The sequence below is a fragment of the Dermacentor andersoni genome, chromosome 1 (assembly GCF_023375885.2).
Source record: "Dermacentor andersoni chromosome 1, qqDerAnde1_hic_scaffold, whole genome shotgun sequence".
NCBI lineage: Eukaryota > Metazoa > Arthropoda > Arachnida > Ixodida > Ixodidae > Dermacentor > Dermacentor andersoni.
Window position 1 is genome coordinate 178,913,353 of NC_092814.1, and position 72,089 is coordinate 178,985,441.

The 72,089-nt window shown below is 46.3% G+C and overlaps 1 protein-coding gene across 1 annotated transcript; it reads right to left on the reverse strand.

Annotated features, from left to right (window-relative positions):
• Window positions 1-22,956: 22,956 nt before the first annotated feature.
• On the reverse strand, window positions 22,957-52,237 carry Lim3 (Lim3 homeobox protein). The gene is made up of 4 exons (XM_055062821.2): window positions 51,905-52,237; window positions 33,116-33,290; window positions 27,580-28,055; window positions 22,957-25,281 (listed from the first exon to the last, which is right to left on the reverse strand). Exons 1-4 carry the CDS (start codon window positions 51,984-51,986, stop codon window positions 25,040-25,042), a joined length of 975 nt encoding a protein of 324 aa, XP_054918796.1. The 5' UTR covers window positions 51,987-52,237; the 3' UTR covers window positions 22,957-25,039.
• Between the last annotated feature and the right edge of the window lie 19,852 nt (window positions 52,238-72,089).

A 72,089-nucleotide genomic window follows, 5' to 3' on the forward strand; every position in this document is an offset into this window, starting at 1 on the left:
CTATAAAAAAAAAACAAATAGCCTGGCTGCAAATGGCGCCAGAGAACACATAGGACAAACAGGAAAACCGAGATGATCTAACAACCAAAAGTTTAATGTACACATTGAGTAAATGTTCGCTGACAAGCAATAGACTGAACATACACAAAAAGAAGAAGCAAGAATTCATGTGCGTTTCCTGACAGGAAATGCATCCATTTCTAACGGAGGCCGTGCTCACAAGATTAACCCAGCATTTTTAGATCTACAGCTTCCGTAATTTCTCTAGGCAGCCGATCTGCACAGAATGCTAGCTTCTTCCTCTGCAATGCACGCTCAGATGTGGAGAGTGCATTGTAAAGGAAGAAGCTAGCATTCTGTGGAGATCGGCTGCCCAGAGAAATCATGGAAGCTGTAGATGCAAGTACACTGGGAGAATCTTGTGTCAGCATGGCCGCTGTTACACTTTCAGAGATGGATGCGTTTCCTGTTGGGATCTGTATGGACACGCATCAGATCTTGCTTCTGCTTTTTGTGTAAATTCGATGTATTGCTTGTCAACCAGCATTTACTTGGCATGTTCACTAAACTTTCATTCGTTAATACACCTCATGATTGCCTTGGTCTCTAGCAGAAAGGTGTTCATTCTTTTTACAGCGAAGCTGTATATGCCTAGGCGAAACACTCATGGTCCGCTCCCAAAAACCTTAGTGTAGGGGTATGAGCCATTGTTTAAGGGGGTGTGAGCCATTGCATTCGTCTTGCATGATAGACGGAGACATTTCTTCTTGGGTAGACATAGCAATGCTTATGCATTTCAAACATACATTTATCTGCGTATTATTGCAGGGAAGGGACACAGAGGGGGATGGGGTTAAGACAAGATCATGATGTCATTATTATCTCGCAGCAAAGGTGTGGTGGGCCATTGGCTAGACCGATAGTGACGTCGTTTCTCTCTAGCAGCAGAGCGCGCGTGCAGCAGTCTCTCTCCGACTTCCCAATAGGTTCAAAAATGTGTCCCTGTATTTAATTAAATGAAATGTGCAGCCCCGGTGCGTCACTTGGTAACTACAGTGCATAACTGAGTCATAAACATTATGATTTACGCATTACAAAACACAAGTGCGTAACATAATTCAGAAACACTTTGATGGACCCGCTGGATTAACACAATGAACCACTCATTGCACGTTCCATGATGGTGATCTTGCAAAGTGCGATGTGTGGCATTCCAAATAAACAATGTGATAAACCCAAGCCAAACATGTGCATAACCTCATTAAGAAACATAGACATAACCAATAATATAGAAAGACGTGAATAAACCATTGGAATTAACCCAGTGATAAACACCGGGGCCGCACATTACAGCTTCGCTGGTTTACCATCTGTACAGGGTGCATGGGCAGTAACTTTTTCTGTTATTGTTTGTTAAGTATTGTATAATGTTGTGCCAGTAAAACACGTTGGGCTAGTTGGTGTAATGTATTGGTACTGCTTTTTTTGCTGGTTTCTTTCTTAATGTTGTGCCCTTCTTCCTTTTGTAACAACTTTTTTATTCCCTCTTGCATAATACTCCAACCTTGCAGCCTGCGAGGTACGTAAATAAATAAGTACATAAGCACGTCATTCATTCATCTGCATACACCTCGCACCATTTCTTGCTCAACAAACGTCACTGTGTTGATGTCTCGCAGCGTGCATCTACATTAACTGCCATTTGCGTTTCGGTACGGTTTGTGAACAGTGTAATGCACAGGGATTACATGACATTAAGGTTGTGACCTATGCGGTGCATAAGCAAACCTTGCAAAAGATCACATGTTGGATTGTTGAAAATAAGACAAATTGTATATATTGCAGTTACTTTAACAGATTTAATTGACCACTTGACAAAAGCTTCACTTCGCATAGATTTCAACACGTACACTGAATCTGCAGTTTTTTTTTTTTTGCTTATTAATGTAGTCGTTACTGCATGGCCACATAGTAGATTTGAAAACAAAGTTAAATAAATTTGTTTTTTTGCAATATAACAATGTGTAGATCACTGCGATTGTAACACCAGAACTTGATACAAACATGCACAGTATAGGATGCAGACAAATGCTCAGGACAAACTCCAGAATGTTTGCATCCTGATACTTATGAAAGTGAACGGTTCCATTCCATGGCTGTCAATGAGAGGGAGAGAGAAAACTTAATTGTGTTCGTGGAACAAAAACGCATGGATAAGCTTAGACATATAGTTATTGCTTAACACTTTCGAAATGAATAATTATAGCTTGCTATCGACATTTAAGCAGCCTTTCGACAGCAAGAAAAGGAATCAGTTTTTCCAGCTCTGAACATAGAACTGCAGGAAATGCTAGCAGGCATAAAATTCTGCCAATATAATCTGTTTAGGAATACCAAATTGGAATAAACATTGAGACTTGCATTTGTACTTTCTCTTGCTGAGCAATCTAGTTTGAAATGACTCCCATAAGCATGTCGTAACAATGTTGATATAATACAGGTTAAATGCATGACTAGCTTAAGAAATCTGGATGATTGCTATAAAAACAGTGAAGAAACTATAATATCTAATAACATTAATAATATAATAATAATATTTATTTCCACAAAACAGGCTAACCGTGAGCGGCGTGCGAGGCTGAGCACAAAGCTGAAAAATTCTACGGCAAGTGCGCCTGCCGTGGGCCTACGATCCTGCATTATGAATAGCGCGTATTGATATGGTCTTCTTGTTAGAAGTTCCGAGTATACCACCAGTGCGAGACACGGGACAACAAAGTGGACGAGAAGCGTGTCTTTTAGAATGCTATGTTACAACGTACAGGTTTCTACAAAAGTGACGGTAACTGCTCGAAACATTTGATGCGTCGGCTTTTGCGCCTTTAGAAATATTTAGAGAGGGCTCCCACATATATATTCGCAGCGCAAGCACGGCGATGGACGAACCAGGCTAGCGCTAAGGTTGAATTTCACAACACAATTTTCGTTCCACGTCGTAATCACACAGATCGTTTGAGGCTTCGTTCACGGGCACACGCGGACGTTCGGGTTGGTGCTTCTTGTTGCATTTGGCGTAAGAATACGGCTAGGAGCAGGCACCACATATGCGTAATGACGGGCAATATACACGCATCATTTCTCCAGAAGCTGACGCCGAGCACGGGTAGCGCGAGGATCTTGTTGGGCTGACCCGACAACTTCGTGGCAGCCGAATTTCCAATACTACATATGCGGTGAGGGTAGCTATATGAATTTGTCGATAGGTCATCTTGTAGATTGTTGTAGCGCAGGCAGAACGAAACGGTCATAGAAGGTAGATAAGACAACACACAGCGCTGAACAATGGAATAAAGAATCGCTGAACCACCTGCGAACAGCTGTTTACGTGCGCGATGTCGCACTGAACTACAGAAACCGCCGTCGCGCACTCCACGACAAATCTTAACTAACGTTTTTAAATTAGTAAACGTACATATTATTTGCTTCCAATCAAGATAAGTCAATAATATTATAGTGTAAGCGTTTTATTCACTACAATAAAAGAATTATGCAGCGTGTGCCACGAAACCTGGCAGTAAGCAACCCTGGGCGTCGCAACGGTCGCATTGTTAAAATCGCAATCATGTGAAATGAGCCCTCTAAAAATCGCATTGCGACGCGTGCGACAGCACCGATTTTCGTCGTTGCAGTCGCAGCATGTGAAACAGCCTTAAGGCATCGTGGTTAAACGAAGCAGAGTTGCCAGATGGTCCCAACAAAAAATAGCCAAATGATCTCAAAATATAGCCCAAAAATATCCAGACCCTAATTTTTTGTGAGCGGAAGGTAGCCAATAACATAGCCAAGACCTTTGATGATGTTCCGCAGGTGTGTTATATATGGTGTAGGTGGTGTCCAAGTATTTTCCGGCTCTAAAATTACTTCCGCCGCATGCAACCAGCACAACACTGGCCTCAGGATCTGCGTAAAAAATTTTAGTGAGAGCTGCCACTCAGACGTGGATTTAGACACCACTTATTGTTACAATGAACCAAAGAATTTCTTTTCCGGTTTACTCATGACGTTATTGGTATTTACTGTGCCGCATTCTGAGCTAACTTTACTTCACACCTCGTTTTACCCGAGGCGTTTTTCTATGAGTCGGACAAAATATTGCCAGCTCCAACCTGGAGGATCACATTCGGCTGGTCACAATCGAGTCCCCAAGAGGAACCCGAACTCGAGGCATTAAAATAAGGATGCCTTTCCTATACGCTTGATTTGTAAAATAAACATGTTATTTCTCTCCCGCTCTATGTCTTTCTCTCTCAATTTACTCGACAGCAGCTCGACGCTGAGTTAGCAGCGGCTGCTGCTTAGAGGCACACTGGCACTTCAAGAAAACTTGAAACTTTCTCGCATTTTCATTGTGCGAAGAAGCAGCAGTTCGGACTGCAATTCGCTTTTGAGTGGGAACAAACAGAACGACCTGCTGACCTATAACAGAAGAGATGAATTAAAGTTTAAAGCTTTAATCGCCACCTGGATTATGGCGCTGGCAATAATCCAGGTGGTATTTGTATCGAAAAGAGTTGAACTGCGCAATATTTAAACAGGAATTCGCTGGCTAGATTCGTGCAACATGAAAACGTGTACGTAAGTTTCTGTTAATGCAGGCACGAATGCCTGTGCTGCCAAATTTTCTAGGGGGGTTGTGTACCTTACTTTGAGTGCGATATTAAAAAATAAAGAAATGTAATTCCACTAGGGAACACACAAAATATATTTCATGGGTCGCGCACGGCTCTATTGAAGTTAAGTACAGCGTAAACCCATTTGTCTAACAAATTCGAGCACTAAAGATCACAATAGGAATTCAGTGACTGACGACGAGGAAGCGGCACGGCGTTCTTTATCTCATCGGCAGCGCTCGGCCAGCAGCATGCATTTTCGCCGTCATCCGACGGAAACCGGCCTTGTTCACCGAACGCACGCTTGAGAGCAGCACGATACCACTGCGCAAGCGCTCCGTCACGTAGCCTTTCTTTTTTTCATATTTCGCGGGCTTTCTTTGCAACCCGGAAAAAAGGACTACGTGTGACGTATCGCAAAGGAAACAATTCGATCGGTGGTTTCTGAAGGTGCTCTACAAATCTGCGTACCATACTTGGGGTCCTCAGCCAATAATTAAAAAGTTGGGTAATTAAATTTTATTATTGAGTTATGGGGAAAAAAATGTCTGAGTTACTATAGGCTATTGTGAATAGTATGCGTTCGGTTCAATTCACTTCTGACCCACCTTTCACTTTTAAATTCTTGGCTCAAGAAATGGAGGAAGACGCAGTGCTTCTCTTGTGGACGACGAAGAAGGGCGCTTGCTCCCGTACGTGCCGAAGAATCCAGAAGACAGCACGTGCTGGTGTCCGGTGTGCCCACCGTTCGACAGGACACGCAAGTGGAATAGTGGAATAGTGGTTCGTTCGGTCGAAGCCGTCACGTTCGGACACTGGTTCTGGTCAAGTAGCTGGCGGTTTCTTTTAATCTGTGTGTTTTACGTAATTGGTGTTGAGCTTTTGTTTAATATCTGATAAGCTTCCAGAGTAATTTCCTATTTCTTGGCAATGTCACTCTCATCGCCAGGCCAGGAGGTTTCCTCCTGGTCGGCTTCTGTTCCTAACTCTGATTTGCCGGTGGAGCTTTTCTTACGCAGTGGGACGAGCAGCGTACCTGTGGCTTTGGTTCCGAGTGATGGCGGGGTGATTCGCATGAAGAATCCCAAAGCAATTCAAACCGAACTCCGGATGGCCTCGGCCAATGTTCAACAAATCACCGAGGTTCGACAGTTTGGCCGAGGGGGCATTCTTTGCTGCTCGTCAGACCAGGCTTGTGTTCAAGATTTGCTGAAGTGCGATGTTTTTGCGACACATCCGGTGAGCAGTTTCATTCCTCATCACCTTGCATGTACCAAAGGCCTAGTCCGCGGTGTCGACATAAGTCTATGTCCGGCAGAAATCTTGGAAATGTTTTCAGCGGCAGGCGTGATTTCTGTGTATCGTTGCAGCCGTGTCGTTGACAATAAGCGCATGCCCACTGAAACAGTCATAGCTACTTTCGCTGGAATGAACCGCCCATCGGAAATCAAGGCATGGCCACTTATATACCGAGTTGAGCCTCTATCACCTCGCGTCCTTCAGTGCCTAAAGTGCTGGCGGTTTGGGCACTCGATAAAAGCCTGCAGGTCAAACACACGATGCCGAATTTGTGGAGAAGGCCATCATTCAAATGACTGTTCTTCCCGAAATGAGTCCTGCTGCCTTTGCAGTGGTCCCCACCCTGCAAATGAACCTAATTGCCCTGCAAGGGCAAAAGAAATGCAAATCCTCGAAATAATTGACAGACGTCGATGCTCTCATCGTGAGGCCATTGGAGAAATTCAGAGCAGATCTCAACGGTATGCTGGTATAACGGCCCGTCAAACATTGTCTATGGAGAAATCAATCTCTGAGGCTGTGGCAGCTTCCATAGAAAAGGCACTGGAGAGAGCAATGGAGCGCATCATGGCAAATCTCACCGACTCCCTCGTTCAGGTGCTGTCTTCACAACTGACTCCGTGGCTTCAACTAACTAATAAACGCAATATTGTGGATACGGTGTCGGGTCTACCGCGGAGTCCACCTATTGAAATATCGACCGCGCACCATTCACAAATAGCGATTCACCAAAGCCATCAACTCCTGAGAAAGTCGACCAAATCTGTCTCTCCGACACAGATGGGGTGGAAAATCAAGATGTAGATATGGACCCCCGATCTCTTAAACGAACAAGGTCACCGACAGAGAAAAAATCTAGCTCTCCCATCAACTCCAAAGCAAAAAAGTACGTTAGAGAGACTCCGACTAAGAAGGACTTCTTAAAAGAGAACGTTTTAGACCAAGCAGTCTCTGCTGCTCGGACTTATTCACCATAGGAACTTTAACAGTAATTCAGTGGAACTGTCGTTCCATACTTTCGGCCGCAACAGATTTATTATATCTCATTTCTACATACTCTCCAGATATTATTATTTTACAGGAAACTTGGCTTGCTGCTGGTCAATCTTTTCATCTAAAAAATTTCCGATGTTTTCGATTGGATCGCCCATCCCGAGGCGGTGGTTTAGTGTTGTTTGTGTCATCAAAAATCTGCCATAGAGCTACTATAGCATACCAGATAATGTCCCCAGACTGTGAAATCCTAGCACTGGATATAATACTACCTGGTTGCACACCTTTTTCTATAATTAACACGTACTTCCCCGTTGGAGTACAAGATACCCGTTATCTAGATACCTCTATTGCGCGCAGTCAGAAGAACATCATACTAGTGGGAGATTTTAATTCTCATCATGTACCGTGGGGTTTCCGAACGGACACTTGTGGCAAACGCCTGTGGGATTGGGTTTTAATGACTCATTTCTCCTGCTTAAATTCGAGAGCACATACTTTCGTGCGTGGTCAGTCGCGATCTGCCCTAGATCTTACGTTTGCTACCCCGAGCATGACAGTCACCTCCTGGAAGACTGTAGATTCCGGAACTAACAGTGATCACCTTCCGATAATTTTTGAACTGCTTATTCCGTTAACTAGTTTAAATAATAATATGCGTACTTTTGTTAACTACGAAAAATTAAAAAATGCTTTAAAATCAGCTTTACAAGCCCAGGAGGGCATGGAGATGGATATAAAAGCAATGAGCCTATGTTCAATACTAAAACAGTCATCAAAAAAAGCTAAATTTGCTGTGAAATCTTATAAGGATGGATCATATTGTCCCTGGTGGAATTCTGAGTGCGAACGAGATTTTAGACGTAGAAAAGCTGCATGGAAAAAGCTTGTATACAACCAGTGTCCTGTTAATTGGGCTGATTATATATATATATATATATATATATATATATATATATATATATATAGCTACCACATTTAAACGAACAGTCTCAAAAGCTAAGGAGGATTACGATTCCAGGCACTACACATACCTTTCGAAGTCTAGCAATAAAAATCTCTGTTTAAATTTCTTCGATCTCGCAAAGCTATACCGGCCCCCGTGAACGTCGAATCTGTTGTTCTATCAACAAAAGAATTGTCAGAATCACTTGAGAAAATTGCTCAAGGACTTGCGCGACGTTTCACACATCAATTGCCGATAGGACTAAAGAAACCTCCCTTGGTAGACGACTTTGTAGCAGTAACAGCGACAGAGCTTGAAGGCATTATTAATTCTTTGCCGGCGTCAGCCCCCGGTCCAGATGAAATTACAACAGGAATGCTAAACGTTTTATTTGATTATGCCCCTCAAGACCTACTAAACATAATAAATTTCTCTCTCAAGAATTCATGGGTCTCAAGAGAGTGGAGAGTAGCTAAAATTATCCCACTATTGAAGAAAAAATCATCCGGACTTGACTAGGAAAACATAAGACCAATTTCTCTTACCTCAAATGTGGTCAAATTAATAGAAAGGGTTCGTCACGGCCGTATAACAAATTTTATGCAGGATGATAACCTTCTCAGTCCTTGTCAGGTTGGATTTCGTCCGGGCCACTCCATATGGTGCGCCCATGTAGATTTAGAGAGCCGTATTAAACTTGCTCGCCGCAAACTAGAGTACGCAGCTTTGGTGACGCTAGATTTAGCAAAAGGATACGACTCTGTAGAACTTTGCATTCTATTCGATAAGCTTCACTCTACGAATTTCCCAAAATATATAACCGCTTGGATCTGCGAATTTATAAGGGATAGAGAATTTTATTGTTACCAACACGGTATTTCGACGTCTAAACACAAGCAGACAAGAGGTGTACCACCGGGTTCCGTTCTTTCCCCTGTATTATTTAACATTTTCCTAAGCACCATTCCTTTGTCTCCGGAAGTACATGTTTATGTTTATGCGGACGATATCGCATTTTTTTCCTCCGCAAGCAATATACATTCTCTACAACAGTCGTTGCAAAATTACTTAGGAATGCTGGAGACATGGCTAGAGAGATTAAGTATGTCATTAAATATTAGCAAAAGTGCGGTCTTAGTCTTCCCATTAACTGCCCAAGTGCATATATCTTTGCAATACCGACAGGAAATCATTCCTCAAGTTGACGAAGTCAGGTACCTTGGTGTTATTTACGAAGGCAAACTCACCTGGCGCAGTCACATTGAGCATATTAAAACAAAGGCAGAACGAGCCGTAGCTATGCTTCGCCGGCTCAGCCACCGCCGCTCAGGACTACGCAGGGATACGTTACTGATTATTTATAAAATGTATGTTCGGCCCATATTAGAATTTGGCTGCGTAATATTTTCCGGTGGCCCCACCTACAAAATTAAACCTCTCATACTTTTAGAAAGAGAAGCTCTACGGTCATGCCTCGCGCTTCCTAGATTTGTTGCCAACGCTGTTTTATATCAGGAAGCCCATATACCCACCCTAGATTGCAGATTCCGCATGCTTACGGTTCAGACATATTTAAAAATTTATGAGTTTTCAAAAAGGCGTACGCAATATGCTTTTATCACTGAACCATCTGAGTTCTTTCAGGTATCGTGGTCAAGATTCCATAGCCCTCAGATATTGTTTGTGCAAGCACAGTTACAACAATTGGACGTGTCCATACGCCAAGTTTGTCATTCAAATAATGACTTAACAGACCTCAAAATTGAGTTCGAGGACATATTTCCGAATCATGCTAAACTGTTACCAATGCGATATTTAATTAACATCTTACACGACCAGCTATACCAACTAACCACTGAAAATGTAATAGCCACTGACGCTTCTGTGTGCAATGAGAAGGCGGGAGTGGGGATCTTCTCTGAATCTCTACAATGGTCTTACTCGCTTCGCCTTCCCGATTTCACACCTATATTTCATGCAGAATTATTAGCGATTATATTAGCGTTACGAAAACTTCCCCAAAACGACCCATTAGCTGTTATTGTGACCGACTCGCTATCTGTATGTGCAGCACTGACTGCATCTTTATATACAAGAATTCAAAGAACCTTTCGTTCGATGGTACCTCCGTACTTACGGAAAGTATGTTTGCTTTGGGTACCGGGACATCATGGGTTACACTTGAATGAAATGGCCGATTCACTCGCACGAGCATCCCTCAGCGGCCCTATCATATCTGTTCTGCCGACATCAGCTTATGTCACCGCGGCTAGGTGCAGAAATTTCGCTATATCCCAAAACTCTGCAACATCCATACTAACACCGTCTTCTGATTTCCACCATCTTGGCTTCCCATGGAATAATAATTGGTGTCCTTCAAGACAATTGGAAGTTTCTTTTACAAAATTGAGATGCCGTATACCTCCTCTAAATTTTTACCTACACAGGTCTGGTCTCGCTATGTCCCCTCCATGTTCTTTTTGCAGTGCACCTGAAACGATCGAACATTATTTTCTCTCCTGCCGCCGCTTTATAAGACAAGGAAAATTATTAGTACACTCATTCACCAAACTTAGGCTATCGCTAACCTCACCAACCATTCTCTCTTTTGGTGCGACCTCACTGGGATCAAGCCACAGGGATGCTTTTCTTGCAATTTACAATTTTATTAGAGATACAAGAAGAGTACCTTGCTGACTTTCTAAAATTATCAATATTTTCTATTATTTCATTTATTTACGTTAACTTATTTTATCAAAATTCTTCACAATATTTTCATCATACGTCTAAATTACAGTTCTAGTCTCACGCTCCACAATTTAAATCTAGTTTGGCTTTACTACTAAGCATACGAAAAACCGCCTGCTTCTTGGCCAATCCTCCATAGTGGGTATGCGCCACTGTCTGGGACACAAGACAAGACAAGACAAGGTATTTATTCTTTTTCGACCCACTGCCGCCCGATTCATGGCCAACCCCCCGTAGTGGGTTGTGCTATAACTACAGGCACCAAACCAAACCAAACCAAACCAAACATCTCGCCCGTCTCTGTGCTTTTCTGGACTTCTCACTGCACTTGTGGGATCTACCGCCCCCTACGTCGCGGTGATGGATATACAGCATGCCGAGGACCCTCACGGTGCCCGTTCACCCGCGCACATCGGTTCGAGGAAGCGAAGAAATACATCGAGTGATAGCGAGGACGCAAAGCTGTACTCCGCATCAGGTGACGAGTCCTCGAAAGACAGCTTTCGACTTGTCCAGTACCGCAAGACCAAACGGAGAATTCTCAACGGATCTTCGGCATCCAGCTCGAACCCCGGGAAAGCTGCACCTCAACGATAGCCTCACTACATCCTCTTTGTGCCACAGAACGCCACTCACAACCTACGCGTCCTCAACAGGCAAGCACTCTCCGTATATCTAGAGAACACCGTGCCGAACGAGATCAAGGATGTCAGGATAAACGCTAGGCGAAACATCCTGGCAATCTATGTGATGAACCCGAGTGCGCTGAACATACTACAACATGTAACGCAGGTGAGTAACATCAAGGTCCGCTCCATCGTGCCAGCAAATCGTGCCACAATAACAGGAGTCATCTATGACATTGACAATGACATCAAGGTCCGCTCCATCGTGCCTGCAAATCGTGCCACAATAACAGGAGTCATCTATGACATTGACAATGACATCAAGGTCCGCTCCATCGTGCCAGCAAATCGTGCCACAATAACAGGAGTCATCTATGACATTGACAATGAAATACCTAACGCAGACCTCCCAGTTCTCATAAAACCAGCAAGTGAACTCAACGTCATTGTGCATGTTGGTCGCCTCGGCAACACACGTTGTGTGAGGATAACGTTCAAAGGTGACTGCCTTCCATCCTACGTGAAGGTTGGCCACTTTCGCCACCAGGTTCGACCATTTATTCAAAGACCAATGCAATGCTTCACTTGTCAGAAGACTGGCCATGTGAAGGGTGTTTGCAGAAATTCCGCCGTGTGCCCTCGATGCGCCGAACCCAACTCGGAAGACAACTGCAGCTCATCCACGTTGAAGTGTCCTAACTGTCAGGGTGATCACTGCGCCTTTTCCAAAGACTGTCCCCAGATCAAGAACGAGATCGCCATTCTTAAACAAATGGTGAGAGACAACTCTACCCACAAAGAGGCCGCGGTGAAAGTGCGGCGAAGACGACGTCACCGTCGAAGGACTTCACGACGGAGAATATCAACTTTTCCAGAAAAATCAACTCGCCAAGCAGCACCATCAGCGGAAGTTTGCAGCACCCCAAACACCGATGTTGGAAGTGAGAAAACTGCCAGATCTCTCTCTACAAAGGAATGGCCGCCACTTCCGCGTTCACGACTGGCAGAAGAGCCGCAGAAGAAGCTGCCCCCAGTACAGCAAGGTGCTGTATCCGAGGAGTCGTGGAAAACAGATGAGCAAGTGATAGCACTTATTAGGCCTTTAATGAATGCCATTCGCGTGTTGCTAAGCAAAATGCACACACCGTCTGCCAGAAGTGCGCTTCAAGTACTGGACGCTCTGAGTCCGGTGCTGGCGACCCTTGAGTAGATCATGGCTTCCCAGCCACTGTCTTTCAGGGGTGAGTTCCGACAAGCAGCTATTTTTCAGTGGAATGGCCACGGACTCAGAGCGCGCATTTCGGATTTCCGTCGATTCGTATATGCCAATATGTTTCCCACTATCGTCATTTGAGAGCCGAACTTATCCAACCCGATCAGGCTTTCTGGATATGAATCGTTTATTTCGTCAACTGTTGGTGAAAACAATAAGGTTTTGGTGTTTATTCGCCGTGACCTCACTTACATTCATCAGCCTGTGCCACCTAATGCCGACAATCAATACATATGCCTAACAGTAAGGAAAAAGAATTTTACGTTTACTTTTGTGGGCGCCTACCTATCTCCGTCAAGTCCATTTGGTTACAAAAGACTACAAGACATCCTTTCCTCAACTTCCAATCCCGCGGTCATCATTGGAGATTTCAACGCCCATCATACACTCTGGGGAAGTCCGATGATCAACGCAAGAGGCAGAGCTCTGGTATCTTTCGCCTCCAGTAATGAACTTTGGCTGCTGAATGATGAAAGTCCTACTTTCTTACGTGGCTCCACATACAGCAGCTGTCTTGACTTGGCTTTCATCTCACGAAGCCTTGTCAGACGTGCAGGGTGGTTTGCGGACATAGAGACGCACGGGAGCGACCACATCCCCACGTACGTCAAGATCAGAGGATTGTCCCCTTCCAAAATACTAGATACGATCGAAAGAGTGGGTTGGTCTAAATTTCAGTCTGTGATGGAAGAACACTGCGGCGCCAATCCATCTTTCGACTTGGAAGAGGCAATCAAGAGCACGGAACAAGACACTATGCGCACTCTCATGCTCTTCGAAACTCACGGAATTTGATGTGGAAGTAGAACGACTTCGAGCAATCCGACGACGTGCTGAACGAAGACAATGGACGATCTACGGACTGCCAGACGCACGCAAAAGAAGATCCAGCGCCGCTTAGACAAGCTCGATTGGCAACGTTGGACTGCCTTCTGTGAGTCACTAGATCCACGCAAGCCTTTATCCCAACTATGGAGAACGGTGCGCGGCCTTCGGACACTCCCCGTACAGCGGTTCCCATTCAAGGGTCTTGCCCTCTCTCAAAAGAGACCGGAGATTGACGTGGCAGAGAATTTCTGCGCCAGATTATCCGGCCAACTCACACCTCCCAACATTCCAACGCCTTCGAGTCCGCCACCAGGTGATCACCGCATGGATCTACCCTCCTCAATTCATGAACTCAAGGCAGCATTAGCTTTGTGTGGCCGTGCATCAGCGCCATGACCTGATGGAATTTCCTACCGAGCTCTTTGTCATCTGGGCGAGCGAGCGAGAGGTGCTCTCCTTGAGCTGTAAAATGAATCTTGGAGAGATGGTGCGCTACCAACAAGCTGGAAGACAAATCGCCTTGTTCCACTGCTGAAGTCTGGCAAGTCGCCGTTGGAACTCTCGTCATATCGCCCGATCGCTTTGGCAAGCTGTGTGGGCAAAGTAATGGAGAGGATGGTCCTAGGACGCCTGGAGTGGTACTTGGAGTACCACAACAGCTACCCGGATGCCATGGCGGGCTTTCGACGTGGTCGATCATCGATCGATAACGTCGTCGACCTGGTCACCTACATTCAGCATGAGAAATGCCGTAAGCGTCTCTGCGCTTCTTTGTTCATCGACGTCAAAGGGGCATATGACAACGTTACGCATGAAGCCATCCTCTCTGCTCTCACAGACGTAGGAATGGGTGGTCGGATGTTTCAAGGGATATGGAGCTATCTCTCCATGCGATCCTTTTTTGTAAGCACCGAGGAAGGCCATACTTCTCTACATTATAGCTGCCGCGGCGTCCCCCAAGGCGGTGTACTTAGCCCTGTGTTATTTAATATAACTCTAATTTCTCGCCTTGAGCACGTGCCAAGTACAGTCAGGTTATCAATGTACGCGGATGAAATCTGCATATGGACGTCTGCAGTAACACGTCTACAGTTGCGAGCGAGAATTCACAGAGCCGCCACCCAAACTGCTATCTATCTACCTCCGTAATCGAGGCCTGGAAATTTCCTCCGAGAAATGCGCACTAGTGCCATTTACGCGCAAACTCATGACAAACTACGGCGTAATGATAAATGGCCAAATAATACCACATGCCCGATCGCACAAGTTTCTAGGCGTCATAATCGACAGGGACTTATCATGGAGCCCTCACGCATCATACGTGAAAAAACGGTTGACAGGCATCTGCCACCTGTTCAAGTCTTTCACTGGCAAGACTTGGGGAATGTCGACAAGTGCCATGTTGCAACTGTACAGGGTGCTTTTTCTAGGCTTTCTGTGATACAGCTTCCCAGCAATAACCAACACAGGTAAAACGAATCTACGTACAATACAAAGTGTTCAAGCTCAGGCGCTCCGGATCTGTCTAGGCCTGCCTCAGAGTGCATCAACAACGGCTACGATAGCAATGGCTAGAGACCACTTTGTGAAGACCCACATTGAAATTGAAGTGCTCAGGACCCATATAAGGCATCTAACCAGGACTCCTCGTCATCACTTAGCTTCTCTACTAGCGGACAGACCTCGCACATCTTTCAGCGAAACAATTACCGCACATGATGAATCATTGCCGACTTGTTTCACTCCGGCTGCGAGACCTTCGGTTCCTCCATGGTGCCTCGCTCAGCCAAAAATCAATCTCACAATACCTGGCATCACGAAAAAAGCTGATCTATCATCATCAGCCCTTAAACAGCTCACGCTACTATTTCTGTACGAGAACTACCGTGATTCTACACATATCTACACTGATGGATCTGTCTTGCCAAACAGCTCCGCGGCGGCAATCGTGATACCAGCGACAGTCACAACAATCAAATTTAAGACGACTCACGCGACAACGTCGACGGCAGCAGAGCTCGCAGCGATCATTAGTGCCCTTCACTATATTGGTAATGAACAGACACAGAAGTGGACGATATTCTGTGATTCTAAGGCGGCACTGCAGTCTCTACTGTCACCTTTACGACGCGGACCGCACGAACAGCTATTTGACATTACAGAGACGTTACACCATATAAGTGATGCACGCCATAAAATAACTTTTCAATGGCTTCCAAGTCACTGCGGAATTATCGGCAATGAACGGGCCGATAAAGCTGCCCGTTCAGCCCATACTGAGGAGCACCACGTACCAATTCCACTTTCCAGAACTGACGCAGCACGGAAGCTCCGCCTGCTTGCTCGGCAGTACGCCATGTCACAATGGAATGACCCCCTTTTAAGAAATACGCGACTGTACTCACTTCATCCAACATTAAGTCTTCGAGCGCCATCACAGCTTCGCCGTGGAGACGCCACGCTTTTGCATCGATTGTGGTTGGGCTTTGCCTTTACCAAAGCATATGCGGTCCGCATAGGGCTGACCGACACCCCAACCTGTGACTACTGCGGCCATGAAGAACCAATTGACCATATTTTGTGCGCCTGCCCGCAGTGTGGTCCACCGAGGGAATGCCTTCGCCACGAACTTGACCAACTGGGCGACCAACCGCTATCCGAAAAAAAAAAAATTCTACAACATCGAAGGGAGCTAACGTCACAGACGACGGCCGTGCAAGCGCTGTTGCGCTTTTTGCGATCTACCGGCCTTTGCGAACGCCTTTAACTGGAACGCCTTTTGTGTGTCTCTGTCTCCATGTGTGCGTGTTTCTTTTTTTTCTTTTTTTTAGCGTTTTCCTCTCTGTCATATTTCTAACCCCTATCCCCCATCCCCAGTGTAGGGTAGCAAACCGGATACTCATATCTGGTTAACCTCTCTGCCTTTCCTCTTCATTCTCTTTCATCTCTTTGGCTCAAGTTAAGTGGGACACCCTATATATATATATATATATATATACTCTTTGCCTAACCACCACTGTGATGTGGGCAAGAATAATAAAATATGGACGTCATTAACAGTACCATAAACACCTATTATGTATATCGAACGCAGTTTCTTTTTCCTCGCAGCTCGAAAATACGCGTGAGCAAAGTGCACTGTAATGAATAGTGAGACGAACAAAGAGGAATTGCAATAGTCCATCATGTACGTGTATATAAAAAGTGACCCATAATCGCAATTACTCGTAGGCACATAGTTTAAAGGAAAAAAAATTGTCGCAGGAGTACGGTATGAAACTCGACAAGTTGCCAACCTGACGTTAAAAAGGCAATCACTCACCGGCCTTTTGTGAGCAATTGCCTTGCCATCTTCACCGTGAACGAACTTTCTTTTCATATATTTACATAGCGTATCATTGTAATAATATGCAAGGTTCAAAAAGTACCATGAAACAATCGCAACTTTCACATAATACAAAGCTGCTCGACTAAAACAAAGGACGAGAAAAAGGAAGAATGCGTAGAGTCCCAGTTGATACTTCTCACACTGGAGATTTACGCAAATGGATTAAATTTACAATCTAGCCTCATATGAGTTACCTCTCACTGCTAGTTCGACCATATAGAACTGCAGAGTCGAAACGCAACAGAAACTGTTCATCTGGCTGGAAACCTTTGCAGCAGTCCCCACTCTCTGCCAGACCAAACTTAACGCAGTGTCTCACTCGACATGTGGGTTCTCTGATGATTCTTTGTCAGTGAAACCTAGCTGAACAACACCCTTTGGACAGCTGCGTTCGAAAGAGGCAGCGCAAATAGGGAAAAACCAAGCTCAGACAGAAGGGGGAACATTGGATTTCCGGCACTATTTTTTGCATTCTTGATGCTCGGCCCCAACTTGGTGATGATTGGTGATACTAGAGCAGAATAGTTCGTTTTGATCGACAGTCGAGACTACTGCGCTTCGCCGAGCACGTACAGTGCGCGTCACTCTTGTGTAGAGCGCGCGAACGGCGGCCGCCGGGGCGCTCCACAGCAAGCCAGCGGCGCCTAATCGTAGTGGTTGGGCCCGAGATTAGATGCTACGACCGCTGCGTGCCCAGGCACGTCTTATTTCGAACCCAGTAGCTACCGTTAGACGTCGCTGACTGCCTCCAGGGCCTCCCGGTGGCCGCCGATCCCGCGCTCTGCGCAAGGGTGACGCGCACTGTATAAATAAAGACTCGAACCGTCGCCTTTCTCTTTTAAAGCGACTTGGGGATTTTTTTCGTAAAGTTACTGTATAAATAAATAACGCCGTGATTTGCGGGAAAACCCAGAAATAGGCTTCGAAGGACCCTTGATAAACATTAAAGGACCACGGGTGAAAATGACGAGCCACGACATGCGTACGTATATTTGAGCTGTTCTGTAAGACCACATAATAGTTTGCTGTGTAGCAGCCGGCACGGAACACGTGCTCGGCAGCTGTCAGCACCACTGTCTTTCTTACGGAATCGCGCGTGAATCGGCAGCAGATGGCGCCGAACCCAAGACAAAAAGAAGAGAGCTTAGCGCTGGAATGACGTACAAACATGGCAGCCATGACTTAACGCCATCCTCCCAGCGCCGACGTTGCCTAAATACACAGCCTTCGAGATCGCCTACATATCTTTGCAGCAGCAATGAGCTTTGGGTTTTCACAAACCGGTGTTCCCGAATTTTGTCAGTGTTGACGTGGTCCTCGGGACTCGAAAGTCCTTAAGACAAAAATAGCCCAAAGAAAGCCATGTAGCTAACTCTGAATTGGCGACGCCAACCCGCATAAAAAGTAGCCCAATTTGGCTATTAATAGCCCATTCCAGCAACCGTGAAATGAAGCGTCACAAGAAATAGTGTGAAGACATCTCACGACGCATAGTTTAACCAGAGAACACCCAAAGATAATAGTGCAGTGACCAGCCATATTCTACTTAAGTGCTGGTGTAAAGCGGTGGCAGCGAAGTAATCGTTAACGTGCAGTTCGTTTATGGCCTTCCCTGGACGAAAACACTTGCGCACCATAAAACATTTTCACACGCATTGTAGTTGGACAAAACGTCACAAGATATCGACATAAGCTTTCGAATATATCGCCCACGGCTTACAGATTACGAGCAAGCTAAACCTCTCTATCACAGGCGACCACTTCGTCTACGCTGTCGTGTCCTTTGAGCGTCCGGTCGGGGATGTTCTTCGACGCTTCGCAGCTGCATTTTGGGCGTTGCATGCCATGTGCCTCTTCTCCGTTGCCCGGGCATGCTTGGCTTTTGTTCCACTTCCAGGCAGGGCTTGGGACTTGATGGTGTGAGTGGCCCGATATTGAAAGCAGTGAACGATTGCTGCCCCACCTGTCGCCGTTAAAAAGTATTAATTCAAAGAAAAGACAAGAGTCGCTTTTTTTTCTTGGGAATATATTAATATATATTCACGAATATGTACACACAGACTACAATCGGTGTCGTTGTGCCCGAAAAAAAAAAGAAAATGAATCTCGGGCCCAGCAAAAAGTCACGTCGTTGGCGTCGAAAGATACGCCGTAGGTACACACACACACACACACACGTACAGTCACTGTGACGCACACCACGCATTGTCCCACGTGCTCGCGATCGCAGACTGGTTGACAAGTGATGGTGGTGCAAAACTACCAACATCGCGCGCTATCGGCGCTGCCAAGGTCGTGTCGTGAGGGAACCAAACAGTTCGCCTGTAACAAATCACTGTCATTACGCCGACTTCTTAAGCATTCGGAACAAGTACCGCTATCTTCATAAGCTGCATTGGCGGAGAATAAAGGAAGCAGAAATCCTCCAAGCATTTTCTGCTGCCTTCATTATTATACGACATTGCGTCTACAGAAAAAAAAAACTTCCTTCCATTCGAAACGCAGCTTACTTTAGCTAAAACATAATTACAAACGGATGAACACAAGGAAATGCAGTTAAACGCCATTGCTTTGTTTTATTTAGTGTAACCCCGTCACGAACATCGAATACGCCGACAGACAACGAGCATCAAGGATAGCCAAATTTGGCACAACCGAGCGGTCTGCGAAAATTGCCCTCTTAATCAGTGCACTGCGTGGAAAACTGCAGATAGGGCCTCGTGCCCTGTGTTTCTATTGTTTCGAACCGGACATGTGGCGCCACCTACGGGGAGTGGCAGGGAAAAGTGTATTTTCCTGACGCGCAGCCAAGCAAGGGTTAGCTTGGCAGCTGTTAACGAAAGGCGGAGGGCTCTGCAATGATAAGTCACTCTTGCGTGCTGTGATGACTACGGATGTCAAAACTAACACACCAACAGCGCCGTAAAAATGCTAAAAGGGAAAGTTCTATTATCGTGGGCCCAGCAGAAAAAAATCTAGATTAGGCACGGCAGGCGCAACTTTTTCAATGACAGTTGTGTGTTATTCTGTGCACAGAAATAATAATAATAATAAAACACATAAAGCGCATGAAGTGAACCTGCCTATAACTTCTTGCCCCTGTTTACCCCAGCACCATCGTTTAGTCACTTGGAGCTCTCTTGAGGATTTTCAAACTTCGGGGTTTTTCTTTTCTTTCTTTGCCAGTCAGCATGGCATGGAAAGCTGTTACACGTCCTGTAATTTATAAATGACGCTCGTCATGTCTGACTTGTCACATTGAACCCTCATCGTTACGTTGAGCTTTTGTCTATTTCCAGTTATTGTCATAAAATTTGGCGTTTTGGTTACTCCAGCAAAGAGTATAGAAACCATCGGGCGACTCAGTTCGATGGTTGGCCATGGAGCATCCAATGCTGCATAATTGGTTCGGAGAACTTGATTTCAATGAATGTTTACAACATATTCATATACCCTAATGACGCAATAAACTTTACGAGTTATAACGCTGGCGGCTTCTCACTAAAGGATTTATTCTGGGGTTTGTTTCGCGTTTAACATCAACCGATGTCTGCGGTTCCGTTATGGTCAAGCAACGTAATGACTATTTACTCGCCAAGCACCAGTGGTTCATCGTGTTGTGGCGCTTCAATCAAAGAACGCGCGGCGCGCTGAACATACGGAATGTTCGCAACCTCCGTGGCAGGTGGCGCTCGTTGGCAAGAAGTAGTAGCACCCCGCACCAACGAACGAGGCTTTTCGCCTTAAGTGAGCAATTTGCTACTTGGTATTCTCGGCTCCACCGCAAGGCCATATGCAGAGCAGCGTATAGCTTACGCCCATCACGCGTGAGCTCCAGATATTTGAGTCCGAATTCAGCACAGCTAAATCCATCACAGACATAAAAATTGGTGATCGATTATCTCTGTTTCTTCTTGGCAAGAGCTATTTGCCACGGAACGTTACTTTGGTTATTACATCGCAGGTCATTGTGATCGATGGACGCATTCATTCTTGCGACCCTGTTTTTGTGTAGTATTGTGAACCTGAAGGCTCGTCAATATGGTGTTTGCTCAAGAATGAAAATACCTATGGTGCTCGCCAAGGGACGAATAGTAGCACTTCGAAATGCTCCGAAAATGCTCTCGCAGAGGTTCACGCAGTCCTCGGTTGCCCTGCTCAGAATGACGCGACCTCTCGTGTGAACACATTTGGTGCAGTTCCAAGCGCTCGTGTTTACTCAATGAAAAGGGTCACTATGGTTTACGCGCTTGCACCATCGCCGCTCCAATAGCATCTCATGGAGTTCGCGTGTTGTTCGTGTGACTAATACTGCCCGGGTGTATTTCAACGCTGTGAATCGGCAAGAAATCTAGCCCGATGTTTAACTTGAGGCTACGGGGAGGCTACATGTCCATCGTGTTGCTCAGTGTCGAGTCGAGCCCACAAAAATGCACACGTGTCAGCCCTCATGGCGGAGTACCTGACACACTGCTTTATTTACACGTAACGTAGAGGCTTCGCGCGCGCAACCGAAAGATCGATATACGCATCTCGCGCCAGACATCTACTGCGTTTATAAGTGGTTAGGCATGTGTAAAAAGTCACCGCATGTCAACGTAGTGGAAGCCGCCGGCAGTCTCTGTATGCTTCTTGGCGCCGTCCAGCGAGAAATACAAGCACAACAGCAGCCAGGATAGTACAAGGTGAGTCGCAGCCTTAGATAAGCGTTCGTCTTATCCAATTTAACGTCATCCCCTCAGTTGGGTGTTAGTTTGCGATCGCTGATATCACTTGTTCGAAACCTCTCGAGTGCTTTGCGCGGAGCCCGTTGCATTCGTGGAATACGCAGTGGAAGCGTGGTGAGCTCATGCACCATCTGTAGGACGCGCGCCATGCCTCTGTGTTCTGCAAGTGTTCCGAGATCGTCGTTCAGAGTGGTCATCACCTCCGAGATTACGGACGCACTGTCTGGTCTCGGAAGCCCTGATGTGCTTCCAGTATAATGAGCTAGACATTCTAGCTCTGAAAGCTACCATCACGTGCCGCGTGAAGTCTACGCAACTCGACTCAAAGTTAGGTCTTCCGTTACGTCCACCTGCCTCATATATTGAGCGGAAAGGTGGGAACTGGCGCCCATTTATTTACCTATTTGGAAGAAGTAAATTGCAAAAGAGCCGTGGCAGTTCCTATCGCGTAAAACACATGTAGTAGTAAATTTACGTCGTTTTGAAGCGCAGACTATGATATTTTGCCCGCAATATTATGATCTACTGTGCCAGATCGCCGCGATCATTTACTTAACAAAGGGAAGCAATGCGCTTTTTCTTTTCTTTTTTGTCACAAGCTGCATGAACATGTGTGCAACTGTGAATTGGTAGTAGGTGTTCTGAGCCATTGTGCGGTGCAGAGAGGTTCTGGAAGTCGCTGTACGTTTAATCTAAAAGGGTGAAAAGTCACCACGATGGTCCGGAAAGGGTGTTGTACATAAAAGTGTTGGCGCCGTTGAATTACGGCTTGTCATGTGGCTCCATGGGGGCGCCGCAAAATTTTCTTCCCTACTGACATTCGCCTAGCGGCTCCGCGCAGTGAAGGGCTGAGAGAGGGAGCATCTGGGCGCAAGTCAGTCAGGAATCCTGGGCTCATCTCATCTCCAAGAGCTCTCCGCACTGCCTTCACGTAGGTGTGACTGTAAGTCTCTGATGTTACAACGAAATTCTAGCCTCAATTAGTCCTGCGGATAGCAGTATTCACGATGGACATGACGCAAGCGGAGCGCGTCTTGCGCCATTTGAGGCCCTGCTTCCTCGTCGCTAGCTCTAACTTTCGCGTTCTCTCCGATGGCGAACTACAATGGTCAATCAGGAGAATGTCCTCTTTCATTTCTTCTTCTTTCCCTTCGTATTGAAGAAGATGAACTGCTCTTGCCGATCTGGAGTGGGTTCGGAAGAGCTCGCTCCAAGGCGGAGAGATCTCTCTCGCTCTGCCGTGGCGGCAAGGATTCATAGGCCCGTCGCGTCACTTCCGGCCAGCTGAGGGGATGATTCTGCCTGGCTTTACCGGTTTTCGTAAGCAATGGTCCGCAACATTGTACTTTCTTTTGCATGACGCATGCCATGATGGCTTTGTATGACTGCATTTTGTACCCGCGTGAGGCTCGATCAGAATGTCGTGCACTACTGGTGGGTGAACTGAAGTAGGGATACTAAAATTACCCTGGTGTCTTTATTATTGCAAAACTCCACCAAAAAAAAAAGAAAGCGCTTCCGGAGCTGGCAACTTCAGCGATGATTCGACGCGGATCAGTTTGTTCTGCGCTGGAATATCCTGATTTGCGAAATCTGACCGGCTGCTCCAGATTAACTAGTGAATTTAACTATTAGCTAGATGAGAGCCCGCGTAATGTAGGGCAGGCTTATGTGCATGTTAAAGGGACAGATTTGCACTGCCACGTCATTGGTGCCTGGCTAAGTCGTCATAATAGCTCGAGATTTGCTATTTCCGGTCCTGCGGCACGACTTAGTTGTTTTTTTCTTTGTTTGTTATTTTGCGCGTTCATTGCAAAAACGTTTGTTTGTCTGACGTTGACGTACACTGTTGCTTGTAAAAAGACCCGTAATGTAACGACTAGATGACTACGACAAAGAAATGACTAGGAAAAATATTACATGAAAGGAAATCTGATATCACAGCAAGCCCTGGATTTTCCCTTTTTCAAGACACTGAACATGTGTACGTTATGATTTAGAAATGTGCGCTCCGTTTTCTCCCCTACAGTTCGTGTAGGGAGCCGAGGTGTGCTCGAGTAGTTTACCATACCTCTGGGGCCTTTTTATAGTGTTTAGTTACTATTCATATTTACTCGCAAACTTTCTTCTGAGGCGGGCAATCTAAACTGACAAATGACATTTCTTGTCCGCTACACTGGAATAAGCTAATAATTAAAACGTTGACGATAATCTCTGTATTTCCAAACTTCAATAAATAAGCAGGTTGACTCTTGAAAAGCCGCAACACTGGTTTATTGAGTCGAGAGCGCAGGAGATAACAGCATCCCATCGGATCAGTAATTTTGTATAGAACTAAAGTGAATTGAAAACCGCAGAGCTAGCATTTAAAGATTAAGTGCGCTTTTAACTGACCGAACTTACTTAGTCTGGCCATCATTGTATCTCTTGCGTCTGTGACAATTCAAGAGATGCCAACCCGTAAGATTTCTTTTCATCCGCTTCATGCTACCATAATAAAAAAATAAAACAGAAAGTGTCTGTTGTTCTGTAAGTGTCCGGTTTAGTGGACATGTCCATTTCGTCTGCTACCGAATTGGTGATTGACTGGGGGCGCCTGGCTCCTTCTGACGCGAACCCCAGCCCAACCAATCAGAACTTCAACAGCAGACAAAATGGGCATGTCCACTAGGTACATTTACAGAATGACTCCCGCCCCCCCGTGGTGCGGCGCGGAAAACGTTTACCAGTTGGTCAGACACATTCAAGATAAGAATATGCGGATCGACAAGTACGACGCACCTGCTACAGGAACAGCGTACAACAGAATTGAGCGTTGCAGTTGCCCGGTCGTGTATGTCTGTTCGTGCACTCAAGTGGGTTGGCCGGTGCTTACATGCAACATACAACGTGCATTTCATAAAAGCGAGCTAAATTTTACAACAAGTGAGATTCTTTCCTTTTGCCTATTCTCGTAGCTGCGCTAGAGAAGGCAGCGCTCTTTATAGAGAACTGAAAGATGAAAGTGAGCAAAAGAAAACAGTGTCATGAAAGGTAACAAACATTCTATCTTTTCTTCTCCTTATGTGTCTTGTTAACGAAAAAGAATTTCGCTGAACGGGCCCTAGTCAGAGGCGCGTCCATCCTATATACGTGTTCACTTCTCGGTACCTGAGTGTGCCCTTCGCCAGGTATTCATCACGCAAACTGCTTCTGCGACACGCACAAATACTTTACAACGAGGCCGTGCCAGAGTCGCATACAGTGGCCCTGGCTGCGGACAGTTAAGCTCTGATTGAAATTGCTACCTCGAGAGTTTTCAGAGTAAGATTGACCGCACCCTGCCCACGTCGTGAGCATGACACTGGCAGCATCAGCAGCAGGGGACAGTGCTCAGGGCCGCCCGCACGCTCCGTGGTATACTGTCGCCTTGAGCGCAGGACCTCGCGACTGCGCCGACTGCCGCGCGGCCGCCAGCCGCGGAACAACGAAACCGGGGGAGAGCGTGAACCGCGCCGATAGCGCGCGCTTGGGTTAACCCCGCTACACGGTCCTGCGGGGCTCAGAAGTTCGCCGACGAAGGCGTGCTGTCCATGTCCTCAAGCCACGAGGCTGGGCTGGGCGGGAACTCGCCGTAGGTGTCGTCTCCGCGACCCGGGAACTGGTCGCTGGGAAGGCCGAAGTGGGGCCCCAGCTGACCTCCGGGACTGGCCGGGAAGTAGGACGAGGCGCCGCTGTGGCCCGACTGCTGGCCCGGGGAGCCCTCAGGGTCGCTGCCGGTCAGCCCGAACGGCTCAGAGTCCTCTGGTGCGGCAACCAGCATGGTGGAAGGAAACAGAGCGCGAGCGCCAGGGACGCCATGAGCCAAGGAGCCCGGCCCCCGGGCGGTGAACGCTACGCGCGTATGTACAGCTCAGAGTTGGCAATAAAAACACGTGGGCGCGATTTCGATAACAGTTCGCAGTTAGTTACGCTAGAGAACTTTTCACCATCTTTACTGTGTTGGCACTGCTAAGCAGCAAAGCGCTGTTTCAAGGCTAGGCAGCCGCGAAGTTCGGACTTGATTTTGGACTTGATTTCCTCGTCTAATAGTCAACGTTTTCCCACCGGGGAAAATGTTGGCAATGATCATGTTTTAGGAACAAGATTCTGAAAGCACACCGGTATAAGTTGATTCAGTGTGGTCCTTTAGCGTGTCTTTAACGTTCCAGCTCGTAGACTAGGCTCATGAAGGGATACGACACTTTTCTGCAATCTTGAGAACTAATTTATTTTGCATAAGGCTACTTCAAATTTTTTCTTGTTTGAGTTTATTCGAATGAAAGGCGCCCTGTCAGCTGTGCAGGTGGTAGCACCTAACCATTCACCAGCGTCACAGCATTGCCGTGAAGTGCACGTCTCAAACGCCATTTACCGCGATGAACTGCGCGCGAGCTATTTCAATTTGGGGTCATTGCACGGCCAAATCAACCAATGTTTTTTCGACCGTCACAGATATAGACGAAAAAATTTCCATGTGTTTGTTGAAGTTAGAAACTTATTCTCCACGTTTATATATAGTTTCTGCCAAAACATTTCTAGCACTTTTGCCAATATTTATTGTTCTTGCCCAGCTGTTTATTATTATTATGATTAGATATGGAAACATACAAACACACAAAGAAAACAGGGAGGGAGCAAGCGGACAACTACCACCGAGAGGGACACAACGCCTGCCTACTCTTTCGAGAGCTGAGCTGGAAAGCACCAATCAACATTTTTTTTTTTTCAAAGGCATGTTCAAAGACATTCAGATGTTGTGTATGGTAAGACAGTGAAGTGGTGTCACTCCCAAGATAGCTAATTTTTCAAATATTTGAATACTTCGAGTGCTTTCGGCAAAAGCGAATGAAATTGCAATGTTTTAATTTTTTCCTCGGAGCGCAGGAAAATTCAGAAGGCGCACATTACATATAGAATGGTAGCACGTTTTACATAGTATAAGCGAAAGATATTTGAATGTTTGAAGGTTTGGTATATCTCCTGAGAAATAGCTGTAACATCCAGTTTTCTTTTTTTTGCAAAAAGCTTCGTTTTCAAGGTCAAAATGTTGCTTTGGTGGTCGACCGAGAAATATAGGTGATACATCATTAGATAGCTCTACATGTCTGCTATGAATGTGAGAAATGACAAAAATGTATTGTTTCATAAACTCGAAAAATTATTTTTACAATTTTACTTGACAGTTTTTTTAAGGCGATCGGCTAAACCTTCAAAACTTCAAATGTTTTTGGCTATATACTATGTCAACCGAGCTACCATTCTATAATTAATTTTGGCCTTCTGGATTTTCCTGCGTTATGAAAAAAAAAAGAATTCAGGCTCTGAAATATTACTCGCTTTTGCCGGTGCCAAACGCACTTAAAGAATTCAAACATTTGAAAAATTGGCTATTTTGGCAAGCTACACAACTTCATTGTTTTGCCATGCAAAACATTTGAACAAGTCGATCATACAATGTGCCTTTGAAAAAAAAAAAAAAAAGATGATTGAGGCCTTCTAGCTCAGCTGGGCAGGACATATAAATTGTCGCCAAAATGCAAGAAAATTTTCGAAAAAAAAAGAATAATAACCGTGGAGAACGAGTTCCGAATTTAAAAAAAGGTATGTTGAAAATTTCTCACCTGTATTTGTGATGTTGATATAAAAAATACGCTGGTTGATTTGGCGTGGAATGACCTTTTAAAACGCAAGTTGGTACGATATTCTGAAGGCTAAACAGCGCGAGAACATGCAGACGCACACACTACTTACATACAATACACACGCTGGCAGTACTACTAGCAGATACTGCCAGTAGTACTGCCAGCTGTGCTCTCACCACTATTCCTCTCTGTGTCCTAATGAAGTGACCACCATTACGGGCATTCTCGCGCTGCTCAGAATTGAGAATCAATCAATCAATCAATCAATCAATCAATCAATCAATCAATCAATCAATCAATCAATCAATCAATCAATCAATCAATCAATCAATCAATCAATCAATCAATCAATCAATCAATCAATCAATCAATCAATCGGCACTGTGTCAGAAGAGGTATCAGACCAGGCTGTGCATACCTGGGTGGTCTTTGACGTCTCGCTTGATGGTGGCGCCGGACGAGGAGCGGAAGAAGTCTCCCCAGCGGGTCTTGCCGGCGTCCTTCTTGAGGCGCTTCTCCTTTGCGCGCCGGTTCTGGAACCAGACCTGCACGACGCGCATGTCGAGCCCAGTGTCTTGCGACAACTGCTCGCGCACGTGGCGCGCCGGCTTGGGGCTGTTGTTGTAGGCGCTCTTCAGCGTCTCCAGCTGCTTGGCCGTGATGGTGGTGCGCGGCCGCTTGCTGGAGCCCTCGCGCGCCTTGGCCGCTTCGTAGTCGGCCTTGCAGACCAGCTTGTTGTCTTCCATGAGGTAGAACTCGTCGCCCGTGTTCAGCTGCCGCTTGCACAGGATGCAGGCGAAGCAGTGCAAGTGGTACACGTTGTCCTGCGCTCGGCGCACCACTTGCGTCGGCGGAATGCCCAGCTCACAGCCAGCGCACTTGGTGCCGTATCGCCTGCGCGGAGGTGCCCCGTTATCCAGCATCTGGTACCACACGCGGGTTTGCTTTGAACTACAGCGAAGCATTGGCTAGGTGCTATGCGTGTTTGCAATTATGGTGCTTTAGCTACGCCTTCACTTCATCCGTGTCTTGAACCCCGCGACCACATCGGCGTCATTAGTAGAACATATGGACAATAATTCTACACGTGAACGAATGTTTGGCGAAATACCGCAAATACCAGTGCGCAAAATGATGGGTGCTTAGACATACGGGGAAAAAATTCTGGTTTTACGAGCGAGTTGCTGCCTTCCTTACCAGTTCTGTTCGGAGCAGCTTTCATGGCCAAAGCAGCGCTGTGCATAGCCCGCTAATAAAAGGTGAATTTACGTAGGCCTTCTATACTTGCGGCATACTGTTATAACATTCTGAACCGTATTGCACACCTACAATGGATTAATTTGGCACTTTTCTACGGGCATGAAATGGTATAAAAAGGTAATTAACGGGGAACAAATAGAAAATGAGTGACAGGGAAAATTCGGTTTAAATTAAAAATTCTGGGGTTTTACGTGCCAATACCCCGATCCTGACTATGAGGCACACCGTAGTAGGGGACTCCGGAATAATGTGGACCATCTGGAGTTATTTAATGTGCATCTAAGTAGATGAGTGTTTTCGCATTTCGCCCCCATCGAAATGCAGCCGCCGTGGCCGGGATTCAATCCCGCGACCTCGTGCTTAGCTGCCCAACGTTTTAACACCAGAGAACGATAAGTTTGCTCAAACCCTGCCCTCACTTGCTTTGGCCTTCAATTGTCACAGCGGTCGACAAAAACGATAGCAGGTGCAGGTACCCGTTAGGCAGAGAGTTTCTGACAACGAGGGCCCGATAGAAAACTGCGAAGGGCGACACATGATACTTCTACACCTGTTCAAGCGTGTGTGGATGCACGATTTCCCGCGTAGCCACGACAAATGTACCCCGCGTCAAGCGACATGTAACGTGTTGACGCAATTCGGCGTCGGCTCCTCCATTTCACGCCGCGCAATGACAGTGGCGCTGTATTTCTCTAACTGTATCCCACAGCGTATCTGCTTTAGTCGGTACCCACAAGGAGCACATTTCTGTCACCTCTCTATACAGCTCGGAAATAGTGTAGCACGAAAGGGACGTCGGTGCCGGCCAACCAAAAAGAAAAAGAAAAAGTAATTTAAAAAGAAGAAGAAGGCGTCATATTTGGTCGCTGCGTAAACGCAGAGGCGCGCACCTCCTGGTACGAACCGAACGAGTGCCGTCAGGCGCTCGGTTACGCGCGCCTTAATACTCGTGCGGCATCGGGCATGACGCAGGCGAGCGCAGGTTCTCGCCAGATCGAACGGGCACGCGCAGCTGTCGGATGGGCCTTCGGGACGGCCCGCTGGCGCGTGGCGCTGGGACGCGTCAAAGCGGCCCCTGCGCAAGAGCCAGCACGCGCGCGCGCTCACGCAGAGCAGGAAGCCAGACGTGTAAACGCGCCAGCCCCATAAACAGAAAAGGGAGGGTGGCGTCCGCGCGCTGCGCCGCCAAGCGATCGGACGGAGGGAAGCCGGGCGGCGCTCCCGCAGCGTTCGCCGACTCGGTGGCGGCCGCCCCCGCGCCCAAACCGCAGCGTCGCACTGGAGCCAGCGTTTCGACGCGGCAGATGGCGACGCAGGCGCCACGCTCCGTTGGGCGCGTGACCGCCTCGTTCATTGCCTCCCCCTCCGCCCCCACCCTTCGCTCCGTCTTCTCCCACTTTCGTTTCTCTTTTGCTTTTCTGCCTTGTTTCGCGTGAGCCCGTATATGTAGTGTGCGCATCCCAACCCTGGCATGCACGCGACTTTGTTCGGAGGCGGCGCTGTTCGCGCGGTTATTTATAGCGGATGTGCGAGGCATCGCTGATCCGTTCTGCGGATTAGCGCGGCACATCATCGTTCTAATCTCCGCGCAGCCCGGCCTCGACCCACCATCTACGCCGCCTCAACACTACCAGGCAGGAAGTGCGAGTGCCAGAAAGCCACGTGACTATAGGCACGCATTAGCACGATTCCATAGGGCGAGGGCACGATGCTTTGAGCACATCGAAACGCTTTACTTAGCGCTTGCCCAGCAATCTTACCATGCTTCGCGAGGACATCGCATAACTGAAAAGAGCGAAGAAAAGAAAAACAAAGCCTACTGGTTGGCCTCCTTGAAGCCGGTTCCACTACACAAGCAAAAAGAACAAATAAATAATATAGAATAAGAAAGAAAACATTATCAGGGTGTGTTGTGATGTATACGGGCGCTATACATGCCGACAGCAACGTTTACTTTCTTTCGTTAAGTTATATTATTTTCTTCACGTTTCAAAAGCCATAACCTGTGGTTGGTTGCCGAACATTCATATAAGAAAGAGAATTACTACAGTTCACTTTCGCCAACTTTTGTGAACATTTAAGATGTTATCTGACTCTTTCTAATATACATAGCACTGACTAATCATAATGCGCACACCCGTGAGCAAAAGTATACGGACCAGGGATCGCGCGATAAAGCCGACTCTTTTATGTGTCTGTGAATGCAACTTGAAACTGAGGGCTGCAGTCCAAACTTGGCATTGCCAACTTTCCAGCGTATTCGTCAATTTCAGTTTATGCACGTTAATTACGAAGAAATTCAGTTTTTTCGGCGACCCTGTGGTCCGTGTAGATCTCATTACCGCACATGAAAGTTACTGGGCATCTTTCGCATCATGATTTTCATTGCTTCAACAAACAAACAAACAAACAAACAAACAAACAAACAAACAAACAAACAAACAAACAAACAAACAAACAAACAAACAAACAAACAAACAAGATAGAGAGAGAGAGAGGGGGGAAAGAAGAGAAAAGAAAACGAAACATATAAATGAAAGATAATGTTTCGCTTGGCGTATTATTAAGTCTCACAGACTCCACAGGACAGATGCTAACGCGAAAGGCAAACAGGACATAAAGAGAAAAGGACAGGACGGGCTGGTCATTGCCTTTTTGTGGTCTATATTCCTCTCGCGTCACTTTTTACCGTGTATACCTCTACAAGCACCCTAAGCAAGAAGCTTTAATGAATGAGAAGTTCCCTGCGATGCGTCCTTCGTCATGACATCGTCCTACCTTATGACGAGTGAAAAATAAGTTGCTCGAATACATCCGCACACAGCCGCCAGATTCGAGCGAAACTGAATGGAGTGGAAGGAGAAGTATATCGATTTCTTGTGAAATAAAGAAAGGCTAGTCGAAGTTCTACGAAAGATGTTCCCTTTCTTCGCAAATTCCACTGCAGTTGAAAAGAATAATAAATAAAAAAAGAAAACTGGTGAGAAAGCTGTGACGGCTCGAATTCTCCGTCGTACCTAGTGGGTCGTAAACTAACGCTTCTGCAGCGTCTCCGACAAGCAGACGCTCACTTTGGTGCAGAGCTGCGACTCGTAAGACAAAGACGCAGAGCAAGGAAGAACGCTCTGCGAGATGGCCACGTAGGCTTACGTGAAACGGTGAAAAAAAAAGTAAGCGAGAAAGAAAAGAAAACCAAACAACGGCGCCGCCTTTTTGACGGAGCGGAAACGAGCTACAGAATAAAAAGACTCCTGCTGCAGCTCGGTGAGAAGAAAAGAAATAGCCTCTATAAATAATACCCCTCCCCCCTCCCCGCCCCCTTCCTTGCCATTTCAGACTATCTAAGCGTAGATTTCTTATTCTGTTTTTGTTCTAACTTATTTACTTCTTCTAGTTCGTGTGCCTTCGTAAGGCTTGCTTCCGTTGCAGCCCTTCCAGCTGCGAACATGTGACTGCACGGTTGTTTCTCTAACATTTGCAGAGCCTAGACGTGAGACAAAGATAAACAATTGCAAAACACAGACAAAAGGATACCGTTAAAGAAAATAAACGAAGATGAAAGGAATATAGAAATGGCGACACCGAGAAAAAACGGAAGAGTAATCATTTTAATGCATGCTGGATCCTAGGGATTCAGCAGCAGGGGAAGGAGGAGCGCGACTCAGATACCCCACCCCTCCCTTAGAGTATTCGAACTGCACTCGTCCTATTGGGAAAGAAGGAGGAGAAGGAGGCAGAGGGAAAAACAGAAAGAAAAGGCGACAAGCGTTATCACCTTGCGTGCTCCATCGTAGCGTGACACGGAATGGAAAAAGAAACAATAGGTGTGGTCGGGAAGAGCAATGTGAACTAAAACAATGTGTATACAGCGCAGTTGTTCTCGAGTTCTTTCTTTTTTTTTTTTGCGTATGTTCGTCTGTCGCTCTCGCGGCGACAATGGAGGAGTCACTGTTCACATTTTGCCGAGTTAGAGCCTCTTGCGATGGCTTTCAATGTCAAAAAGTGAAAAGCTAACCGTACGGAACACCATGTCCATCACGTGCTTTTATAAATATACATTTATGCAATCTGTAGACTTTGTGCAACATCTTACAGACTGACTTATCGCTGCATATATCTTTTTCTGTTTGATTACACATAACTTACTAAAAGTGTGAGGCCTTCGCTCTCTGAATTCTTTATGTGGCCAACATAGACTTTAGGCCTTGTAAAGATTTACTGTCTATGGAATGTCTGTGAACAGTCCGTGGGTTATACAATCTGTAAATAACACCCGGAGGTGGTACCTCACGTACTGCAGCGCATACGTACATGAAGGCTCTCTACGCTTTTTAGGGCCAGTAGTTATCTAGTACTATCGTTCACCAAAACGAAATCGTAATCGCTCGGTGGCTACGTAAGTATCCATTCAACTGCAAGCTTTCCGTAACCCTCCTCTTGCATCGGCTTTTGAGAGAGAGAGAAAAAAAAAACGGTGCGCAGGGCCGGTTTCGAGCAAGATCAGCGGCAGTGAAGACGCCGTTTCAGTAATCTATCTAAAGAACATGCACTGCCACGCAGAGTACTTTTCTTCCTCTTTCGTTTCATCAAGGAATAAGCTTAACATGGCTACATCGAAGGGGCCTTTCTTTACGCTACACGCTGACAGACAAAACGGCATACTAAACCGACGATAAAAAAGCGGCTAGACGTACTTGAAGAAGTCGTCCTTGCAGTAGACGTGCCCGTTGCGAGCGAAGCACTTGTTGGCCAGCTGCGCCTGGCAGTCGGCGCACTTGAGGCAGCGCGCATGCCACGACCGCTCCAGCACCTTGAGGATGAACCGGTCCAGGATGGGTTTCTCGCAGCCGGCGCACTTAGGGATGCTCGCTGCACACATACACAGAGAACGGAAATGCCGAGTTGACAAAACTGCTGCACTGTGCGGTATAGTCACTGCAAAAGAGTTAAGCTACTCTTCGACGCACCCTATGAGAGGACTCTCACTTACCGGTGTACCGTGCAAGTGCTGTTCCTCACACATCTTGTTTTGACCCCCACAAGATGGCAGACATCGCCCCAAATATGGAAATAGAGTAGGAGGGCATACGTTGGTGCCACTATCCTGGCCAATCAGCTCTTCCTTGCTACATCCACGCTGTTTGCAAATCTAACCTCGGCTCAACGGTGTACCGAGCGGCAAGTCGGCGACCCTGTGTAGGGCGACCTAATCGTGAGGAAAGGGCTACTTTCAGTATTTTGCATATCCCCTAGTATACAAGCGGCGCAGAAGACAGGGCAGGTTCTGCCTTGCTTTATCCTGTCTTTCGCGTGGCATGTAGGATGTAAAACGGAAACCTAGTATTGACGAACTTGGGACAATTGTCGTGGATTTTCGCAGAGTTGTCGCGAAAGTCAGTAAACGTAAAAGTGCGGATGTGCCATTAATGTACTTGTGTCTTTTGCTATCTATGAGATGAAAACGAAGCAAATAGATGCACGGATATACGTCTGCGTGTTAAATTTGTACTTAAACGCCAGATACAGTACAGCTTCCGCGAATACGGAATCCGCAGTGACGGCTTCTCAGTGCCGTGTGCGCTATGGCAATTGTTCTACATTCCCATTAAAGAAATATAATTAGATGGGCACCCTATGGTAGAGAGCTTCCCTAGCTCGAATGCTAGGAGCAGTATGAAGTCTTGTGCGTGAAGCAAAGGATAGCCACATGTGTATTCTCAAATCAACAGCTACATCTTACGTCGTGTGAATAAGGACGCTTCGCGCATAGTTCAACTACCAGCATTGTCGATAGCCCAAAGACCTCTGAAAAAACTAGAGACCAAACAAAGCTATATTATTTTAGATAGTGTAAGTTTGCTTGCTGTAATTAGCGTTATTGGTTTGAGGAGGGAGTTGAATACTGATTTAAACAGTTCTACGACATATAAGTACACATGAAACTCCAGGGACAACTTTGGTGGCTACAGTTTTATCCAACGATACCAAAGGCTCGCCAGCCGCAGTTATGGACGAAACAAACAAAATGGTTGATTAGGGATTTCAGCGCACTTCATCCAATACAAAACATTCGAGTTTAACGTAGAGCTTTCCCGCAGAACAACAGTGCTAGCGGCAAAGTGCTATTACCGCGAGTGTGTGGCAATGTGGTCCGGCACTGTGAGGCTGGTGCGCCGCATACAGTGACAGTTGGTGACTATTTTCCAGTACGACTGTTTATATATGCTTCTTCATTCCGTGCGATGAGCGTCTGCCTGGTAATTGGTAATCACACATGCCAGTAGGGAATGAGGCTGTGGTTCATTAGCAAAACAAATCGCACCACCCAACCGCAATCAAGCCTGTCAGAAAAAAAAATTGAAAAAATACGTGCGTTTAGGTATACGTGCTTCGGACGGGCATGCCAACTCGCCACGCTCGACAAACCAGGCGAGAAACGGTTTCATCTTGCGTAAGCGTCTATTTAACGCTGTACCGGGAGCAGCTCGTTAGGGAAGGCGGGTTGGGGTAACTAGTCACCGACGTGCTGAGCAGAACGAAAAGCATTTGCAAGACACAGCGATGAAGAATCGTAACATATGCTGCACTTGACAAACAGGGGGCAATAACTGACCAGGGCACTGAGATGCACCAGGCGCGTTCCCCGCGAATACGTTACCTGCTCTGCCGTTTTCGTTCACTCTTTTCGAGACGCACCTGTTGGTCTGTTGGCATAAGGAATCTTCGAAGTGGCATCTACACAGCCAAATAGCGTTCTCTGGCGATTCTCAGAAAGCAAGCTACAATATTTTAAAACGGAGACCGTACCTAAGCACGCTACACAGCTTAGCTTCTATCTATGATCTATGCTTGAATGAAGTTGCACAAACCGTATTTGCTAAACTAAATTCGCAAACTTCAAGCCACGTGAAATGTCTCAGAAAGTTTGCAATAACACGTTAAAAACTGCGGCACATTCACTGCTGTTAAGCGCATCTTAACAATTGCAAGCTCGCTCGTTAAGTCGGAAAAGCTGCGTACGCCACGAGCAATTCTCTTCTCTCCCGTGATGTTCATCACACACTCACATAAACATACACAAGAAAGGAGACACCTAGGAATTAGGAAGTACTAGCGATCGGTACGCACGCTGAGTGAAACGCTACGGATAACAGAGACGACTGTACAATAACAGGGACTGCCTGGCTTGGCGCGATTTGGAAACAGTAACGAGAGCAAACAGCAGGGTGGAATGTCACTTTGTCGCGAGTGCACTCCCCGCAGAGAGCGAGAGACGGGCGGCAAACCGAGGAAGGCGGGTGCCAGCCAGGGCGTAACGAGACGAGTTGTCACTGCGAGACGGGTCTCGACCCCTTGACGGGATCCGCAAGGGGGCACACCCGCGACGACGGCCCATCTCGGCTAGACGACGAGACCGCAAGCGTAATCGGCGGGGCCTGATCCGGTTAGCGCGCGCGGCACCCGACGTCGTCGTCGCGGCATCAACGACTCGGCACTGGACGACAGCAACATAATCTTCTCTCCGCGGTTCGTTCCGCCGCGCGCGCCGCGGGGACGAAGCCCCAGTGACGTGCCGAGTTGCCGGCCACCTTGTTAGCCCCGGGCCCAACGACGAGAGGGCACCGCTCCGGGCAGCTTCTCTCCCCGCCGCTCCTTAATTAGATCAAGTCTGCCGCTCTGTGAGCATTGCCCAAAGGCCAAACACGGCGCTCAGCGTAGCCAGCGCTGCCGGCGCACAAAGAGTTATTCAACGCTCAGTCCGAAAAGAACAACGAGGGGAGTTTGTCTAGCGGTAGCTCTTCCTTCCAAAGGAGAATGTTGTCCGTCCTTGTATTCAACGGTGATGGAAATACTGACCCCGGCTCCCCCCCTTCTTCATTTCGCTCTTATTTTTGTGCGTCAAAGAAAGCAAGGTCAACATCGGCGTTTACCGAACACATAAGCGTCGTTTTTTTTTCTTTCTCCTCTCTCTATTTTTCTCGCGTTTCCCCCGTCGTCTCGGTTCGGCGGAGAAATAGAATTCGCGGCCCTTCGGGCTCCACCGCCTGTCAACGAGCGGTGTCTTCTTGTTCGGGCGTCAGACTAACTGCAAATGTCAATATGCTCAACACTCGAGTCCTGACGGCGATGATCGAGAGACCACGTCATTGCAATTCTCTCTCTATCTATCTTATCATTATTACTATTATTATTATAGTTTTTTGCTTCTTGTCTCAAAGCGAGAGGGCGCAACTGGTAACGGTGAATTTGACGATCGAAGTGTTTAAGCCGGCAAAAAAAAAAAAAAATGACAATGTAAAGTATAGAGAAAGAAAGGAGAGTGGATGGAAGACTGGAATGCCGGGGGGGGGAGGGGGGCGAGGAGGGGCGATGTATGAAAGAGAGCGCGAGTGCTGGTGGCTATGCATTAGGAGAGGGCCGTGAATGATCGTTCCGATTGAGGGGACACTTTTCGATGGTAAAGCGGGTGGAGATAAAACCCGGGAGGACCACCAGCAAAGGGCAACCCGCGCTTAGAAGGCGGTAATCACAAATTACGGGGAGAAAAGGGGGGGATGTGGCGAAGAGGAAGGGGGCGAAGGCAGTTAGCGTAATTGAATAAGCAAACAAGCCTAAACTGAATTACGTCCCTCGGTGCAGGCCGCTCATTTGCAGGCATCCGCGCCGGTTTTTACATCACTGTGGGACCGAACACCCTCCGGTGTAACGCGGACGGCTGGCCGTGTGGCTCGGCGGCTGAAAGAGAACATGCATGGGGCGGGAATAAAGGGAGGCAAAAAAGAAAGGAAGCGGGGAGGCATCGGGGAGCAAGTGCGCGCAAAGTGCACGAGTGGATCGTAGATGCGTGACGCTTCGCCTCGAAAGTCCGCTGCTCCGTACATTTTCCGCGGAGCACGAAGAGAAAGAAAGAAGGGGGAAAAAAAAAAAAAGAAGGATGACGTTGACGATACAAGTATTAAACCGGGCAAGTCGACAGTTATAGCGGGTCTTCGAAGTCTACAACCAATGCAGTAAAGTATGCCCTTAAAACGTTAATTTCTTTTTTTTTCTCTCGATTATTTCAATTTTATTTTATTTTTTTAGTCCTTGTGGTCTACACCGATGGCGTGCATGCCCAGTATTAACATTTGGCATTGCTTCCGTTCATATGCTTATTGTTATTATTTGTTGTTTATTAACTTCCGAGAGAGAGAGAGATAAAAACTTTATTGTGTCCTTGATGGGGTTAAGGGGTGGCGGGGGTCGGGAGACTAACCCCCATTCCCCCCCTTCCTCAGACGGCGGCCAGTCCTTGCTTTCTGGCGGCGTCTTCGGCCATCCGGACGGCCCAGAGCTGCTCCTCTGGGTCCAAGCTGAGCAGCAATGTCTTCCACTGCTCGGCCGTACTAATGATGCGTGTGTTAGTGCGGGAGGTGTTGGTGGGTGAGGCTTTGGGGCATTGCCAGATAATATGATTGAGGTGGTGAGTATGCATCGGGGTACATGCGGTTGTAAAGCACGGGGTTCGGAAAAGTTCGTGTCTGAAGGAGTCGCCAAGTGGTGGATTGAGACTTATTCAGTGTTTTGTGTGCTGGGGGGTAGCGTAACCGCTCTCTGCGGTAGTGCAGGAGAATTTCTCTCAGCGTGACCATTAACTTCCGAGAAACGGTAAGGTAGGGCTACATCAGAGCCGGCTATTCTAAAATTCTTATCGTTATCTTATTGATGATTGCACTTTATCACATAACACTTCCATCGCCATCAGTTTAAATGCTCGTTCTAGTCATTATCCCATTATTATTATTCTTACTTTCCCATTATTTTTAGTCGAAATTCTTACATCGGCTTGCAGAGATTCTTACATCGTCCTCTCCTTTCACATACGTTCATAGTTGTCTTAGCAGCCATCAAAAATACGTAATCGGTGAAAATGCCCAATTTTAGACACAAGCTCGCTGTGGTGCTCTCCCTCCAGAGGCAAATCCAGGATAGCCTCAGGAAAATGGGGGGGGGGGGGGGGGGGGGGGGCACACTAAAAATTTAAACAACCAGCAAGGAGGAGGGGTCGGTGGCAAGCTAAATACTATCGACGGTGAGTGCCGGCATATCACGTCCCAGAGGAGGGGGGGAGGGGGGCGGAAGAGTTTGTTGGGGGTTGCCCGAACCGCCGACGAGGGTACCCCAGCGCCACATTTGTTCGTTGCTTTAACCAAGAAGCGTGTTATTTCAACACCCTGCTGACAAAATTCTGCAGTCGCTCTCGACTGGTATTTTTCCTGGACCATGGGTTCGAATGGCTGCCCCCGCACCGCGTGCTCGCAGCTGATGGTTTACACCCGAACTTCGAAGGCGTCTCGCCCATGGCCTGTCACATTCGGCACCTCTGTTACAAGCCGTCAAGTGCTACGTACCATTCTTGGTTAGACAGTGCACCCAGCAATCCGCCTCAGCACTGCACTAAGGCACCGAGCGTTGAAGGCCCATCTTCTGACCCGGTGCTGTTGATAGGACAGACAACGTATGGTAGTCCCTCTCAAAAGGAACCATCACCCCACAATCGAAAGACACAGGTTCATCGTAAGAAGGCTGCTTCAAAGAATCGCCCAAAAAACACCGCAGCGATAGCTCCGTCAGCTGAACAGTCGCCTTCAGCACAGGATGCTACAGGTTCCTCCCCGAAAGGTCCCCGTTACGAGTTTCACAAAGCCCACACGAAAACCGTGGATGATGCACCGGCGAATTGACTAAATGCTGTGCCTCCGGGTAACAATATTTCTTACTTCTGTTCAAATGAATTTCTAAGGCTAAGGAAGGTTACAGAAAAAAGAATTCGCAATGCTCTACATGTAGATACGCTAAATACCTACCTAGCTGCGGCTGTTGCACCAAAGGGTCTCCGTATTGTTGTAAAACCAGCTCTGTCGGACATGTATGGGCGCAATATAGCTAGATGGGATAACATACTAAGAAATGCTTCACTACAACTCACCCGTGTCGTGTTGGATCACTATCGTTCTTCCAGTAAGAATTTCATGAACCAAGAAAGTCAAATTGCTGCGAGCTTAAACTTGTCATCTAGCCAATCCGCCGCAATAGAAGCATTCGCAACCAAAAAATGGAATGAAATCTACGCATTGAAAGCCAAGAAACTGTCCCGTGACGGTGTTGTGTGCCCTTCTGGAAGCCAGGACAAGGTATTTAACTCTGCCACTTTTCAAACCAAACCTCTAGAAGTACACTCCGGCACTTCTTCGTCATCCTCTGTTAGTAGGTTTGCCCATCAGGAGCAGAATAATATTGTTAATATTTCGGACATTCTGCTAACAGCTGATGAGTGCAGTGTTCTACGTCGTGGTCTTAATTTTTGTCCAGCAACAGATGGACATAGCGAATTTCAACTACTGAAAGATTTGGATAGTTTCACCCGTAACTCACGCTTGCGCGAATAATTCTATGACCGCTCCAATTCAAGCGATTCGAAACACGCGTTACCCTCTGGCAAGCACTGGGTCCCTCCTACACAGCGCGATAGATTTTTGGACATGTATATCAAAGCAGTGCAACGAGACGTTCTGCAATTGTATTAAAACCAAGCACCCTTTCGCCGTAACTTGTCCACCAATGAAATGAAAGCACTAAATACTCTGTCATCTCGCAATGACATCGTCATTAAGCCTGCTGACAAAGGTGGTGCCGTTGTCATATGAACAAGTCCGATTACGCCACAGAGGCCCACAGACAGCTAGCAAACGCGACGTTTTATAAACGACTTGATCAGGACCCCACTGAGCGATATAAATCTCTGATCAAAAGCACAGTGCTAGATCTCGTCAAGAAGAAAAAGGTGCCTGACAATGCGGTTCATTCTCTAATTCCACTAAGTCCTGTTGCTGGTCGTTTTTACCTTTTACCTAAAATACATTAGATAAACAACCCAGGTCGTCCCATCATTTCTGGTATAGGTACAGTCACAGAAAATTTGTCCAGCTACGTAGATTCCCTGATTAGTAATATCCCAGCTACGTTTGCCTCTTACGTAATAGACACTACCCACTTCCTGTCAGATATAATCGATCTCATTATTCCTCAAGGTTCTCTTTTGGTCACACTTGATGTAGCATCTTTGTATACTAACATTCCACATTCTGATGGCATCATGGCAGTCGTCAATTGCTACGAATGTGTATCACCCGAGAAACTCATCGATAGCGACACATTGGCAACTTTGCTAGCCCTTATTTTAGAACTAAATAACTTCGAATTTGAAGGACAGCACTATGTGCAAGTTAGTGGGACGTCTATGGGTACGCGAATTGGCCCCAACTACGCCAATATATTTATGAGTCAGTTAGAAGATAAATTTTCGCTAACCAGGACGTTAAAACCTTTTTAATACAAACGTTACATTGACGATGTTTTTCTGATTTGGCCTCATGGGGAACAGGAACTGCTTTCCTTCACATCTGACTTTAACAATGCCCATCCATCCATATCATTTTCTCACACGTATTCTGCATCTACTATTAACTTCCTTGACGTATCGTTTCAGTGCTAAATGATAAACTATCTACTGCCCTACACAAAAAGCCGACAGATAGATGTCAATATTTGCACTTCGATAGCAGTCACGTTAAACATTGCAAGACTAGCATTCCTTATAGCCAAGCCTTACGTTTTAAAAGAATTTGTTCTGAGCAATCAGAGTTTCAAAAAATTGCGGTACCCTAAAAAACGCTTTAGCCAAACAAAATTACTCACCACAATTAATTGACGATGCAACAAAACGCGCAGACGTGCATGACCGAAGGACGCTTCTTTGCATTTCGAACAAACCGACTCCCTCACCCCAGACAAATCTTGTCCGAACCCACACTGCGTCAGTCTCAAGTGTTTCGCATGTATTAAAGAAACATCACAATATTCTAATGCAAAGTGAACGCCTCAAAAACATATTCGCTGATTCGCCTAAAGCAGTATACCGTAAAGCTATAAATATTGGAGGTATACTGGCATCATCATCTAAGGCTGACTGCCCTGATGCCATCGGATGCCATCCTTGTCGAAAACCGCGATGTAAAGTATGCCCCTACATGGTCACATCGCAACAGGTCACTAGTACGTCTTCAAACTTTTGTTTAAAAATCAAAGGCGATTTCGACTGCGACACAAGAAACGTAATATATATGCTTGAATGTACGCTGTGAAAAAAACGAGAAGGGCCTTTCTGATTCCGCTTTAACAATCATAAATCCCACGCTAACACGTTGCCCAACCTGCCCACCTCAAGACACGTGCATCTTCCTGACCACTCATTTGATAAACTGAAAGTCACGTTGCTTGAATCTGGATTTCGTTCAAATTATGGTAGAGAAGCCTGCGAATCCTTCCTTATCTATAAGTTTGATACCGTCGCGTGTGGTTTGAATGAATGTGTAGGAAAATTGAGTTGCCTGTCTTTGTAGCCCATCACTTGTTCCTTCTTCTACTAGTACTTGACTATTCCCCTTTTTCTGTGTCTGTGTTTGCTTGGTAACATAGCACATATTGGGTGACGTTTTGTTGCCACGTGGCGATTGGTTTTTGCAATTCATTTCGGTGCGTTTTTATGCTTTGTATTTTAGATGATATGTTTGCAATCGCCATCGGTTTATAAACGTATCAGCTGTCCTTTGAACGATTCAGATGCATTTTGTTCGCCCATTTTATTCGTTTTTCATGTAAACATATCTTCATTTGGTTGATATGCACATATATTAGCTGTACTGACACCATGCAATGTATTCTGATGAAGGCCGGACCCCGGCCGAAACGTCAATAAACCGCTTCATACGCGCGTCTACTTCACTGTGAATATTTACCCGGACCCGGAATTGCTTTTTTCTTTTATATATATATATATATATATATATATATATATATATATATATATATATATATATATATATATATATATATATATAACACACAATTAAGCTATGTCAACAACGGTGAGCATGGTAGGCGGTAGTCCGGTTGAATGACGCGGCCTAAAGCAGGGACCTGCAGTAGACTTACAGTAGAGACTCATAGTAGGGACTCAGGGCTCTTTAGCCGAAGCGCACATGTGAGGGCCTCTAATCGATAAAGCGCCGAGTTTGACTGCCGCATTTGAAGTAATAGCCACAAAATCCAATTTAATATGTTTGGCTTTAGTATTTGCTGGGGAAAAACGCGCTACTATTCGCGTCTATCTTTAGCGAAAATAAAAAGATGTCGGATTACAGCGCGCAGTCATAAAAAAAACAGGCTCATGTAGTACGGCGGTAGCCACCCGCTCCGCCACCCTGAAATAGCGATCGCTTTCGGGCTGTCGATTGTGTTTACATGAAATTAATGGCTGCACGACTCTTCGCTCTCTTTCGTCTAGTCTCGGTCACATTAAATGATTGATAAAACCATTTATTTTCCCCGAAAGAATCTCGTTGTGATTTGCAGCATACTGTAAGGGAGTCATCAACATAGAAATGTGACGTCCAAAGAAAAAAAAAAGGCACATTGAAATGTTAACTCATATTGTCACCGAACAAGCCATATTAAAAGAATGTTCTTTAACATATGGTGTCCTGTTATTCCTGATTTTATTTTTTTGCTAGAATGCGAAACCATTATAGCTATTACCAAAGCTTTCCAGGCGTCCTATATAAACAGGGAGCTGACCCAATGTGGCAAGCCTCGTTCGTCATTTGGCCTTGTCTGGCGCATGAGACTTCGGTTAAATGTCGCCAATACAAAATACTTCATATTTTAAGCAGGTCGCCGCTGCTTCCAGCAGTGCGACGTACGGGAATACGTATATATAGACCATTCAAACTGCTCTTAGAGTCTATGCACATTATATATATATATATATATATATATTAGTGGCCCTTGGACTAGCGCTGCGCGTCACGAGTATAATGAAGGCATTTTTAACCTTCCGTAGAAGCACTTCTCTCAGTGAGACAGATACCCTAATTAATTCAGTTCATGTTGCGTATTGTGTATGTTTCGTGTCTGTGACGTGCATCGGGTGGATCCTTTCATTTCTCATTATGCCTATCTGGATTAGCATTCTAGGCGCGTCGCCAGGGAAAAACTCTCCTCTCTCTATCCCTCTGTATCTGAAACCGAAGGGGACATCTAGCACATCCTGACTATACTTGTCGCTATAACAAAGCTGCAGAAGATCTCCCCCCCCCCCCCCCCCCCCCCTATAGTTTTGCCTGCGCAGCCGCCCGAAATTCTCCGCGAGTACAGGTATAGGTCAAGCGGGGTGGTTGCGACAATTTGAAGATGCACTCCGTGGATTTTATTTTTTTATTTGATCTTTTATCAAGAAGGACCCGCCGTGATATAGAAGCTGGAATACTCGCCACGCAATAAAGATCTCATACCATAAGTAAAAGCGCGACGACGTAGATGACATGCAAATGCAAACAAATAGAAGAAAAAGAGCACGAGCGAAGAACACACGGAAATACTTGCAGCATAGTCTCAGTAGAAATAAGCTAGGTGCGTGTGATCATCTGCGCACGCTATTATGTTATAAAGCTTTGCTGATTGTAGCGATTTGTTGTTAGAAACTGGAGCTCGCCCACGCTCGACCGTTCTTACAAACAGTAGCGAACTATATGTACTATCAAGGAAAAAAAAAACCCAGCGAACGGGGCAAATGAATAATGAACACTAAAAAAGCAATGGTTTCATTGGTTGCAGTTTATACGTATGCGTGTCGGATTTTTCTCTTGAGGAAGAATGGTGTATCGCACTATCGCACTTTGCAATTCTGATCAAGCACACTAATATGCACTGCTACCAACAAAAGTTATATATATATATATATATATATATAACCGCGACCGCGAGTCAGGCATTTCAGAAATAGCTGAAGCCCCGCTAAATCGAAGCTACCATAGAACTCATATTCAGTATGTAAAAGTTATTTGGTCCTCCCGGACTGCCATTGTAAAATAGTGCAGTCGAAAAAAAATTGCTTCTTTTTTGTACAGAAAACAGCACGAGATATATGAATTATAAATTCGATAGCTGTCGGTCTAGTAATTACGGCATGCCAATTTAATTCCTTTGACAGCAGCAACTAATTGGCAATTACGTCACCGTTTAATGGCCCCAGTTCAATATCTGAGCCAAGTGTAGCGTGACTTCGGATGCGACGAAATAGGCTAGCTCACGGAGGTCTGGAGTATGCGCGCGCACTTCAGACCGGCCGTGGCTAGATGCGCCACGGAAACTGGAGGTGGAAGTCATGTGGTCACCACTGACATACGCACCGACACTATGACAGTGCAGCCAAAATTTGAGTATACCGAACATTCGACGAGTTAACAGGAGAGGAAACGTGAGTGAGACCAACTGCCGATTTCGGAGAAACAATTGTAGATGACCAGACCGTGTTCTGCCCGTGGCGTACGCCACGCCATCAACAGGATAGTAATTTTCAAGTTTTATGGGATGATTAAGAACAGCCTGTTGCATATAACGTAATTTAGTCCTTGAGCGGGATTATTCTGAGAGGCGGACCTGACCTAGACGAGAAATCGAAACACATATTTAACTAATTGATGAAAATGCACCAATTATCTTTTGAATTAATTACTTTACGGCATATATTGCAATTTACGAATGGTAGCCGGTAGGTTTGCAAGGCGTGTCCACTTGCAATGAATCCAGAAGGACACCAGTGTGGAGATATGCGCCAGCCGGGTGCGCTTGTTATCGCGCTTTGCTGGACCAAATAAAAGTTTATTCACTCACTCACTTGCCTTGAAAATGTACTGCTGTTCCTCTTACTTTTAAGGCGAAAGCCTTTCTAGGCTCATGGTGAAGTTTGTGTCAGCAGACCTGACCGCCGGAGTGTCCGCCGAAGTGTCCTCACGGCATACGAGACAGATTAAAGAATGAAAAATGATTAATAGTGACATTTAGCGAATGATAACGTTATAATAGAGATTGGTAGAGGTTAATAATGACTGGTAATGACTATTAATGACTACTAATTACTTCTAATGACTACTAATGACTCCGAAATGACCAATATGTCTAATGACGGCTTTTAGTGACCACATTTGATTAGAAATGACGAGAAATTTCTAGTAATGAGTAGTAATGACTAAAATGACTACTAATGACTACGAAATGACCAACATACCTAACGACGGCTTGTAATGACTACAATTCATTAGAAATGACTAAAATGCTTAGTAATGACCAGTAATTACTAATAATGAGTGAAATGACTTGTAATGACTGCTACTGACTATGATATGATCAACGTATCTAACGACGGCTTGTAATGACCACAATTGATTACAAATGACTAAAAATGCTTAGTAGTGAGCAGTAAAGACTAAAAGAAAGAAGAAAAAGAGAAGAGGCAAGGAGAAAGAGACGATGACAAGAGGAGGAAGAGTAGGTTTTCGCCGTTCACCTCTTAAGAGAGATCTTAAGAGACCCAGTAATGTTTTTTAACAACACGCTCTTTTATGCAATGAACCGCAAAAGTAATTCGAACGGCCATGTATTTCGTTCCACCCACTTTGGGAAATAATATCTCAAAACTGGTGTCATCCTGGAAATTAAATTCAAGTGGACACGTCTTGCCCCGCAACGTTCATCCCGTTCACAACGCAGGTCGTCGCAAGGCAAGAGCACTTAATATACTAAAGCAAATAAACAAAGACAAAATCGCAGCAAGCTTCGTGGACGCAGCTGCATACCGAGACGGCAAGGCTTTTGCGGTTTCCGTCATTGACACGCTGGGCAAAGTCATCAACTGTGCTTCCGTCCGGACGACGAACCCAGAGGTGGCCGAGCAAGTGGCCATTGCACTCGCCATGCAAGACGGTCGGAGAGACAGGGTGTATAGCGATTCGAAAGCCGCCATCAGGGCATTCCAGAAAGGCCGGGTAGTCCGGCAGGTAGTTCACATTCTGAAAGGCGCCAAACAGGGCAACACCTCCATGCACTCGATCCTTTGGTTCCCTGCACATGTCGGGGCGATTGAGGGGGTTCCTCTGAACCTCAACGAGTCTGCCCACGAGGCTGCGCGTGGCTTTACCGACCGCGCTGCCCTCGGATCGGGCGACTCTCTCCCCGGACACAGAGACGCTCCTCTCACACACAACGAAATCACGAAATTCTTTTACTTAGAGAGAAGGGTTTTCCCCCCGCCTCACTCCAAGCTAAGCAGGCCGCAGGCGGTCACACTAAGACTTCTACAAACGAACTCGTACCCAAATCCGGCGTCCCTTAATAGCATATATCCAGAGATTTATCCAAATTGTTCTTGCGTGGCCTGTGGTGAGGTAGCTACGTTGCCTCATATGCTCTGGGAGTGCGAGTCGCTGGGCCCGACGTTCCCCAAGGAAGAGTGGGACGCGCTCCTGCGAAGTCCTGTCTTTGAGGATCAAATCCTGGCCGTCCAGCGCGCCCGCGATCGGGCCGGCAGACTAGATCTGTCAGTCCCGTCGTGGGATTAGCCGGCTGCGCGTTTTATCGCGCTTTGCTGGACCAAATAAAAGTTTATTCACTCACTCACTCACGTCTTGCAAGCTCACTGGCTACAATTTGTATATTGCAATATGGGCCGTAACGTAGTTAATTGAAAATTTAATTATTAAAGTTTTTTAATTGTTTGAATATTTGTTTCACTTACTCCTGCTAGCAATGTCTGCTTCTTCTAATAATCAAGCTCAAGGACAAGAATTACGCCATCTAGCACAGGCGATTTTTAAAAAAATTCGTAAGACATAAAAATTATCACCCTGTATAACTGACCGCTATAAAGAGCACAAACAATATATGTAATAAAAAAATATGATGTAATCGAATATTTTTGTGCAGTCGCATAACTAAGGTTTCACATTTCCTAAATATACTATCATAACTAAGGTTTTACACTATCACACTATAATTACGAAGTTGACAGCTACCTAAAAAGCATAAAAAAGAAAAGAAAAAAAAAGAAAGAAAAGTCAGATTCAATGTACTTTGTGTCAATATTCCTTTAACAAGCGTTCGTTTTCTAATGCCATTAATTTCGGATCACAAAAAAAAAGAAAAAAGAAAAAAGAAAGAAAGGAAAGATATATTTTGCTTTGGAAGAAAAACTCAGCTTGTCTAGAGTTATTGAGAAATTTCAGCGCCCAGTCTCGAAACACGTTATGCTGTAGTTATTGTTGGGTTGCTTTTGTACATAATGAACAAGAACCCATTACACAAAACAAAATTCATTTAAAGCGTCTCCGCCAACATAGCGACGAGCGAAACTGCTACTCATTCTAAACTTTCTAAACTTCCGAAACAAAGAAATGTGAAGTAGGATATCGTGTGATGATAGAGAGGATTTTTTCTGCTTTCATCTTTCAAGATGGCGCAGGTAACTAGCGTGTTTGTTAGGTTTGAATACCAAAAAGAATTACGAATCACTTTAACGCAAGAAAACATGACCTAATATTACAAAAAAGTATAGAAAAGAGAAGCTGTCAGCCGCAAAATAGCAATTGCTCCTGCTAAACATGGCGCAATATTATTATATTCAAGGTAAAACAGAAAAACGCAAAGTGTGCATATAGTCCGTCTGCAAGCCCAAGAACAGCACTGCGATTTTTCTGGCTTGATGTCAGTTTTTCTGTTCGGGTCTCGACAATCTTTCGTCACAGGCTCGCACTGAAATTTACCAGTATGCCTACAACAACAGTCGATGCCATTAAAATGCTTGACAAAGATTTTCCTAAGCCAATTATTACCGACCCAGTCTTTGCTCTGATTAAAAAATTTATGTGGCAAATAATTCAATATTTAGTGAGTTATCTGCCTCATAATTTTGTTTATCAGAGTACCCGCGATACTCATTCAAATATGCGTTTTAACGAATATTTGAGTGAGTATCACAGGTACTCGGTGCGGATTTCTGGACAAAAGAAATAAATAAAAAGACTTGTTAGTGAATATAATTGACCAATAGAAGTCCTCTATGGGTCATATGGGTGAAAGGTTGGTGAGGGGAGCGCCTGTTGTAGGGCGAAGGGGAGCACGATCCACTCGAAAATGTATACTCGTATGGACAGATAAAAGAATTCAGGAAGGGTAGGCCCATCTATACTTAGAATCACCGCGAAATAATAATTTGGAATAACAAAAAGGTATTTCATCCGTGACGTCCCACTGACACACCGGCGTTGAGGTTCCGGTGTGAAATGCAAGGAAGGCAGGGCCGTTTGCCCTTCGTTTCCTACACTATTAATCAACTGTTTTCTGCAAAGTGATTGAAGAAGAAGTTCTGAAAGAATACTTCACGACTGCCGACTGGTTTAGTGTTGCCCCCTCCCCCTCAAATATGTGTCCTTTTAATCATGTAACACCCAAACACAGTTCCACATCACGAAAAATTAGAACAATGTCGTTACCTTCATTTGTAGCCATGGGGAGTACGTCTGTACAAAACAAAACCATGACGTTTTATTTGACTTATAGCTTAATTATTGCAGTAATTAATTATTTAGAAATTGCTGCGCTAAACCCCTCACAACTGACAACTGTAGCCAGCATGCCTCCCGCCCCCCGCCCCCTCAAAAAAAAAAAAAAATAAATAAAACGCCATTACAGGCTACGAGTTAAGGTATACGCACTTAAAGCAGAATTCATGAATCAAAACTGGCGAAGCATACATTATATACATTAGACATTGCAAGGTTAGACATAGGAGGCCCCATAAGCTTGCAAGGCGAGTTTTTAATGATCAAAAAAAAAAAAAAAAACAGGGGGGGGGGGGGGCAAGTGCGGGAGAGGAGCCCGGCCACTCCGTGTGCCTGATCAAGCTCTTTAAGGAACCCTCTGCACTTGTACATATCACAACTCTGTCTCTTTCCCGTTGCTTCTATCATTATAATAATCCAATAATCGTTATAACAGTCATCCTATTATATAAAGATATCATTACCAATTACACACCCATCATAAGAAATATTGCGAACCGTATTAACGTCGCTTATTATCTCCAAAGAATGGATGCGCCGCCAATTATTTTCTTTTCTTTCTTTTTTTGTTTTAGGGTAGGGTATTGCGATCGCTCTTTGCGTCTGTCAGTTGCAGAATCACTGCGGCTAAAAACCAAACCTGGGACAAAATGTTACGATGGAATAATATATTAACAACTGTGCTTGTACGGGGGGGGGAGTTGTTAGTAGTGGTTGGGAACATTTATATAAACAAATTACAATATGAGTAGGTTCTCAATGTTTGCCTTCGTATTCCTTTCCGTCCGCTCGACAGGTAACAGCGTAACCTTCCCGTACTAGTGCCAGCGAGTTCTCGGAATGAACAACCGGTCTCCAACAAAACGGGCATTATTCTTCAATATTCGCGATTGACGCTGGGTGGGAGGGAGCGATGACGTGCATCACCATTCGTTGCTCACACGAACGCTATGCCATTTTCCCCAGCAGTCTGGTTCGATGGGTGCCTTCATTTTTGTCGACGCAAAGCTTTTTCTGGACGTAAAACACCGAACGCCGTTTGCGACTCGCGCGTGCACCTCGTCGACAGCAGTACACTTCTTTGGCATCCCGATTATAAAACTCGCTAATCGGTAGTTTTAGTGCTGCCACGTTTCCGTGCAATTCCGCATCATATAGAGGTAATCATGCGCCCGCCACCTGGTCCGTTGGGCCGGACAGAGCGATTTACCGTATGGCCAAAGCCAGATCTCCTTTCCCCTGTATACTATACGATCACATGGCTAGTGCTCTGTGAATTTTCTCCCGGAAAGTAAATCAGAAACTTCCTGGGCCGCCGCAGTTCCAAAAGTATTTTTCACCCATTCACCATGCAACCTGATCTATGGACCACTTATCCTTATCAGGCTTACGTAGTTTTGCTTTCTTGACGATCACCGTTTTTCACCTGGATATCACTGCTCTTTATTTGTCGCTCGCGACGCAAAACGCACCCGCTGTACCCGAAAGTTTTGCACGCAACCACGTGCGGTGGTCTTTAGCAACGACTCTGGGCAGCGAAACGGAACCTGCCACTGTCCAGCGTCGCGGCGCACGTCGAGATTCCTACGAAATGCTATTTTATTAGAAGAGAAGCAGCCCCCAACCGCCCCCCTAGAATTCACTGAAAAAATGCACAATGCATTATCGTGGGCATTTTTCTAAAGGTTGCCTGGAACCAAAATATGCAGCGGGAAAAGTAGCGTGAAGTGTACAGGCAATCAAGGTGCCGGCAGGGCAGGGGTGCATATGCGCTCTGAACGGTGTGAGATCAATCGAGCCAGATTACATTTGCCTCTTGCATTTAATGTAGTGTTTGAAGCATACGTAGAAGCGAAGAATCCCTGAACGAAACACCTGGTCAGTAACGAGGTTCAGAGCAGCCAACTTCACGGAATATCGCAGCTTTACGAACCAGTTTAACCGGCGAGAGCTGTTAAGGATGGGAAGAAACGTCAGCATAGTAACACGAATCGGTGTGTCGGTGCTACCAGCGAAATAACGAGAGCAATCATCACTACTACAGAAAGATGGATCAAGTGTCGGAATGTAAAACTTCTCTGCTTCTACATTTTGAGAGGCATGAATGCGTTGAGCTAAAGAGAGAAAATGCTATGTAAATTTTGTCTCTACAGCTCCAACGCTCACATTTGTATTTAATATAGTGTAAAACTGGGCGAGTTGATTCATCTTCATGGTAAAAGCAGCGCAAAAATAACGGCAACATAAAACTGAGAAATACACAGGACAGGCGCTGAACTAACAACTGACTGGTGTATAACACACAGGAAGGAATAAATACAAGCAGTCCGTCTGCGCGCGCATCCACACGCTACTGGTATTTGCCACATCTTTCGAGGAGGCCGATTTCACAATAGTGCAGGTTCATAGGTGGGACGGAAATGCAATGTTCATGGTTTTTCTTTATGTGGAGAGCTTCTCGTCTTTAAAAACATATAAACAAACCAGCTTTGCGTCCTCACATGATACAAGAACCTCCCGAAGTGTCCATCCACAGCTGTTACATATGATGTCAGCGCGGCAGAATCAAATGATAAGAAAGATGGCCACAGGTGTTGCATATGAAGTATACACAGAATGATTCGTTGAGCATTACACCAGATGCTCATATGCTTTTCACTGACTTCTATTTAGTAATACCGACATCAACAAGGAAGAGATAGTGTAATTAGTAGCTGCTGTCTGCATAATCACAACAACTAGTGATCGTAAACGGTAGCGTCCGTTCGTACTTTTGGCAAGCAACGAAAAGACGAGTTTCCCAACTTTCGAAATTATTTCGTCACTAGACTGCGGTGTCCTACTGTAATCGAACAGCGCCAATCCGCTGTAATGCCATAATTTGTCTATTAGCCAAAAATTTACAAGTCGCATTGGTTCGATGAAATCGTACCAAAACGGTTTAATGTGTCTTACGAACTGGGAAACGGGAAGACACGGGCAACTTACATGCTATGACGGGATGGCAGAATGCGTTGAACATCGTCGACAGCGATATGGATAAAGTCATCTTCCGGCCCGGCACACCCATGAGCACCCTTTCCTCCGAGGCATGGAAACCTCCGTGCACAGTCCCGAACTCCCTCTTTGCGTACCGTGCTTTTCGCGAAGCGAGCGTCAAGCTTCACGCCGTCAGCCGAGAGCTCTCATCACCGCGGGATGCCGAGAGAACGACGACGGGGACGAAAGGCCCAGCGATACCGGGCTCGGGATAATGGGGACAAACTCTGTACCAGCGAGCGCACGGCGCCGAACAGGCCTCCGTACCTGCCTTCCGGAGCGAGTGGATGACGGGCGCGTTTTGGAAACAAACCTTTCCCTCAACGCGACGCCGACCACGTGCAGGGTTTGCTGAGAGAGAGACAGGGAGGAAGGGGGGGGGGAATGCACCGAGCGTCTGTAATGCTTCGTTCGGGAGGGCAGAAACGTAGAGGAGCAGAAATGGGGAGAGGCAACGGCTGAGGCCGGCAGCGGGGTGGCGCGGGCAGCGCCGCAGCGCGGTGTCGGAGCTGGGATGAGGGCAGCCAGAGAGAGAGCGAGAGAGCGGCGCCAGCGAGAGGATCAAAAGAAACGGGATGTGCCCTTTCGATCTCATCCCTCTCGGAGCCAGCCAATCGCGACACGCGAGAGAATTTTATGGGGTGAGGAGGTTGTATGAAAGGCGAAGGGGGAACGTGGGGGAGAGGTCGACGTCGCCTTTTTAGCCTCTAGACGGTTTTTGCGAGTATGTGAGCCCACATGCGGCTCAAGCGCGCGGTGTTCGTTTTGTTATTTCCAGAATGCGCAGCATAAAAGGTGAAATCTGGGGCGGTATTCGCGGACGACGGATTTCGGGGATACTTTCACTTTGGCGAGATATTGCGTGACCAGCGCCAGACGCAGCGGCATCCACGAGCGACAGCGTTCTTGGCACAGTGACAAGCAGGCTGTCTTAGCAGAGTGCCAGGAACGCTGTCGTCCGTAGACGCCGAGGCATACGGCGCCAGTCGAGAGAAATCGAACGAAAGGCAAAATATTCCCAAAAGTGATCGTCCCAGAATAGCGTCCAATACTGGGTCGAACTCGAACAGTTAATGACTCAATTTGAGAGAACTAATTTGGCTCACGGCCACCGCACGAATCTCCTTTCATTTTACGCCTATCCCATCCCCAGAATAGATCCCGCAATGGAGACTGACTTGCTTGTTTTTCTTGCGACAGGGAAATAGGGCGCGTGCAGGAGGGGAATGGAGTGGCCTGGTGCTAATTTCCTGATAAAGATAGGCGTGCGTGGTTTCGATGCTTTGGAAGACGACTTGACCTGCGCCGATGTTTTCGTGATGAGCAGGTTTCTCGATCGCGGTGACAAAGCCTTCCAGCCTACGTATAACAGGCTGCTCGTTCGACACCTAGGTCGACTCGCTAACTAGTGCGAGTTGCAACATAATTTTCGTTTATATTTATTTCTGCATTAGCACTAGTGTCGCGGTGAAAATAAACGACAGTAGAGGCTTTTCCCTATATAGTCAAATGCGAATAAAGCGCAGAATGAAGGAGGATGGAAAGGCGTCTTCAGCAGTAGGCGCTCACCATTCCGCGACATGGTCTTTGCGTGGCCTGCAACCACTCCACTGGGCCACTGATTGGACGGACTGGCGTAAGAGTCAGTGGGTTGTGATATCACGTGACCACCAAACCCGGTTTCCGCGTTCTAACATGCGTTATGCTTTATTCCCGAAGATTCACCGCACTTGGCACACTTTCTTTTAATACTGACCTTAAAAAAATCGTTTAATGAAAATGTTACACTCGAGGAATTTAGAATTCATATCGTAGTTACAAAGTTGACAGCTACCTAACAAAGAAAAAAAGAAAAAGAAAAAGAAAGCAATAAAACACCGAGACACAAGATTTTTGTGTTAGTGCTTCTCTAACGGCAATTAAGAAATGTGCGTATTACTGACACGTATTTTGGAAGTCGTAGAAGCTCTGTCACACGTTTCTGGAAACTACAGAAATGACTGTCAGCAAGTATGAAGGTTAGAAACAGAATATATCTTCATTTCTTATTAAAGTAGGCTTTCAAATGCCAAACCGGCCACTACCGACATTATCATGAGGTTACGAAAAGAATACTTGCTTTCATCGTGTAGCTTTCAAGCTAGTTATGACAATGTCACGCAAAAGGAAAATATAAATAAGACGGTTACATGCGTTCTTTTGCTCACGCTCAAGTGTGACCGCCGTAGCGATTATCAGGAGGGGAGCGAGCCCATGCTTAGCGATTCTTGCTTTCCAAACGTATCAATATACAGCTGGAACAGCAAATATTAAGACAGATCCAAGGAAGCGTACGACGCTGTCTAGCACATATCTAGCATAGTATACCTCAGGAATAGCGCCGCTGCAAAAGCGCGGTATCGAGGCGCCATATTTGGCACTTGGTTGGAGGCGTCATCGGCTCCCTTTGTTACAAACGTCTGCTGTAGCGTAGTGCTTCATCGCGAACGAGCTCAGAGATCATGCTGACTCGGTCGCGGCCATAGATTTTCCTACAATAATTATTAGAGGAGACTCTGGCACTGCGATCGTTCAACTACCATGGGAATGATGGAAGTATACGTGAACTTGTGTGATCTTCGTGCTTGTGGCTTCAAACGACCTTGCCACTTCGTTTATGACGCTTCACTATTCTAACTTTCAGAGCAATCACTGCTTTTCTAATTGCAGAAGACTCTGCGAATACGCGCAATTGTCACTGATTGCAGCGGATCAGCCGGTCGAGGTGTCCAAATCGAAACGTTCCAAGTGTCTTAGCGCACTGACTTGCACGCCAGAAATGCGTAAGTGCGTTCTATGACTCTTGTCGGTGCAGGTATCCGTGGTGTACATGTTTCAATAGCAGGGTTCTGCGCTAGAGGTCCTCTGTTCGAATCCAGCCGTCGAACGGAGATGCCGCACCGACGGCGCACGTGTCAGTATATACATGTGCCTTAATTCACATTAACATTGTACAAATTTATTTGCGGTAAGCTGCCGACATTCAAACGTACTATACACTGCAGCACTCGTCAATCTGTGCTTCTCGTTTGAGGTATACAGGGCGTAACGCAGACGCTGTGTTTCTGTACGAGGTGCCGGCGCGTCTTCGCTGCAGGCTATAGCCAACTTTGATAAGAAAAAGGAAATGCAGAGTTCAATTTTTGGTAATAGTCATCTTAAATGAACTATCGTTTACTTGGCAGAACCGACACGCGGTAAGTGAGAGACCGATTCGTCACCGCTGCCGAAGCTCAGCAGCTCACCGGCGCTGGTATAGTATGAGATTAAATAGATCAGTGAGACTCGTACGTATTGTTATTTTAATGTTGATTAATTCTTAACAGCATTCTTACCGTCATTCGTCACGCGAACAACCAGTGGTGAGTACCTAAATACGTCATCTATACAATGCGAACAAGTGCCCTGCTCAAGTGTCAGCCATACCACATAGTTAGGAAACAAATGGCCTCACGCATTGCCCAATCAGCTGGCCCTCTTCTTGGCCACTCTCTCCACACGCGTATAGGTGTCCGCAGCTTTCGTCTTCCAATAGACTCCTCCTCCTCCTTTTCCTTTTGTTTCTTTCTTAAATAGGTGTGCAGGAGAGGTCGACATCATGGGCGATGCCCGCTACTTCTTCTATATTATGCAAACAATAATTATAAAGAATTGGCCGGCTAAAACAAACAAAAGAACAAAAAAGACAGAGAGAGTAAATAACAAAGATAGGCCGGCTAAAAGAGACACAAAAAGAGATACAATATGAACTTAGCGCTAACGCAGAGTCCGCATAAAGTGAAAATTGGTGCACAGTAAGTACCCAAACATAATTTACACAGCCAGTAATGCCATTTAAGAAGCAATGTCTTTTAATCATATGTAGATCACTTGTATTTCGAGGAAGCGCAGTCTACTATACAATATATACAAGCTACACCACAGGTTGCCACGAAGTCAAGATAAGGGGCACTTCACAAAAACATTAAACTGCTGCGCATAACAACAGAACATAATTACTACGATCTAGTAATTATCTGCAATTCTTGTCACTTCCAAAAATTCTTTTAAGGTGGTAACTGCGCGTTGTATTTAGGTTGTTGGGTACGGTTCCCATATTTACCCCAAAGAGAGTGGCCGTTTGTCCAGAGCACACAATTTGTCGCGCAGTTTTTTTCCAATGCTGAGCATGAATGTTGCAGTGCAGCAAGAGGTGTTCAATAACTTCTTCCGATTCCTTTTTGACTGTCTGCCTCACTGTTCTCCGCAGAAAAGCACGAAAACCACCAACACGCATGCACACTCCCCCTCTCTTTTCGGTAAAGGTTAAGGGGAGATGAGATGCAAAGCCATTGAAGCACCCTGCCCACATCACCGTTTTTTTTTTGTCGGCATCGGGAAGCGTTGCGTGCGGGAAGCTTGATTCAGCGATCCATTTATCCCGGCCGGCCATTCCTTTACCAGTCGCAACGATTCTCGGGTTGGTGTAAGGGTGGAGAATACATTGCGCCGAGGCTTAGACAAGCCTCGGCGCAATCAGCTACCATCACCATCACCACGACGAGGCGACTGTGGTGAGGACAACTACCTCTGCGCCCGACCGCAGGGTCCCAAGAAAACACGTTGTTCTTCATTGCCAGTTGCCCCTAGCACCTAATAGGTCATGCGAGTTCTCCGTGCTCGGTCCTGCTGGAGCCACTATTTGGTCTCGGCGTCAAATGCAATCCACTCAATGGTGATCGGGTTTTGTCGAGCTGCATTCACATGATTAACTGAATTATGCGGGGGAGCATGACGTACGAGGCTTAGCGGCGCCAAATCATGCCGCACACAAGGACGTCGCACAGGGAGCTGCTATCAGTAAGATTCATTGCAGGTCAGCCACGTCGCGCTGTCTGCGGGCCGAATCGGTGATCTTGTCTGTCGTCGAATCCAATTTCCACAATAAGCTCAAAAAGTGACGGGGATTCCACGAAGTTCACGGAACGGGCAGGTAGGCTGTTTTCTAAGCGAAATATTAGGCTCCCTGCTTAAATGGAGTGATATGAATAGCTGAACATTGTTCTAACGAGTAGGCAGGCTAATTTACTATGTTCAAGGAGGTTACACGGACCGTCGAAATGAGTACTGATAAGAAAGTTTAAACTTGAAATCCCCTTGTTGTTTCATTCGTATGTGTACATGGCATCCATCGCCATGGCCGTGAGTTGTGGCGCTGGCCGAAATTCCCAGAGCTACAGCTAGCACATATATAATATCCGAGAAAGTGGGTGGAACTACAACACCATGGTAGCTCAATTGGTAAGAGCATCACCCGCGTAATGCGAAGACGTGGGTTCGGATCCCACCTGCGACAAGTTTATTTTTTTCGTCCACTTTCATTTCCCGTTACTTTATCATTTCAATTAACAAAAGTAATTTACCCTATTCTTTCCTTGGTTTCATTGTCTGTTGGTTTCATGTAATCGAACTTAAGGAAAGGGTATTGGCTATATATCTATCGAAATAATGAAGTTACATCGCAACGACTTGTACAAAACCGGTTACAATGCAAGCGTATAATTTTTACCGTACTATTAAGTCCGTTACACCTCAATGCTACATTTGTAATTTTTGCAAGGTATTACATAGCAAATACAATAACGGCAGCATAGATGAGTGTGGGAGGCACAATTCCCACGTGTTTAATGTGCGGACTACAGATGCACGCACAATGTAGACTGTTGCATGTTTGTAAACAAACAGGCACGGAAGAGGCAAAAAGGGCAGACCACAACGTGGGCACTTTTCGTTTTCGCTGTTCGCCACTACGAACAACAATCTTCGTAAAGTATATATTAAAAACTTGGTTACGTCTATTCATCTAGACTGCACAGAAAATTCACGCGAGTCGACTTTGTAAAGATTAATTTTGTTGCCCACACGTAATGTAACGGCAGCATCGCCGCATGTTCGTGACATCACGTTTGACATCTTGTCTTTGGAGAGCATGGAGGTCACTTACTCGGCAAAGTGTTCCGTACGCTAAGTACTTAAACTACAGTTGTCGCATCGCGTCTAGAAAATGTAATGGAACCTTGCTCACAGCTCTTCCTCTGGCGGAATGCTTCGAGACGTAATTCGCTACGGCGTTGACCACTAAGAACACACAGTATTGCTCAATGGCCTGTTTTAGTGAGGACCAGAACTCGCAGATACCACTGGAGCCAGCACCGACGTGCACGAAGATATGGTAAATGTAGCCTTGTAGTAAATATTTGCCGTTAGTTCCAGCTCATCACCATATAGAAACAGGAACCAGCGCCTAGTATAGGCGGTGAAATAGGCCAGTGTTGAGTTTCATTCAGCGTACTGTCGGAACTTTTGCTGACGGCGTCACGATTATCTGGGAACGCTGTCGTTCCCGTGGCATCAACGTGAACGGACATCCTTCGAACCTTGCTGCGCTTTCGACCGCATTGCCGACGAAAGGCAGTACACTCTCTCCACGCTACGGCTTGTTCGTTGGTTCTGGACCATGGTGGACATTTAACAGTGTGATTGGACAAAGGACCAGGCGAGAAGGTGACACACACGGGCGCTGACGTCCAACTACTTTCATTTCCGCGAGCGCGCGCAATACACATTTGACACGTAAATGGGACATACGAAAATAAAGAAAAAAGTACAACCATCACGCTCACGCTGTCGCCATTCAATCACGATCGCTTTTTTTTCTTCAATATTATTCTAAGCATAAACGCCAAGAAATAGCTTTTCTGATAGCGTCAGGAAAGCCGTGCTCACACATGCGCCATTCAGTTTTGATATTTCGGGTGTGCCTCGATCGTTGTCATTTTGCCAAAGGAGCGACTTCAAGCGGCTGCATTGTCACAATGTGGTGCGCACCCACAATCTAGGCAATGTACGCCCGAATGGCACACACTCTGCGCGCTGTTTTCTCGTCCTAACTGGTGACACTTCGATGGGAGAAGAGAGATGCGCTGGTCAGATACGAAGGAAGAGGAAACGCGCGCTGGAAACAGCGAAACGGCCGCTCTGCCGGGGCCTCGGCCCGAGCGCGGCTGTTTGATCTGCCCGCCACTCCTAGAGCTACCGAAATGAGCTGGAACGCGCTGCTGCCTAGCCGGGCGAGCAAATGAAGAGACGCGGATTGCGGCTTCCCTCTCGCCCAAATGCTTACCCTTCTCCTCTCTGCCAAGGAGATCGGTTGTGATATGGCAGTCCCTTTCTCTCACAATGTAGTAGAAAAGTGCACTGCCCCAGCGCCAGACATCGCGATGTCTGGCGCTGGGGCAGCGCTGGGGAGTGCGTTTCTTGTAGTTTCGGGAACAAAGGGGCGTACGAGCTGGTAGTACCGAATAAAAGGTTTCCGCAATGCCAGATCTGGAGGAGGTACACGTGAGTCTCTACCGTGCGTCTGCATTTCGTTTTCGTCTGTCTTTCTTTCTCTTTAGTTACGCAATAATAACGGGGAAGTGATACCCTTAAATTGCAGTCTTCATCCGCATAAGCGACCTCGCGCTTTTTTTTCGTGTCATGTTGCAGTGAAGCGTTTTGGTCGTTTTAGTACTCTCACGCATAACGGCTACGGCGAACTATACACGCACGCGCTCGGAAGACACTGTCATACCCATGCATATATACAGATGGGGGAAGGGGGTTGGGAATCCGTAACATGCCGGCACTTTTGCGTTCACATGAATGAGCGTGCAGTATGGCTTTCTTTATGTTTTTTGTTTATTTCTTTTGCCAAGCCAACAAAGGCGCAGCAGCACCGGTAAGTTTGGTTCAAAGCGAGTGACTGCAGGCGCCGCCATGCATGTTGTCAGGCTAGCATGCAAGACTCAGAAAGGTCCCCTCGTTAACATTTTTGGAGCCCGAATACTGTCCACTGCGTTCTACACGTGATCACTTTGAAGAAAGTAAGTCCATATAAAAATTGTTCATCTCTACGAAGTTATAATTTGAAATAGACAGCTAGGGGGGCGGGGGCTGACTTTCGGGCTGCAGAAAAGGCGAAACATTGAAGCAGAAAGTAGGATTAAAAATGAATGAGAGGCGGGGGAGCATTGGTCTGGCAGCAGCGGTAAACATTGGGGGGTCCATGCCTCCCCCCCTGCCGCCTCTCCTCGATACATAGCCATAGTGCAGGTATCACCAGCAAATCGAAACACGTCGTAGCAGAACCTCAAGCGTTCACTGAGAAAACCTTGTGCGCAGACAAAATTGAGCCTGCTGCGAAGCGTACCCTCGAGGTTAGTGAAAGCACGTCTGACCATCAACCGCAGAGTCCCTCTTCACACACTCCCGTTGTTTCGGTTGGGCGATAATAGGGCATTTTAGCATAACGTTACCGTTCTATGTTATCGCAGCAGCTTCCACCCAACTGCACATGTGCGGTAAACGTCGTGCATGCGCAGTCATCGGCAGACGGTAACGGTCGAATGGTACAGCGGTGACGCTATGCTAAAGTGCCCTAACCGTAACATTCTTGATGTACGAATTAAATGCAATTAAAATTGAAGCTAGAAAATATTTTTGAGTTGATTATAAATTACTGTGTCGTGATTTTGAAGAGCACATTGTCAGTGAGCAAACATTCCTGTTCTTTCTCCTTTTTTTTTTATTTCTTACTAAGGAATATCGGCGCAGCACACAACACGGCGTTTCCTTGGTATCTGTGCTCTCGCGTCGGCGGCAAGGTGGGCGTTTGTCGAGCGTCACAGCGCTTTCACTCGCGAAAAACGCGTTATGCGGGCATTTGTTATATACGAGACGAGCTGCACTGTGCAACAGCTCGATCTCGTAGCGCTCAGAAATATTTACATACATCATTTTATGCTCCACTAAGGACGGGGTCATACGTTTAGTTATCAGATACTGGCATGCGCTGATAAATGGCGACTGATGCTAAAGTGTGCCTTAGGTTCGCGCAGAGAAAATGGCAAACGGTCTGCACCTTTCAGCCAGAAACAAAACTGTGTTGTTTTTTTAAGAACACAACAATCATTTTGCACCACCGCTGCATGCATGCTGGCTGATCTCTCGCAAGGAGGTTTGGAATTGCCGCCAAACGGCGGCACTTTGCAGTCAATCGGTGGCGGTGAATTCTCCCAAACCCCTGGCTACCTGTTTCTGCTGCCAAGGGGATCTCGTTAGTTATTTTCTTTCTCGTGTTTCACGTGAGTTAAACTGAGGCACGCATCTGTATGCAATGATTACGAATAATTTGAAAAACAAACTGGTGCTCTGCAATAATGTTTATCGGCGGGCAAGTTGTCGCTGTATTCTTCGTAACAGTGTTAGAACACATACCAAGGGTAAATAATAAAAAAGAAAAACAGGGGAAAAAAAGCGACCAGACAGGGAACTGTCCAAAGCACTCTGCCGGGTCCCTTTTCCTTCTTTCTTTTCTCCTACGCTTTGTATGGGCTGTAACACTGCTACGAAGAATGGCATGGTGCGACTTCCTTTATTTTGGCCGCCCTTTTAGTGGTATATAGTTTTTAACACTCGCCGTTCAACAACATCAATCCAGCGGTAACATCAATCGTAGAAAAAGATAGCGGAGGAACGTCTCACTCTCCTGACGCTGCCGTTCGGTTGCGCTTGTGCGCCCAAGGGCGATACGTATGCGACGACCGCGGTTCCCGGCGACGACCGCGGTTCGCAACTCCATCACGACGCGCGCGAGGGGCGTGCGCGTGCGGGCGCATCTTTTTGTTTGGCTTCGGGCAGCGGGTCAGGCGCGCCGAAGCGTACCGCGACGTGCATCAGCAGCAGCGGCGGCGGCAGCGAGGGCATGCTGCCGCTAGAGCGCGTCACAGCCCGATGACCTCACGCACGACCGCCCGCCGTGGCGCGAGCGGGTCGCCGAAAAGACAAAAGCGAACGGGCCGTTATTGTTACCATCATCGCGGCCGGCTCGCCTCTCGCTGGCGGGCGGCTGGGATAGCTGGGCACGCCCGGTGGGTAAAAAGAAGCGCGCGCGCTGCGGTCGAGGGCCAGGTGTGCAGCAGCGCGGCGGCCGTGTGTCGCACATCGCCATCTGCATTCGGGAAAGGGCGCAGTACGACATGCACTATAGCCTCGCAGAAGGCGGGATGCGGTAACGCCGTGCGTTTATAGGGATAGCTGGCGCTGAGCTTCCGGACGACCAGACTCGGCCGACTGGAGCCATCACCTAAAGAAGGTTCAGGCAGAAACTCCTCTGGGAGTTGCCTAAGTATGCGCAAGCATTGTGCCACTTGCTCATCTCCACGCAGCCCGCTGTCATTATCAATGTTATGAAACTTGATCCGACCAGTACAAACAACTGCGCGGCGGCGACGGGAACTGCTGCGGACGGCGGCGCAAGGTGAATTGATGACGCAAGCAAACTACTGCAGGTGGCGGCTCCAGGTGCGCTGACGACGTCCCGATCATTATAGGCCGTTATCGTTCTTTAGCGCCCGGTCTATCCGCGTCAAACCATTATCAACCGTGATCAGCCGTACTCCGGCGGTGGTTGCGTATGGTGTGGCCGCGCGGACCTTATCTTGAAACGATCTGCGATGGGGACAGAGTGCACGGAGTGCTGAACGCTTCGTGTGCGCTGTATTCTCGCCGCTTAGTTCGCGTTGAAGCGAGAGGCAGCACGAATTCGTTTGTCGAAAAATGATATGATTGATCACCAACAGATCAACATCGTTTCCTCGAATTTCGCGCCAGAAGCTCAACGCCGGCTTGTCCGTGCGACGTCGCAAAATTCGAAGTATTTTCTCGTATTTCACTCATCATAGCGCCAGGAAAGCTATCAAACCTTGCTGGATTGAGCCTTTGACTTCTTTAGAATGCATTGTTGACGTTCTTTACCGAAAAAAAATTTAACTGAACCCGAACAGGCGCTGTCTGAATTCACGACGTCCCGGCGAGTCAAGGTGCGGGAGCTTCAGGGAGGCTTCCCACCTGTCTTTCGTTGTATGTGTCTTTTCTCTCTTTTTGAACCAAGCTTCCTCGCACAGTAAGGGTGACCGCCTAGAGGCGCTATTTGATAGTACAGCTTTTCTCAGTAATTGATATAAGGAAGACGTAGACTCCAGGGGATGCGCATGGTGATGTCCGCGTCTTCTCTGTGTGTTCATGTCTGCTGGCGCTCAAAAAGTGTTATCCAAATGTCGGCGTTTGTATGCGCTACAGACTTTGCTTAAATGCTTGCTGTCCTTGCCCCTCGGGGCCAGTGTACATTCACCACGGTGTGGCCTATGCACGCAGTTGTTCAGCGGGAACGCTGGTGCGCTAGTGCGCGCATAACGCTCGTGTCAGCAGTGGAAGCCAGATCTAGTGCTGCCGTAGCCCTGTCAGAGCCGATAGAGCCGAGCGTGAGGGTGATTCAGGCTTATTTTTATATACACAGGCGCGGAGCAAGATGGAAGAACAGCTAGTCCGGTCTCATACTATTGCGTGAGGCTAACTCGGCGTTACTTGGCTTTGACGATTTTGCAGCTACAGACGCAATTTATGTCTCTGTATGCCCCTACTAACTCACCAGTCGCAACAGGCTGAGTACGTATGCGCTTCGATACCGTTACAGCATGACGTTGGTGGTGTGAAGGCACCTCTAGTGTCCTAGTTGCTATATATATCGCAATTAAAAGACGTTTAATAATGGCTCCTAGATCAAGGAACATTATAAAGTTGGTATGCTCTAATTTGTGCCCGAAAGTAATGAAGGTGGCAGATGCGCTGCCACATCGACCCTGCTTTGTTTACGACTTCTCATGCATAAATTTAGGATCCACGAAGAACATTCCGAATACAGTGAAGGTGGAAGCCGTGTATGTCCAGTGCAGCGACCAGAAAGCAATAATAAAAGTTGTCATCAAAAAGCAGTCATCAAAAGCGGTCAAATGATTACAATTGCAATAAAATAATCGTATCTAGAGATGAAATAGTGCAATCGCAAAAGCGATGACTGTCAGACTGTATCGAGAGCGGCTTTTAGTATGTTTTTTTTTCTTCTGCGAGAATAAAGTTTAATCTTGTAGCAACAAAAACAATTAGAACCCTCTTTTGCAAAAAGAAAAAGAAAAGCAATAGAATTGTTTCTTTTTCTCATTTTGTTTGCTATGGTAAATAGGAGCCGGTCATTCCAACTTGTCATTTTAGCTTCGCAAAGAATGCCTTGGATGAATGCAGAGTGCCTGAATGTGCTCTAAGGCCCGTCATAAGCCGATCCCATTTGAAATCGAAGTGTTCCTTAGCAGCAATATTTCTGAAATGACTTTGACCAGGACAGTTCTGCCACGTATCGCAACTGTATATTGTTGTGATAGCGCCACGTAGCTAAGATAAAAACAAGATAATTATTTGTTCGAGAGAAATTACGAAAGAAAAAATAAATACTTCGTGATCGAATTACACACTTTAGGACAAGCTAATAAACCATATTAATACAGGTTTCTAGCTTTATTATTCTGCGTGCCACAAAAGATAACTGCGATAACCTACACTTAACTGCGACAGTAAATATCGACCGGCCAAACTTGTTTTTACGCTCACAAGTAGGTCGTCTAATGTTATTCATGTCCTAAAGGCACATCTCGATCCATTATTCAGTATAGATCGAGTAACTACAAAATTTACGAGATGCATCGTCGTGTTGATGCCGCAGGTCAAGTAATATTAGAGAGCATCTCGTGTGTTCGAGAATAGTAAAATGCAACCCACCTACCAAGCAGAAAAAGCAAGTAGAGAGATTCTAATCATAAGCATGGAACAAAATTTACCGAAAGTATTTAGACAAGCCCCTTTCTGCGTGCGTTTCAAAAACTATCGTTCTCATTCAGACCCCATACAACATCTCCGTCGGTCATGACCGATCAAATTGCACAATCGCGAGTTTGGCGTACCTGAAGTAACTTCACTGCATACGCGGCTATTCCACAGTACTATATATACAGTAAACAACATCTACGCAAATAGTACTTCACATAAAAATTCAAAGCTCGCCAATCCGAAATTGGCAGAGCGCGAGTGTTCTTTCAAGGATTCAAGTGCCACAGAGTCAATACAGAGCTTTGCTTGCACCTTCGATGGAAATGCCGAGTTAAGCATTCAGCAGTTGCGCTATCAAGTGCTGATAATTGTATTGAGCGGTATCGCGTGGAAACATTCTGATAATAATGATGATGACGACGACGATGATGACAAAAGCTTTTGTCGCCAGGAACGCAACATCCTTATTCCAGGGCGTTTTCCTGGTACAGGTCGAGCGCTCGCTGGCTTCGTTCCTCGAGATACTGCAGGTGCCGCTTGGGCCAGACAGGCAGGGCCCAGCGGGATGCGCAGCTTAGACTGGGGTTGGCGGGACATTCACGAAGGACGTGCGGTCCGTCGGGGTACCCCTCACAGAGGCACCGTTTGAACTAACGACTAGACTGTGGCCGATTATTGTGTATTTTTCTTTGCCACGTGGCAAAATTGCTGGCTCAAATAAGTGGCATACTAATCCCATAAACCTTGCTCGGGAAACGCAACCTAACGAAAATTGGGCCGGAGAAATCCCAACGGATATCCACGGAACCCGAACCGAACTTAAGCCTAAAAACGAAAATAACGGTTACCAGTACGGAACGAATGGGGGTCAAGAATAGGGTTTCAAAATTTCATGCTACCCTTGCGCAAACGCACCCCACTAGCAGCCTTTTCGACTCGCCATGCAGTTTGCAATCGTTAGAGGAGACGCAGAGCGTATGATAAAATCTGCAGATGCATTTAAAGCGCAAACAAGAGACACGACACAAAAGGAAGGTCATACACAGGACAGGTGCTTCTCCTGTGTATGACCTTCCTTTTGTGCCGTGTTTGCGCTTTAAAAACGTTTGTCAAGTATGCACCAACTAGGCCCAAAGAAAGCTCTTCTGAGCCATGAAATCTTGAGCGCCTATATAGGCCGTGACGCTTGCTGCAGTTCAGAACCCAGTCATATCAGCTGCTTGGGTTCATCTTTCGAAGGCCTCCAAGGGATCACGTTTGTGCTTGCAGCGTTGCGATTCAGTCGTGAACGCTGGCAAATAAAGCCACAGCCAAATCAAATGAAATCAAAAGGGAATTTTATTACACAATAATATCAAAAGTGTGTACAAAGAAAAAGAAAAGAAGAAGAAAAAAAAGGAAAGAAAGAAGAAAAACATATGAGCGCGGTATACTAGCAAGGAAGGATGTAGTGGCGCAAGGTTAAAATCAACGAAAGAGTCACAAAGAGCGCCAAACGTGGCGTTGGCGCTCTTTCTGTTTCTTTCTTCTGCCGGTTTTAAACTTACGCCACCACATCCTTCTTAAGCTACGCACCAACTAGCCCAACATAGTACTCTGGTGTTCAAGCAGAAGAAAGACGCGCTGGCGGATGGAACGCAGCGAGTCAACTATATACAGAGAAGGGCTGTGTAACTGGTAACCCTCACACTGTTGGCGCAGGTGAATGTTGCTGTCCCGCGTGCTCGTCATCAGTCGATGCAGTCTATATAGACCAAGTGAGTGCACACATGCAAGCAAGTACTAAGCGGCAGCTATTATACTCTTGTTGACAACGCCTTGCTGCCTCACGCAGCGCCCCTAGAGTCACTCCTCCCCCCCTTCTTGTCACCACTTTAGCGCACCATTCTCGCGGCGCTGCTGCGATGTAAAGAAGTATCCGTGCCACAGCGAGGCCGGCAAGGCAAGACAGAGAGAGAGAGAGGAACTCTTTGATGAATCCTGAAGAGGTTTGCCTGGCCTATAGGATGCTATACTTCAGATGGGAATGATGAAAAACTCAAGAGCACGCACACTGTACGTCACAGACACACGCCGTGCTCAAAGCACACCAAAACAGGCAACATAAGACACAAACTCCTTGATACCAGTGTCTGTAAGGAAGGTTACTTGCCGGCAAGTCGGGTAACCACCGCTCTGTCTAGACTTTCTTCTTGCTATACTACCTTATTCGTGTGCTATCGTTAATCTGAGAGACCGATGTTGTATTATTCGAGGCTCTTTCTCTTTAAGAATTTCAACGGCGTCCTGCTTTGTTTACGCGAGGCAGCATTCGCGTGCATCTCGCATAACGTCAGCAAGGAAGGCGTATTGGGCTGAGCGCATAAATCATGCGACGATGTCGTTTGTCAGCTGTTTGTGGAGACGCACCTTAACTAGAACTTTTCAGTTCTACTTATAGCCATTCCACCACAAGTATTTATTTTCATTGATTTCCGAACGTTGTGATGCGTATAGGAAACGACGTGTCCCTGCTTGTTCAAAAACGTCGTGCCCTATATCTTTCTAAAAAAATTGATTGTCCTCTCTGCTCATGTACTATAGCAGATACTAGTTTCCTGCTTAATTTTTTTAAACTTATAGATGTAGCGTGAACGAAGCTGGTTGATTATTGCCTTCAGAGTCTTGTGACTAAATGCCAAAGTTAAATGCATGTAGTTTTCATTGATGTAAAAGAATCTCCAAAGACAGCTACTGGATCTTTTTCGCGTTTACGAAATGAACGCCTAACTTGGCGCATTATTAGGCGTCATGTTATTAATATTAAAACACGCTCGATTAACTTAAACTACGCGGCGCCTTTTGACACTCGCACAAGTCACAATACAAGAACGCTTTTGCGAACCCACCTTATTTGGAATGCGAACGCAGGAAGTCTAACCCGCGACCTCGTTCGCAGCAGCAGAACGCCATAGCATACTGAGCCATCGCGGCGGGGAACTCCTTATTCTTGAAACCAAGCGAACACCACCAAGTACTGTCTCCGATACGTGAGGATGTCGTCATGTCTGATTATTCCCGATAACAACAACTTGCAGCCCTCAAAAATAGGCTAGCTGAGATAATGATTCGCCCATGGAGTCACTCTATGCTTTTGTCTCTAAGCACCACTTCCCTCTCGCGTTCACTTCTGAAGCTCCCGTCGATTATGTTATTTGCCTTTCTTTTGTCGCCACTGCATGGACTCAACAAATGCATACTCCGTTCGACAAACATGATCTTCTCGAGTGAATCGAGATCGGCGGCGCTGTTCAGCGTTCATTGTGTTCGTACTGCGCCAGATAAGGGCACTCGCAACAGTTCCCTGGGCGGTGCGCACGTGTGCGATGATGACGTCAGGCGGGTGCAATCTGCCGCGTGACCCGCAGGTCACTGTTTTGGCGAAGCGCGGGTGGCAACTCCGCTGGACCGTGGCCGTGGCACCGCGCTCGAGCGGACACGATGACTGGCGCACTCGGTTCCAAGCCGAGAGGCCAGTGCCCAGTCCGCATGTATAATGCCGGGAAAGAAATGTGAAAAAAAAAAAAAGACACTTGGCTGGTTATAGTCGAAATGCCATCTTATGGAAATTTTGGGACTTGATGGGAGCTGGAGCCGGGGTCATACAATCAGAGACCACACACAAAAATATGTTCCCGCAGTGGAAACCACATCGAACGTATTTCGGACGTGTTTATGGCGGAGCGCTTGTTTCACGCTCCGCAGTGCTCAAGCCGCAATTATGGCTCAAATGCGTTCAACATGTTTGCTATTTTGTGTTACAATCACATGGAACGTCATTAATTTGTGATTACACTGCGCGTATCTAGCGGCTCGAAGCAGACGCGGCGACGTTGTGTAGAAAATACATTAGAATCGCGTTTCCATACGGGGGTTGCCCGTCTTAAGATAGATCCGCCATGGGCCGACATCTGTAGCCGACGATGAGAGGCGCAAGGTGATGGTCAGTTACGAAATGTTGTTTAAGGTTCTTGCTTCAGAGGCCAAACCTGCCTGTTCCTACACCACGGCGGCGAACAGGAGAGAAGGAGCAGAAATAAAAGGCCCACGTACGAATCTGACCAGTGCGAGAACCTTAGCACATTTGCGCTCAACGAGACTTTAGGTTCGGGATTTATGAAAAAAAAATCATAAGGAGCAACTTTCAGTGTTTCCAAGCTGGCCTTGAAGTAGCAAGACCGCATGTACTTAATATACGTGGTGCTGGAATAGTTAATTCATATTGCATAAGTGATAATGTGCAACTCAAGCGCACACCTCATGCATGTAATACCCCTTCAGCGAGGCATTTGAGGTATTCTACATATAAATTTCTAAAAAATCCAAAAAACGTAATAGACCTGTAGAAGCTAGCGTCTGTCTTGTGTTTCAGCTCTTATCGTTGTACTACTGGCACATAATGGTTGTATCGTTTTTTTTTTGTATTTATGGATAGCTGTTTACCCATTAATCCAGTACGGAACGTAGATTTTTCGAAGATGCAACAATTTTTTTGCGCGATACTCTAACGCGATCAAATCAAAACGCACGCCAAGTCCAGCGTGGTTCAGCCTCGGGCTTTGAACAGTCACGTCACAGAAATCGCCGATAGTGGCATGTAATATATCGCAGGCCACTGACGCGAGGCTCAGTAAACATTGTCTAGTGGTCTCAGGCCACACTATCGCCAAAAGCGGAGCGTACTCAACTGATTGAGCGCTCTACGCACAAGGCTTAGCTCCATGAAGAATGTGAAAAATCGCCGAGTGAAGTAGGACGACATGATTGACATCCGGGCTTTTACGTACCAAAATCATGATTTCATTACGAGGCACGTCGTAGCGGGAGACTCCGGATTAATTTTGACCACCAGGGGATCTTTGCTTCACGCTGAGCCACCCTGAAGGATTGGATGACATTACTCGGCATTCGCACAGGTTTCGGCGACAGGGTCATGCGTTGCCTGCGACTACCGCACCGGACTCTAATTTGGGAGATTTAAACAGTGAGCCTGCTTCCCGTCAGTGGTCGCGCTCCCCTTGGAGCACGTTTCGAACTGACCACAATAAAAGATTATTTTATTAATCGTTAGTTGCGCCTTCGATCAAATGCGGCTTCATGCGGCTTCGTACTCTGATTACGGAGTCTGCAGCCACCAAATGAAGCGAGAAAATGAGACCGAAGATTTTAGTTTCTATACTGATTCAAATATTACGTGCCCCATCTCTCACCAAAAAGTACGATATAGCGAAACTGCATGTGAAAAGGCGAGCAAGCCTATCCGTGAATGGTGTTGGTCTGGCATGGTTATTCGCTCGTACGGCATTCTAAATAAAGATGCAGCTTGCTCGACGACGGCAGTCTTTACACTGTTTGCAATTTTCAGATAACTGCTACGTTAGCGGTCCCATGAACTTAAAATTGCAGAAACGCCACCTTAAAAGCTGTGATATTTGTTCAGCGAAAAAGACGAAACCGTACACTCCGAGCGTCGCTGGGCCGTAGAACAAACAAACAAACAAACAAACAAACAAACAAACAAACAAACAAACAAACAAACAAACAAACAAACAAACAAACAAACAAACAAACAAACAAATAAACAAACAAACAAACAGACAAACAAACAAACAAACAAACAAACTTAGTGCTTTAGCTTTTTTTCTCTCAAGAGAAATCAAATAAATAAATAAATCGTCCCGGGTAAAACAAATATGTTTCCTATGTGATTTTCTTGTCTTTAGCAGTTCACGCAATGAAAAATTACGACATTAAATTAAATAGATGATGTGCTAAAAAAGATGAAAAGAAAGAAGTAGTGCATTCACTGTGCAGCAACGTTTAATTTTTATAGTTCACCATATACCCCGCCTAACATTACTAAAAACACTAAGCACAAGAAAAATTTACACAGCTACACAAGTGGCTTATAGGAAAGGTAGCTGTAATCTAAAGAAGGCACTGGGATCGCTGGTATTTGCTTTTATCCAGAGCACATTACTTTGCTCATTCTTTCGCAACCTGGTGTTTACCGATTGCTAAGTGCCTATTGCTCCAGTTTGCTGAGTTGGCTCACATTGTCATATTGAGCGGGATTGACTCCGTTGAACTATCGTTTTGTCAGTGGCATTTGCATGCTACCGACAAAGGTTCCCTTCCATTCACCGGAGAAGCATCAATTGCCGTTGCGCAAACGAGAACCGGCAAGAACATCCTCGACGAGGAGTCGACAAGATAGATCGCCTGATGGGAGGGTTGCACGTAAAAAAAAAAGTAAAGAAAAAAAATCTCATTGAGAGCTGATATCTAAAGTCAATAGTCGGCGGCCACTCTTTCCGGCGCACCCAATTGAATAAGCACACAGTGTGGCTCCTTTTCGTAGAGCACGCATGACGTTGCTTCCCCCCGACAATGCTTACTCATTAATTTTTGGCCAGCTGACGATATGCCACGGCTGTTCTCACTTTAGCATGCGCTCAGTCGGGCCGACGCTCGCTTCAAACAATGCAGTGGTCGATGCTCTATAAATATGCTCAAATTCTGCCCCGCATTGTCAAGGAAAGCAGGCGGCGCTATAGTTAATGTAAACCAGAGTTAAGTGAGAGAAAAAATGGTCACATGCTCTGGTAGGCGTTCCCTTTTCAGTTTTCGCCACCGCTTTGAGCGCTGAGTCATTAAAAAAAATCAATCAATCAATCAATCAATCAATCAATCAATCAATCAATCAATCAATCAATCAATCAATCAATCAATCAATCAATCAATCAATCAATCAATCAATCAATCAATCTCACTACACCTGTATAGGAACAAAGAGAAGTACATCGTAAAATCGTTGACACACGCACACGCAAGCCAGCACGCACACACAAACAAAGAATAAAAAATCCGAGGACACCCAAGCACTTATGAGTTGTGAATGCGAAAGCATTAATGTCCAATTCAACGCCGCTGCGCGGTCCTTCGAGTTATGAAGTCCTCGCGGGCAAGCGAGGCCGGTGCCCTTCGACTCATGACGTCATGCTACCTTGCTCGACTGCCATAGAATCTAATAGGAACGCACCCCAGTACGCCGCGGTGATTTTGACGTCACCGCTTTCGTCACGCCGGGCTTGGCAATGTAAGTTTGCGTCCAAGTAGCATGGCGTCGTAAAGCAGAGAACACAGGCCGGCTACCTAGGACGCTTTGGCTTGGCGCGTTTCCATTTGGCTTTACTGAGGCGCAGTTAGAATGCTGGCGACAGCTTACGCGCACAAGAAACGCGCGGATAACACAGGCTTCGCAGAGTGAGAGGGAGGGTGACGTGGCGTCGCGGGGATACCCTCTCCCCTCACGCAA

Excerpts from the sequence above, each read along its gene's own strand:
- Lim3 (XM_055062821.2), bottom strand. The coding sequence starts at position 51,986 with ATGGGTGTGCCGGGCCGGAAGATGACTTTATCCATATCGCTGTCGACG. Across the intron at positions 33,291-51,904 it reads CTGCCATCCCGTCATAGCAT|CGAGCATCCCTAAGTGCGCC; the intron begins GTAAGTTGCCCG and ends GTATGTGTGCAG. Across the intron at positions 25,282-27,579 it reads AGACGTCAAAGACCACCCAG|AGGACTCTGAGCCGTTCGGG; the intron begins GTATGCACAGCC and ends TTGCCGCACCAG.